At 45.7% G+C, this 72,089-nt stretch overlaps 1 protein-coding gene across 2 annotated transcripts; it reads left to right on the top strand.

Annotated features, from left to right (window-relative positions):
* The first annotated feature begins 21,368 nt into the window (after nt 1-21,368).
* Nucleotides 21,369-62,066, top strand: LOC144119315 (uncharacterized). Of its 2 annotated transcripts, XM_077651976.1 has the most exons (9): nt 21,369-21,452; nt 22,420-22,738; nt 29,659-29,820; nt 32,039-32,100; nt 32,992-33,200; nt 41,512-41,632; nt 52,087-52,153; nt 56,398-56,478; nt 61,243-62,066. In XM_077651976.1, exons 1-9 carry the CDS (start codon nt 21,426-21,428, stop codon nt 61,524-61,526), a joined length of 1,332 nt encoding a protein of 443 aa, XP_077508102.1. In that variant the 5' UTR covers nt 21,369-21,425; the 3' UTR covers nt 61,527-62,066. The 2 variants fall into 2 exon arrangements, with proteins under 2 accessions (XP_077508102.1, XP_077508103.1); XM_077651977.1 differs by lacking the exon at nt 56,398-56,478.
* Nucleotides 62,067-72,089: the final 10,023 nt, after the last annotated feature.

Here is a 72,089-nt window from a genome sequence, read left to right as displayed (position 1 = left end):
TGGAAATTTTATAATATAGTGCCGCCCTTCGATGAGTCATAGGAACTACACCGACCTGCACTGCATCCAGTCTCGTAAACATGAGTGAGCCCGAACTTACGGTGTGCCGGCAGCAGAAGGGCGCCAAGGAGGAGGCAGCAGTCTAATGACGTCCAGGGTCTAGAAACAAAAGGCTGCTTCTAGACTTCAGTCTCGGCTTTTAACTTGGCAGTTTCCGCCTTGGGTGGAAATTAAGAACAAGTGCATAGTACGTGCCAGAGCAACACGAAACGTGCATGAGTGAAAGGTCGCAAAAAGCAGCACTGATAAGAGGTGATTTTTTTTTGCCTTGACATCGTTCACTTACTTATCGCCGGGCGGGACCATGGGCTAAGTGCACCAAGAAAAGTTTTTTACACGGCTTGACGAGTGAAGCGCTGCCACGGCAGAAGTGATCCGCTGGCATGTGTTGCCCATCATTCTTTTTCAGGCGCAGTTGTAGGAGAGACTATCGACTGTCGGCGTGGATGCCGTCTGGCGTAAGTAATAGCTGTCGCGCTATCCGAGACAAATGCGATACCATCTAGGTGGATGTCAAGCCGCACTGCACGTTGTTACGTTTGGAGACGCCAACATGCCAAGAATATTAAAGCCACTGGAAATCATCAATCTACCGAGGCTTCAAAGGGCCGTCGATGTGGTTGCAGCGCTACGAGTGCAGGTGGTGGCGTCTACAAGGGTCCTTCCCCCCCCCCCCCCCCCCCCCCTGCTGTTTACGGGGTGAAACGGCTCCCCGCTGTCTGAGAACGGCTTTGGTGTACTTGTCTTTTGTTCTCAACGCCGGACCCACCCGGGACATTTTTCTCCCGGAGGGGACGACGGAGGAGCCGGCGAGCGGCGGAACTGCAAATCAGCCGTGACAAATGCGGCCGGGTTTGACTAAGCCAATGTCTCCCTCGTGCTTCGAAAACAACTTCGAATTAGACTGTGCTTTCCCACACCCATACGTGAAAGCTTCTGCGAACTGCGGTGGGATCCATTCGCCCCACACTACCGCTGTGAAGTGCAGGTGACTGACCTTCAACGCTCTCAATGGGACCCCCTTCGGGCTATTCATCACTGAAGCCTGGACTGCGTGGTCACTAATCTGCCAGAAGTGGCAAGAGTGTGTGGCTGGGGCGGACCCGGAAGACTGGACACGTGATCTACATCACAGTGATTCGACGCATTTTTAATGAACTAGATTCCCCAACTAGGGACCTGGGGACAGCGGACCCTATTTAAGCAGCGATCTGGCGTGTGTTCGCCAGCTCCCGATTCACTCTTTCAATCTTTGTATAAATGTAAATAAACCCTTCAGTCTCTTCTTCACCTCGAAGACCCTCTCATCTCTTCGTCAACCCCACTACAGCAGTCTCCCGATCCGGAACCCGGGGACACCGACCTTGGCGAGAGACGGCACAGGCGAACCAGGGGCCCGCATCTAACAACTGGTTGGCAGCGGTTGGATCGACCATGCGGCGTGGTGTTGCTTCCGTGGGTGAGTGCTTGAACTTTGCTTGAGATTCGCCAGGCTTCAATTGTTTGGGTTAATACATTGAACTGCTGGGAATCGAGGGAAGTTGATCAGTGAGTCTGACTGCGTGTAGCTCACGTCAACAGTTGTTCAGCAAAGTCAAGGCTCGGAGCAGTAAACATGGATCTAATGAAGTTGCCAAGGACAGATTTGCTGTCATTGTGCGAAGAGTTGGGTGTAGACGTAAGGGTTAAGATCAAAAACTCGGACATTTGCAAATTGCTCTTGGAAACCGCTGAGGAAGAAACAGTTAGTGATACGTGGGAACTCCTCAAAGCTGAGCGAAAGAAAAAGGAAGATGAGCGAAAGAAAGAGAAAAATGAGCGCCAACGGCTAGCGGCCGAGCGAGAGGAACGGGAGCTCAGAAGGTTGAAGCTTATGCATGAAATGAAGAAACTGGATGATGAGATCTCGAGAGGCAAGACTCCAGAGAGAGTGAGTCAGGCCGGATCGTTCCAGTTGGACAGACGTGACGACGTAAAACAGTACTGTGAAACAGCGCATAACCTGCATGAAGATTACGGACCTGTAATGTTGAAACGCTGTATCGAAAGCCACGGGGAGACAGAGGAGGATAGCTCCATTGCAGGCGAGCAGGGCGTTTCAGGGGTAAGCGCTCAGGCCGATAAGCGGTCGGTGGAGGACTGCCTTCAGGAAAGCGAACTGCCCAACTCGGGGGCAGCGGAAGGTCCGTCTGTCAGCGGTGTGGAGCTGACACTGACCTGCGAAGGCAAAGCGGCCAGTTTGCAATTGGATGAATGTCTCCGAGGTGCCTCTGTAAAACTAGATCAAGCTAGTTGTGATCAGGAGACACAAACGGAAGTGTCTAAGCGTAAAAACAGGAAGAGGGCACCGACCAAGAAAAAACTGTTGAAATGCCAAGCCCTAAATGCAGGGGCGCAGACAGGTGCTAACGTTAGCACAGATAAAAGTGCGGCAGAAGCGAAAGAAAAGACTTCCCGCATAGGACCTTGTAATTTTGCAGCTAAAGTTACTGGTCAGGCGGCACGCGCAGGTGCTTCTAAAGGTGACCGCAGTAACAGAAAGAGAAAAGCGCATCTTGCAAGCAGGACAGGAGCGAGGTTCTTGAAAGGGCATCGGCCAGCGTTGAGACCCAGACAACCCCGACCTGACAGAAAGGCGGTAAAGAAAAAGGCAAAGTGGCAGGAAAGATCAGAGGGCGCTAGATTGCGGTATACCCGGCGCATGCGAGCTCAGGGGTCGAGCAATAAAGACCACGCATGCAGGCGTGTTCGGCGCCCACAATTGACAAGGATGGGTCCTGCACTTTCCGCACTGTATTCGAGGAAGCGCGCAGGGCAAAAGGGTAGGCGGGCTTGCTTGGGGCGAGAACAGAGAGCAGCTTCTCGCTCCGGTCGCTGTCCGTCGCCCGGAATCGGTTATCGGCACTGCATGGGCTACCGGGCCTTCTGAGCGCGTCGAGGGGCCATGGAGATGACAGTAGCGATCAGGAATGTCTTTTTTCAGTTGCCCTTTGTCACGAGTTGACAGTCGTACAATCAGTCAGAGCGCGACCCCGACGGGCGCGGCTGAAGGACTAATCCTTTCGACGCGTGGGTGGTGAGCCATGTTTGACCCCGCGTAGCAATTCGAAGTAGCTGTTCTTTTTATTTATTCCTCTTTTTGTGTGTGCGTGTAAAAACGAGAAAGGAAATGCTACTTCGTTTTAGGTTAAAAAAATTTAGATTTGATCAAGTGTCACTGTTTTCTTAACACTTAAATAAAGGTAATTGGGCGATTGGGTTAGAAAGGACGTGTTTATCTTTGAGATGCTACTAAGTGATAAAGGCACTCACAGGAGTTCAGCGAAGATATATCCCGAGTTGATGATAAGCTGTTTGCTTACGTAGAACCGTTCCGAGTAAGCAAATTTCTTTCTGTTTGAATTTTGAGCGCATGTTTCGCTTTGTATCTTTAGCAAATACCGGACGACAAGTTTTGTTGGGGGCCATAGTTAGATACCAAACGTTTGTCTCATTCGCGATAGTGTAGCTAACGCATTGCAGAGACAATGAAAGTACGTGAATTTGTGCCCATTTGAGTATCTGTGTTTAGCGGCGCTAGGTTAGATAGCCGATTTTGCTATTCAAAGATTACGCGAATGAAGTGAGACTGTAGAATTCTGCGGAGAAGAGCTGTAGCAGCTTTCTGTACAAGTGATGGGGACGAGGAGACCGTCAGACCTCAAGATAGCCCCTATCGCTGAATTCCCGCAGCCCCGAACTAAGACGGATGTACGGTCATTTCTCGGTCTGGTGGGGTACTACCAAAGGTACATACCCAACTATTCACAGCTAGCAAGTCCTTTGACCGATGCGCTTCGCAAAGAAAAGCCGAATAGCGTTATCTGGGACGCAGCAAAAGAAATTTCGTTTCAGAGCTTGAAGAGCGTGCTGGTTTCGCGGCCCGTGTTACGCGCGCCGGACTACAGCAAGGAATTCGTGGTCCAGTGTGACGCCAGCGACCGGGGTATGGGGGTCGTATTAAGCCAAGTCGGAGACGACAATGAGGAGCACCCTATCCTTTATGCCAGCAGGAAGTTAACCGTAAGGGAAGAAGCCTACAGTGCTTCGGAAAAGGAATGCGCTTGTCTGGTTTGGGCCGCACAGAAGCTAGCCTGTTATGTTTACGGGGCGAAATTTACTTTCGAGACAGATCATTGTCCGCTTACATGGCTGCGTCAAATGTCGCCCAAGAATGGCCGCTTGCTTCGATGGAGTCTAGCCCTCCAGCAATATAACTTTTCTGTGCGATACAAAAGGGGCAAATGTCATGGCAATGCCGACGGATTGAGCAGGTTATTCCCATAATTGAGGTATCCGTTCGGTGGCAATTCGGTGCCTTTTCGTATTTTTTTTTTGGTACTAGTTAGCTTTGTTTTGGCGTGGTGTCCTATTATTCTTTTTCTTTTGCTTCCAAATTTGCCACCTCTCTTCAAGCCGTGTTCGGCGAATCGGGCTTTGGCAGCGAATTTGGCAGACATGGAAGCTGTTCTTAGTAGCCGAGATTACTGCTGTCAGCTACAAAATTTTGTGCTTACGTTTACATTGACAATGCAGTAGTATTGCAAAACAGCCTGGCGGCTCTCGGGTGAATTTCGTGCACTGCCTGGGGAGTGGCGCCATGTTGAGTGGCTGATTTCGACTAATGCCTCCGTTGTCCGAGGTTTAGGACTCTACTCTGTGCTTGCAGACAAGATGAAGAAGGGCCTCCCACGCTACAACTCAAGTCATCTCTCCTCGACCAGTGATTGTGACCACTGGCCGATCGAGATTGTCCTGGCCGCGGAGGAGCTGTTACGTTTGGAGACGCAAACATGCCAAGAATATTAAAGCCACTGGGAATCATCAATCTACCGAGGCTTCAAAGGGCCGTCGATGTGGTTGCAGCGCTACGAGTGCAGGTGGTGGCGTCTACAAGGGTCCTTCCCCCCCCCCCCCCCCCCCCCCCTGCTGTTTACGGGGTGAAACGGCTCCCCGCTGTCTGAGAACGGCTTTGGTGAACTTGTCTTTTGTTCTCAACGCCGGACCCACCCGGGACATTTTTCTCCCGGAGGGGACGACGGAGGAGCCGGCGAGCGGCGGAACTGCAAATCAGCCGTGACAAATGCGGCCGGGTTTGACTAAGCCAATGTCTCCCTCGTGCTTCGAAAACAACTTCGACTTAGACTGTGCTTTCCCACACCCATACGTGAAAGCTTCTGCGAACTGCGGTGGGATCCATTCGCCCCACACTACCGCTTTGAAGTGCAGGTGACTGACCTTCAACGCTCTCAATGGGACCCCCTTCGGGCTATTCATCACTGAAGCCTGGACAGCGTGGACACTAATCTGCCAGAAGTGGCAAGAGTGTGTGGCTGGGGGGGACCCGGAAGACGGGACACGTGATCTACATCACAGTGATTCGACGCATTTTTAATGAACTAGATTCCCCAACTAGGGACCTGGGGACAGCGGGCCCTATTTAAGCAGCGATCTGGCGTGTGTTCGCCAGCTCCCGATTCACTCTTTCAATCTTTGTATAAATGTAAATAAACCCTTCAGTCTCTTCTTCACCTCGAAGACCCTCTCATTTCTTCGTCAACCCCACTACAGCAGTCTCCCGATCCGGAACCCGGGGACACCGACCTTGGCGAGAGACGGCACAGGCGAACCAGGGGCCCGCATCTAACAACGTGTGCGTCGGGACAGTCGGTGCTCACTAATGCAGCGTAGGTGGGGAAAAGAGAGCTTTTAGTTTTTTCATTGCTGCAAAAAGACGGTTTTGGTCCTTGTCGTAGCCGAGGAACAAATAGGGCGCGTTTCACGTTAACTAACGAGGCACAAACAGAAACTCTTCGTTAAATTTGGTTCCCTGTGTCTGGGTAACACGTGTCCCGTATTTGCCAAAGGTACCCTTACTGCCATTGTCGTTTCTCGCGTTACAAGTAGGATAGTGACGGCGTTGTTCGCGTGAGGCAGGTTTTCTTTGCAGCCGATAAGGGCTGCTGACGACAGCGTCGCTGCTCCGCCGGAATCTTTCAGCTGAAACTCTAGGTTCCATTGGAATTACGTTTTATACAGGCGCGACCATGTTGCTTTTAGCAATGGTCCTAGCAGCAAGCAAAAAATTGATTCCTGGAGCGTAAAGATCGCTATTTTGGACACATTTAATCTAGAATGGCTGTACGAAAAATTCCTGAATTGTTCCCTACGTTTATCGTACTTTTTTTTCGTGATTCTTGCTGTTCGTCGGGAATATTGAAGCCCAAATTGGAGGACTTCGCCAAGTTATACTCGTTGGGCGTATCCCATGTCTTTTCCTGTGTTCATCACGTATATCAAGAAAGGGCCACCTTTAGGAAGGACAGCCAACATCACCACATTGGACTATAGGTTAAAAAATTGTTACTAATAAGGCTTCAAGCATTATTCCTTCAGAGTGTAGTTCTTAATCAATAATTAAAGAAAAGGAAAGAAGAACGTGAATAAGCCGCATTAATGTGTCTTGTATGAAATATCTACAACTCTACGTGGTGTCAACTCAACATGACTATTGTGACTATGCTGAAATTAGTTGATATAACGCACAGGTAGACGGCTCAGCTTCGGAAATACGAAAAAATAAAGTTTTGTTTGCTGTGTTGTAAAGGTCAGCAATCGTAAGCTCGTCTTCCTAAAACGTGCGATGAAGGTGACTTCAACAGCGTATGATTAATAAGGCTTAAACAGCGCACTTGCGCAACTCGTCCAAGAGTCTGCGCTTTTGAGCGTTTTTCATGCCAAGATATATGAGGTGTTTCAGGTGTGGTGATCATTAATTGTTATAAATAGGGTTTTTGAGGAAAAATGAAGCTTCTTGCGGCGTAGTAGTATCAGTAATGGCAGACGTCAAAAAACAGGAGAATCATGTTAACCAGCAAAACGATTAACTAAATTCTAATTTATAACTTTTTAACTATTACCGATATGCACCTGATTGGCTTGGTTTGTGCGGGTTTAACATCCCAATGCGACAGGCTATGAGGGACGTCGTAATGAAGGGCTCTGGAAATTTCGCCCACCTCGGGTTCTTTAACATGCACTGACATCTCACAGTACACGGGCCTCTAGAATTTCGCCTCCATCGAAATTCGACCACCGTGGCCGGGATCGAACCCGCGTCTTGCGGGTCAGCGGCCGAGCGCCATAACCACTGAGCCGCCGCGGCGGCCCGATATCACGCTGGATGCAATGAGAGATTTGTAGGCGACAGGTAGTAATAGCAGTATCAGTTTTTAGAATTTCGAAAACGCGATTACCCTCGGAGCTTTGGCTGGTCAAAATTTGGCTGCATCGTGCCAAAATGCATGCGCTTTCGAAAAGCATGGAGACAAAGCATCCGCTCCGGTGCACGTAACTATTCGAAATAGCCAAATTTCGTCGAGCCACAGTGCCGAGGAGAATCGCCTTTTCGAAATTCTAAAAACTAATATGGCTGTTACTAACGGTCGGCTACAAATCTCTAATTGCAATCAGGTGCCTCTCGGTGAAAGTTAAAAAGTTAACTATTAGAATTTAGTTTGTCATTTTACTAGTTAACTTTATGCACCTGTTTTTTGACGTCCGCGAACACAGGTATAAATACCGCAATAATATCAGTTTTTCCTCAAAAATCCTATTTTTAAATGTTGGTGGTCTCCTTCCCTGAAACACCTTATGGTATACGAGCATCAAAAGGCGAGATGACATGTCTTTCATTCTTACCATTAATGCTCCGCAGACAACCTGATCATCCGGAAACTCACTGATGTAGTGCATTAGTAGCAGCAATTTATCGAACAACGAAGAAATGGCAGCTTTTGCTGTGAGAGACTGTTCGTTCATTTCCGTGCACATCTGCCTTTCCTTTCCCCATACCTCGAGATATTTGTATTCGGCCACACAGGGTATTTCATGACCTTGTATTGTAAGCTTCTGATCAGTTCTTTCGATGAAAATAATCACACCTTACTTAGTTGCGCTGAAACAGAAACCTAGACTGTCTCCTTCGTCTCCACAGCAATTTACCAGAGTTTGCAAATCTTCCTGGCTATTTCCTGAGAGCTGAGAGTACAATATCGTACGCATACATTAAACCCGATAGTCGTTGCTCAACAACACTTCGGCCTAATCTGTACGAAAGAATATAACCTAGATTGCTTCTTTGTAGCCTTCTTTCCTTACTTATCATACAAAGCTGAACAGCAGCGCCGATAGAAGACAACCTTGCCTTAATCCTGTGTGTACCGAGACAGCTGTAGTACTCTTAATCCCTTACCATGTTATTTCAACTTTATTTTCTCGATATATTTACTGTAGAAAATCTTTTACCTCATGACCGATACCTTCATCTGGATATCGTCACTTGTGCTGGACACGACGCTTAGCACCAGCGACAGCTTGAGAGGTGTTATCCCCGAATAGTCCGCGAGGAGCTACGACGACTGCTGCCATCCTGTGCACAGCCCCAAGCAGCGACTCTCATGGATGTGGTGCGGGAAGAAGTGCAACAGGCACTTGGCACACCGGCAGCCACATAACCCCAGGCCATGACCTACTCCGCTGCAGTACGCACACCGTATCCCCAACGACACCCCCTACATCCTCTCCGAGATGAGCCACTTGTTCCAGAACGCCGCCTCCCTTCCCCCGTTGGCCCGGCCTACGAACGACGCTCAAGCCCCAGGAAATGCGACGCCTGGAGTACTTTCGACAACACACCGTTGTGCTTCCATTGCGGTGAGGTCGGAAATATTCTTCGTCATTGCCCGTACGGACGTATCGGTAATCGTGGGCCTGCCGTTGACGCACCACGACTACGCTTCGGCCAACGTCCGCAACAAATCGACGAGTACCTGCGTCGAGAGGAGTTCTCGCCGAACCGCCTTTCGCGCTCACCATCACCGCCAGCCTCGCGCTTTTGCGTCGCCACGCCGCAGGTACACAGCCGCAGTACGAGGAAGATCTCCCAGCCCACATAGGGGAAATTAAAGACCCAGACCTTTAAAGGTGAGGTTGCTCCCCAGCGAAACACTGAAGATGCTCAACGACCATGCCGACGAAGACGTCGCCAATGAGAACCTTGACCACGACGTGAACCGCCTTCAAACCAAAGCGCCTAGCGAGAAACGCTTCGACGAAACGTTCTACCCACGATTCCTATACCCGCCTAAGCCATGACCCGACGCCCAGGACGGCGTGCACTGCAAGAGCCAGGACCTCCGACTTAGAAGTGGCTATCGACGGCCAAAAAGTTAACGCTCTAGTCGACACAGGAGCCGATTACTCGGTGATGAATGGAACATTCCCTGCGCATCTTAAGAAAGTCACGACCGCTTGGGACGGCCCCGAAATTCGCACCGAAGTGGCCACCTCATTACATCATCAGGACGATGCACAGCGCGAATGACTGTCAAAGGACACTCCTATCCTGCGACCTTCGTTGTGCTAAGGCAATGTTCCCACTAAGCGTTCTTGGGCATGGATTTCCTTAATGACCATCAGACGGTCATCGACCTGCGATCCAAGCTCATCTCGCTTTCGACGGAGGAGGCCAGCCCTTTGATATGAACTCTGAAAAATCACGTTGCCCTGAGTGTCCTGGAGGAAGTGCGCGTCCCACCCCGTTCAAGCGTTATCTTGACCGTAGGCGCCACGAAAGCAATTAACGCTGAAGCAATCATCGAGGGGAACATGCTGTTGCTTCTAGACCGAGGACTCAGCACCGCAAGAGGCATCGCGCATTTCCGCAATGGTCAGGCCGAAATACTGCTGACTAACGTCAGCGAACAATACCGGCACATTAACAGAGGAACGACGATTGCTTTCTTCGACGAAACATCCGACGTACGAGAATCCTTCGCTCTCTCCGAACCATCCGCAGAAGAATCGCCTGACCAAATGAATTCGCCTACTTTCGACGTCAACCCAGCCCTGCCCCGTAACAGACAAGACCAGATCCGCAATCTGCTTCGAGGTTGCAGCGACTGTTTTTCGTTATCGCCAAAGGTCCGACAAACGCCGATTGCCAAGTATCGCATTATAACCGACCAGCACGCCCGACTTCTCCGTCAAAGCCCCTACCGTGTGTCTCCGCGAGAACGACAAGCTATCCGGGGCAAAGTGGAAGAAATGCTTCGCGACGGTGTCATCCAGCCTTCAAACCGACCATTGGCGCCGCTGCTTGTTGTAGTGAGAAAGAAAGACGGCGCACTTCGATTCTGCGCTGATTACAGCCGCTTGAACAACATATCAAAAAAGGACGTCTACTCCCTATCCCGTATCGACGATACACTAGACCGGCTCTGCAACGCCAAGTATTTCTCATCGATGGACCTCAAGTGCGGTTAATGGCAAATTGATGTCGATGAAAGAGATCACGAGAAGACCACATTCATCACTACGGATGGCCTCTTCGAGTTCAAGGTGATGCCATTAGTCCTGTGTTCTGCACCAGCGACATTTAAACGTGTAATGGATACAGTGCTGGCAGGCCTAAAGTGGCAAATTTGTCTGGTATATTTAGATGACGTCGTTGTCTTCGCCTAGAACTTTGAAGAGCACCTCAAAAGACTTCGGACAGCACTAGACACCATCAAGTCATCTCGTTAACCTTTAAAGCAGAGAGGTGCCACTTTGACTTCGGCGCATTTTCGAACAAAACCGGCGCTGCGTCTAAGCAATCAACAAAAACAGCGGGGAAGGACCCCGGAGAGTGCGTAGCTTTGCGCACTGCTGCAACTCAGCTCGCCGGTGCAGCGCCGCGGGGGGCATGGCCGCGCGCGGCGTCAATTTTTCTCAAATGTTGGAGAAGTTTTTGCTTGTTGTCGACGGAAAGGGGGAAACCTTGTGCGCGCCAAAGTGATAACTTCCCCCCTTCTCTCCGGCGCTGATGACTCAGCGTGCCGCTAATGACCTAGATTGTTCTAGAAGGTGGTTTCTGCGCTCGACCAATAGGGTCGCGCGCCCGGCGCACGAAGGAGAAGGAGTTTGTGCAGTTGAAGCTGCGTGTATGTGCGCGCCTGCCCTGGCGCGAAGGACAAACAGACGCGGACTGCGCCTATAAATGAGAGGCTTCAACCGCTGTCTGCTAGCCCGAGCCGCCGTTTAAGCTTCCGAGAAGCGCGCCCGCTCGACTCCCGGGAGAACACCACTCGTCCAGCCTGGACCAGCGAGGCAACGTGCGCCAGTCTGCTGGATGGCCCCACCGGGCTCCTCACGTCGTCGGACTGTCGCAGTGCCCGGTGAACAAATTGTGTTTTGTTTATTTGTCTCTCTCTGTGTTAGTGCACTTTAAATGCAAAGACTTGGTTGAACCGTTATCTCCCTCGATTGTTACTTTGCATGAGTTGCTTTGTATCTGTAAATCACTTCGTATGTGCTTGTACGAGTGATTGTGAAATCCTTTGTATCGTCTCTCGCTGTATAATAAACTGTTTTATATTGTGAACTTTTGGCGCCGACCCATTCTCTGGCTTGCGACCGGCGAAAGCCGGGCACCAAATGACGAACCCCTGTGTCCATTGGTAGCTGGTCTCTGGTTGAGCTTGCCACGTTGAGTCGAGGGCATCTCCCTTGTTACCGAGACCGCTACCCCCACACGCTCTAAGGATGTCTGGGAGCGCACGCAAAAGTGCCGAAGTGGTGACAGCCTATGAAGAGCTGCTGTTTCTAGACCAAATCGTTAGCAAGGAGGGAGTACGCCTAGACCCACAGAACAGAACTGCTATTGAACAGTTTCCACCGACGGCCAATAAGAAAGCATTACGCAGATTCCTCGGACTGTGCGCATAATACCGACGATTTGTGAAACACTTTTCGCGCATCGCCGATCTCCTGACCCAACGACGAAGGCAGACGTGCCATTTAAACGGGAAGCGCCGTTAGCAGAAGCCTTCAAAAAACTTCAGCGTCGTTTACAGTCCCCACCGATCCTCGCGCATTTTGATGAAAACACCAATACTGAAGTTGATACCGATGGAAGCAGCGTAGGCCTAGGCGCCGTCCTCGTTAAAAAAACCAACGGGCTGGAGAACGTCATCGCATACGCTAGCCGTTTCTTTTCCATGGCCGGGGCTAACTATTCGACACTATTCGACAGTTGAGAAGGAGTGCTTTGCCATCATCTGAGATACATCGAAATTCCGCCCTTTCCTGTACGGACGACCGTTCAAGGTGGTCATCGGTCACCACGCGCTGTGCTGGCTTGCCAATTTGGAGGACCTATCTGGCCGCCTCGCTCGATGGAGTCTGCGCCTCCAGGAGTTTGACGGAACCGTCGTTTACAAGACCGGACGCAAGCGCTTTCACGCCGATTGCCTCTCAGGAGCCCTGTAGATGCAACGCCGCCCGATGACGATGAGGACGCACCTTCCTAAGTCCCATCAGCCCAGCTCTTGTGCAAAGCGGCAACGATCGGTCCCCGACCTAAAACGCCTCATCGAGTACTTGGAAGGCAAGGTTTCTTCACCACCCGCCTCATTCAAGCGAGGACTGTCTTCCTTCTGTGTACAGAATGATGTCCTCGCGAAGAGGAGCTTCGCAGCAAACAAAACAGCCTACCTCTTTGTTGTACCTGCTTGTCTCCGCGAAGAAATTTTACAGGCTTCACACGATGAGCCGACAGGTGGACATCTCGGGTTCGCTCGCATTCAAGACAAGTATGACTGCGTCCAACTGTCTGCCGATGTCGCACAGTATGTGAAAACCTGCCGAGATTTTGAGCGACGAACGACCCCTCCCACCAGACCAGCAGGATTTCTGAACCGCATTTAACCCCCCTCAAGGGCCTTTCATCAGATCGGCATGGACATGTTTGGCCCTTTCACAAAATCAACGCGTCTGGAAATAAGTGGACCATCATAGCGACCGACTACATTACCCGCTACGCCGAGGCAAAAGCTCTACCGAACGGAACCGCTGCAGAAGTCGCTAAATTTTTGTGGAGTGCATTCTTCTGCGACAGCTCGCCCCCGATGTACTCATCACAGAGGAACAGCATTCACGGCGGAACTAACGCAAGCCATCTTGCTTTACAGCCAAACCAGCCACCGGAAGAAAAGTGCATAACATCCGCAGAACAACGGACTGACCGAGCGCTCGAACAAAACCGTCGCTGATATGCTCGCTATATATGTCGATGCCGAACACCATACCTGGGACGTCATCCTGCCTTACGTCGTCTTCGCCTACAACATCGCCATACAGGAGACCACCCAGATGACGCCTTTCATGCTCGTCCATGGCAGGGAGGCCACGACCACGCTAGACGCCATGCTGCCCAACGTTACAGAAGAAAAGAACGTCGACGTCGCCACCTACCTTCAACGAGCAGAAGCAGCCCGAAGACCTGCCCGATTAAGGATGAAAGACCAGCAGTGGACCGAAGCCAGACGCTACAACCTACGAAGATGCAACGCGGAATGCAAGCCAGGAGACCAAGTCAGGGTTTGCACGCCCATTCGCCGCCGTGGATTCAGTGAAAAGCTTTTTCGCCCCTATTTCGGACCGTACAAGGTTCTTCGTCGGCTAGGTGAACTGGATTATGAAATCATCGCTGACGCAATGACTGCATCCCAGCGACGCCGCGTACGTCCACAAGCTGTCCATGTCGTCCGTCTAAAGCACTATTATGAGCGCTAAAGGACGCTATGTTTGCACATTCGGTGTTTATTTTTGCATGATCCGTTTTATCTGCTGGTATTCGCCTTGTTTGTTTTAATGCATCGCCTCGATGCTTCTTTGTGAGAGGAGTAATGCCGCGAATCTTTTCACTGTTGGTTTGTTCATTCTTCAAACCTGCCGGCACGCCGCTTTATCGCTTTGTTTGCGATGCAAGACGCGACAAGATTTTTCTCCATTGGTCACATCCGGGCAGAGCTGATTCTACGTTGTTCCAGAATGCTCTAGTAACTTTGCACGCTTTGTCTCGAATGTTCGCTACCAGTTATAAATTGAGCACGGCCGACATTGGCGTGCATTCTGTTCGACGACCGCCGAGCACGCTTGTTGGCACGCCGCTGCCGAGTGATTTAGTCCACTGTGGACGCAAGGCAGCCCAAATAAAGAGACCTGTTTAGACACCAATTTCGCAGCCTTTCTGCTCTCCGGACTACAGTCTCCACTTCGTGAGGAATTAATTTTTCGTGCCACCGTACTGCTTTTTCTGTCTGATTAATTGACTATGTCTTGCAGTTAATCTCCTGAGTGACTTAGCAAGGTATTTTCATGAGCGTATCGCAGATTACTAAGGTATTCTTCATGATCTGTAATCTCCAGCTGTTCCCAATCTAGGCCTCTGAGTACCTCCCGTGAATAGGCAGTGAATAGCATTGGCGGATTTGTGTCTTCCTGCCTGACACCCTTTCTTTGCTGACTTTATTGAGGACTATGGCAACTGAGCACCAACGATAGATGTCTTCCAGTATTTTTACATGAGGTTTTTGTACACCCAGGTTCCGCAATGCTTGCATGACTGCTGAAGCTTCATCTGAGTCAGATGCCTTCTCGTCATCTATAAAGGCTATATATCAATCAATCAATCAATCAATTTTATTTCTGCCTCAAAAAAGTGACAGAGGAGCTGCAGAAAAAGCTGTCATAGACAGCTTGACTGAGCCGCAGCCCCCATTATACCGGGCAGCAGTGACAGGCAACGAGAAAAAATAACAAAACAAACAAAAGAAAACAATTCAGAGAAAAACACATTAACACAAAAAAAAAAATCTACCACTAGATTGTACATGTGGGCAATTTACATGTTCATCCAAACATCATTGCATAAGTATCTTTCAGCAGTACAACAAAAGCACAATGAATCAAACAATACAAATTAAACAAAACAAAAACACCTCTTAGTGCAGTTTAAAAAAAAAAATCATTTTGTAACACAGTCTATGTATAAGCAACGCAGCTCACGATTAGTACAGGTAGACAAGTTGAAATTGGCAGATTTGTATGTGTTTAGAAGAGAAGGAAGTCTATATTGCAGGCGCTGTTTACCGGTATTTATGCGTGGTGTAGGCACCAACCAGGTTTCAGGTTCTCTAAAAGGGTAACTCGCTTCTTTTTCTTTCAAATTTGCCAGACGTCGAATATAATTTATGTTATTTTTGGTTATGAGGTTCATTATTCTCAGCTAATTTTTTTATCACCTGATTGAGAGTATTAGTATTTTCTATTGTCGAGAACAGTTTACGAAAGCCTGCCTGGTCGTATGGCTGATTGAAGCCTAAGGTATTCCTGACTCTTAACGATTACCTTAGTAAATGCCTTATAGTGAACGGACAATAACCTGATCAGTGTGTAATTCTTGAAGATCTTAGTGTCTCTTTTGTTACGAATAATGATGACGTTAGCGTTCTTCCGAGCTTCTGGTACGCTGGATGTCATAAGGCGTTGCGAATTCAGGGTGGCAAGTTTTTAGCACACTTTCCCCTATGTCCTTAAATAGATCTGTTGTTACTGCTCCTCACCAGCTGCTTTCTCCCTTTGCATTGTTCCTAACGCATTTTTGCTTCCTCTTTCGTTACCGGCAGATGTTTAAGCACTGTGCGTTATTGCATAATATATAGATTTGAGTAGATATCTTCGGCTTCGTTAACTAACTATCCATAATGCTAATGATATTGCCCGCTTTTTCTCTTAACGAATACATCTGATTTTTTTGGCTATGCTTAGCTTCCTCTTCACCGCTTTTAGGTTACTTCCTTGGTTTAGAGCCTGCTCGATTCTCTCCATATTAGACTTCTTTATCTTGGTCACCTTGCGCTTAGTTATTAACTTTGATAGCTCTGCCATATGTATTCTCTCTGTGGGGTTAGACGCCTTCAAGCTTTGGCGTTTCTTAATAAGTTCTTTCGTATCCAGAGACAGCTTGCCGGTGTCCTGTCGAACGAACCTACCGCCTCCTTCTTCTGCGAATTCATTAATGATAGCTGTAAGATTATCGATCATTGTTTGAACATTAAGGTTGTCTTCCTCAGTTTATTGCGAATATGTGTTCTGCAACGATATCCTGAATTACTCTACCTCACCCTAACCGTTAACGCGTTAATGGCCTCCCGCTTCGCTAGTTTCTTCCGTTGCCTGTTCAAGTCTAAGCTAATTCGGTACCTTACCACCCTGTGGTCGCTACAACGTATTCTTCCGAGGACCTCCACATGCTGTACGATGTCACGGTGAGCGCATAGTATGAAGTCTATTTCATTTTTAGGGCTTTTGCACGTCCACTTCCTGTTCTCTAGTTTGCAGAAGATGGTATTGATGATCCTAAAAATTTCTCTCTATGAATTCCGCTAATTACTTCCGCTCTGCAATTTCTAGAGTCTATCCCATAGTGGCCTCCTGCCTAGGATCCAGCCTGATTTTTTCCGACCTTGGCATTGAAGCCACCTCTAACTACTGTACTGTAGTGGTGTGTACTGTCTTTTTGCTTTCCATATAGCCCATTCCACGGCCTCATAGAAGCGTGCTACAATCTGGCCATCATAGCTAGATCTGTGCGCTTAGTCATGTGCCACCTCCAGCCTTTACATCTTGGTAAGCCTGATTATATAACTTCGAACGTCTCGTTAATAATGTGTTATTCCTGTATGTGCCAGCAATATCCTTATTGATGAGGAATTCGACGCCTAATTCACCTCTGTCCGTTAATCCGCGATGACATTGTACATTCCCGCCTTTTAGCACTGTAGGCGCCTCATTTATCCTCCTAACATTTTTAAGCCCTATGACACCCTATTTGATACTCTCTAGTTCGTTGAACAGCACTGCTAGACTAGCCAGTAATACACAGTTACTATGAGAACCTTACAACTGCAATTTTTACATACTTAAGTGCTTCAGAATTTAATAAAGCAATTTTTTACGTCTCACCTCATTTCTGATTATCACTGTAGCTGATGCTACTATTCTAATTAATCCGCACTGTTACCTGCAGAAACCTACTTTTAAGCATTAGCAAAATATACCCTTCTTCGCACCTACCATCTTGGGCGGGGCATGGCATAAATCGTATCCAGACCGGAGCAAGGCATCAAACTACATCTGCTTGTCTAGCCGACGATTGTCCGTTGCACGTGTGAGGCTGTGCTTTCCTTTCCTACTTGCAAAGCGTAAGTTGCGTTTTAGTGGACACGGCAAAGCAAGATTCAACAACCTACGTGGTCTGTGCTACCACTCCGCAGTCTACCCTTATCTCCGCCGCCACGGTGCGCGCCCCCTCCCCCAGTGCAGCGGAAGAGACAACGATAGCGTTAGCCATCGCTGACCGCCGTACGCGCACAATCCTGAGTGACTCAAAACGACCAATCCTAAATTACTCGGCGATACATCTGCCTTCCCGCCACATGCATCCTGCGCGGCTGCACTCCCGAGCGCAAAATTAACCTAATGTGGGTACCCGCCCACGCGGGCAACTCTAGAAACGAAGGGGCCGACCGACTTGCCCGATGATTAACAATCCGGGCAGCCGGCCCTAGGGATCGAGATGCCTCACTGAAGCCCCCTATAATTTAGCCGACATCACCAATTTTCATAAAGACGCGAGCCGCCATTTCCCGCCTGCCTACCCTGACCTCGACCGATGCAAGCCGCCCTGCTCCACAGGTTGCAGATGCACTATATTGTTAGCCACTCCAGGATATCACTAGTCACCAATGGGGAATATGACCCCACATGGCCAAATTGCAACGATGGAGAACCCGCCACAGGGGCGCACATTCTCTGGGCTGCGAAAATAACCCAGTCCCACAGGCCCTCCTGCCAGCTTCCTCTGCCGAAATCTGGAACCAACTCCTCACACAGCAAAACAAGACCACTCAAATTGCACTGATTTCGTTGGCGCAGGACGCCGCCCACACCTGGGGGCCACACAAGACCCACCTGCCCTAATTCCCGACACTGGTGGCAAATAGAGTTGAGTGTCTCTGTTTCTTCACGGTTGACAAAAGCACACTCGCGAACTTTTTCTTTTTATCACTCCTTGTATTGTTTATTAGCTCTCGTTTGGCTTCATTTTTTCTTTGCTTTTTCTTCGCGCTGCTTCTCAATCTTTTTTATTTCTTTATCGCGCGGTTTTGCGTCCGTGCTATGAAATTCCTTTGTTCGAAAGCGAATAGTCGGTCTCAGTGATTTACTATATTCCAAAATTGCGTTTTCTCGAAGGCTCCTCATCACACTGGTTTTCGCTTCTGTCCGCGGTAATTTTGCTCCCCCTCTCACACATAATATAAGCAGCCATTGTCCATCTCTTCAGGGTGCTTAGCGAAACATTATGCTCTCTACAACGTTACGCATTGAGCAGTTAACGAGTTGAGGTAGGAATCGTTAGAGGTAGGAATGCGAGTAGAAAGCCAAGCTAGCTTAGGAGCGGAGCGTCCACACGTCGGAAGCATGTTGCCTAGAAAGAGAAGAAATAGCCATAATTTAAGAGGAAGAAGAAGAAGAATCCCAGACGAAGCTTTCCGACGAAGCTTTCAAGGTCGTCCCTCTTCTCACTAGTTCAACAGTGTTATCACCACAAAAGGCTCAGGAGAGCCTGGAGTGTATTGCTCAGGGATTGGCGTTACGCTTCCAGACGCAGAGAAACGTCCCTTTGTGCACAATTTCACCCTCTTCGGATTATACCGAGGTTGACGCATCAGAGCTACACTCAGTCCTGGCAATGTTGCATCCTGCAGCTCCTGGACCAGATGGTGTCACTGTTAGTATGATTAAAATTTTAGCCCAGGAGTTTACAAGCGCCCTCTTAGATATGGTCAATGCTTCTCTGGAAATGCATGGATTCCAAGCATTTGGAAGACGGCGAAAATTATTTCATTAATGAAAGATATAGGAAAAGGAGACGTCTTAGATAATATTTGGCCAATTGCACTGACTTCAAATTTAGTCAAATTAATAGAAAGAATACTGCACAGTCGCCTCACAAAACATGTTCATGACATCAACGGTCTCAGCACAGCTCAGATTGGCTTTCGTCGTGGATGTTCTATATGGTCCGCGCATGTGGATCTAGAGAGCAGAATCCGGCTCTCGCTACGCAGAAGAGAAGTTTCAGCTTTGGTCACTTTTGATGTAGCAAAGGCATATGACAGTGTAGAGCATACTATTTTACTTAACAGACTTGCTCAGTTACATCCTTCAACCTACATTTATGCGTGGATATCTGAATTTCTGAAGGACAGATTCTTTTACTGCGTCGAGGGAACCCTATGTTCAAATACATATTATCAATCAAGAGGTGTGCCGCAAGGATCTGTGCTTTCCCCTCTGCTTTTTAATATTTTGGTCAGTGGCATCTCCATTCGTCCTGATATAACAGTTTTTGTGTATGCAGATGATATAGCTTTTTTCGCCTCGGCCAGGGATATCCACTCCCTTTACCACATTCTGCAGGGATATTTGGATGCTCTTGGAGTATGGTTGCAGGGTATAAATTTATCCCTGAATGTAGACAAATGAGGAGTTTTGGTATTTCCTCAAGACAGGCCTTTGCACATTTCATTAGTCCATCGCTCTTTCCACATTCCACAAGTGGAATCCGTAAAATATCTTGGTGTTACTTATCACCAAGCATTAGATTGGAGCCTTCATATAAAGAACAATGAGTTTAAAGGAGAACGCGCTCTAGGCCGGCTGACAAGAATCGCCAATAAAAAGTTTAGGATGCGCCGCGACACGTTATTGTTACTATACAAAGCCTACGTAAGACCTATACTTGATTTGGTTGCATTCTGTTCTCTGGTAGCGCAAGCTACAAGATTCAACCCTTAATCTTACTGGAAAGGCGCGCTCTCCGCCTCTGCCTTGGTCTCCCAAAATCAGTTTCAAACGCCCTGCTTTATCTGGAAGCCCGTATCCCTGATCTAACTTCCCGTTTTCAAATACTCACGGTGCGAACTTTCCTCAGGTCGATGGACCCAGTGAGTGATGTCAGTACTCCTATTTTTGTGTCTCAGCCGGGCTTATTCTTTTCTCATCATTGGCCACGGTATCAAATGCCACAAATTATGTTAGCGCAGAACCTTTTAACACCGATTGGTGTTGATCTCAGTTCTTTGCAGTGGGTTGATGACACGCCGGCAGCAGTGGAATTCCATTTCGACCACATCTTCCCATCTCATGCGAAACACATGCCAGCAAACATTTTAAACGGTATTCTCTCGGATCACATAGAGCAATACCCCCATCATACGGTGCTTGCTACCGATGCCTCCGTCAACTGCCAAAAAGCTGCAGTTGGCATCTTTTCGCAGTATATGGCATGGAGCTATTCTGTCCGCATCCAAGATTATATTCCTATATTCCTTGCGGAATTTTTGGCTCTTGGAATGGCCCTTCACAAAATTCCATGCCATGTGTCTCACGTTATTATTCTCGCTAATTGTTTGTCAGTGTTAGTCTCCCTTGACACTTCACAAGAAGATTTTTTGAGCCGTATCCTGCGATTTTTTGTCCCATGCACTTTGAAGGTGGTCCGTTTTGTCTGAGTCCCTGGCCATGCAGGTATTCATTCAAATGAGGTGGCTGGTTACTTAGCAAGGTCGGCTCTTGACGGGTCAGTGACACATCCCGTCCCGAATTTCAGCCTGCTGGCGATTTGCAGGTTTCAGCGGTTCCTACATATGTCAGCCAGATTACGAGATCCCTTACTAAATACCACTGACTATCAGCACTTAGCATATAATTGGAACGTCCGCTCGTGTAAATCCAGGCTGTGTGAGGTAACAATGACGCGGTTGCGGTGCAGGATTCCAAGTTTGAAATTACATCTATGCAGGTGTGGGTTGACACCGACGAACCTATGTGACGCATGTGGGAAAGTTGAATCTTTAGACCATTTCTTCCTCTACTGCCCAAAGTTCGCACTTCAGAGAAAGATTTACCTGGAGGTCCCTCTCTCCAGGTTAGGGCTCCCTTTATCTTTGCCAGTATTATTATCGTTTGGTGCGAACGCCAAGGGATTTGCATTGGGTTCAATTTGTGGGCTTCTCCACGATTACATAATTGCAACTGGTAGGTTGATGCGCTAATTCTTTTAAAGTTCTACGAGCTCTTCTTTTTTCACCAAGATGCTGTCTGTTATTTAACTGTCAATATGGTTCTCTTGTTTTTATTCATTGATTTTCCAAAATTCACGATTGGTGCTATATTTTTGTCATCATCTTCCATGGAAACTTCTTTGTTTATTCAACTATACCTAGGCCAATCCCCCCGCGTGGGTATGTGCCATATACCTGGGGTGAAGAAGAAGAAGAAGCTTTTCAACGCAGCCGATCGGCACGGGTCCCGTGAGAATTCACTCCTTGTATCTTTGCAAGTACTCACCGGTCTTCTATCGACGCCACAACATGCACCGAGGGTCGCACTGGGACTCTGTAAGGACTCCGCTTTGCTGGCTTCATTTATGATTTATATGGCGGCTATTGGCAGTGTGTTCACCGTTAGGACTAGAAGTGAGAACGAGTTGCCCAGTAAGGTGCTCCCATTTTGGCAATCGGAATTGGTCTCGTGGCTCAGCGGGAGGGGCTGCGGACCTGTTTCTAGTTTTCATGAACATCTATTTTCAACGCTGCTTTTTAGTGCTTTAGTACTAAATCTCTCTATCTCAGATTTCCCCGATGTTTGTTTGTCTGAGGTCTCTGGCATTTGCCCCCCCCCCCCCCTCCCTTTCCACGGTGGCAAGGAGTGCACCTGCCCAAAGAGTTTTGGGCAACCTGTCAGCAGATTCACAAAAGAAGGAGGCGCGACAGACGAATACAAACGAGGCACACAAAGCGACAGAACCGGTGCCTGCTTTGTCTTCGTCTGTCGCGTCGTCTTCTTTTGTGAATCTCATGTAGCAACTAGCCCATTCAAGAGTTCTGCCAGCAGGCTTTATCGACAACTATCCAAAGCACTGTATAGCAAAACACACTATATCCGCGATTGGCTTTCGAACCCGCAGCGGCGCAAGCATACGAGCTTCGGTGGTTATTGCATTGGACCACTAAATCTTTTCCGCAGGCGAATATTCCGCCTGTTTACCTGCGAGTTTCTCGCGCTGTGCTTTGGATGTCGTCGTTTCGTCCCATTCCATGTGCGAGCAATAGACCCAGAGCGCACCGCTATTGCATACCCTCTTAAACAGAGCCTCGAACAGAAACCGAAGTGCGAGTGCTCCTAATTCGCATTTGCCCTAACAACGCTAAATCGTCCATAATTTTTAAATTTATGCGTAAGTTGGCAAGAAAATTATGCAAGGAGTAAGTAAAAGGGGCGTGCCTTTCCGCTCGTAATGCAAAACGTCTATCCTGCAGAAATGTGTAGGATGATAATGGTGCTCCCGTTTTTGCTTTACACCAGGGGCAAAGCGATGCGACCAGTATGCCGGCTCCCTTTGCTATCCCGCAGCCCGGCTCCGTTCGCAGCGCCAAGAGAGATCCACAATCTCCCTTCATTACCGGCGCTGTCCATCGGCCGGGTGGTCTCTCGGAGTACAACCGTGGCTGCCATCCTGTCGATCAGCGTGGGCCTGACATTGGAGGTTTCCCCGCCTTACTACTTGAACCCCCTCGGCTTACAATGGCGGGCGGTAGGGCATCTAGTCCGCGACCGCACTTTCTCTCCTTCGTCCTCCTCCTCTTGCTTGTGAGCATGGAGCCGACGTCTTGCGCCGAAGAGGGTAAGACAACAAAGCCACAGACGCACTACCAGTTAAGGCGCCAACTGTAGTTGTTTTTGCAGCGATAACCGCAGCAAAAATGTAGTTCCCAGGTGCTACCTGTAGAGAGCTCTCTGCAGAAAGATAACTGTCATGTCTCCCAAAAACTTTGAGAGTACTTGAAGTGTGCCAGGAACAGCGAGGGAGCGACAAAATTTTTTTTAAGGGAGAAAATATTTGAAGACGTTGTCGAAAGGAGTCACATATAGTGTGCACGAATGGCGCAGTTCTTTTCACTTTTAGATTGTTCTCCACTTTGCAAATTTAGCGCTCCTCAAGATAAAAGAACTTTCCTTTATGTAAGCGGTCATTGATAAATTAAGCATTGACCATCGTTTCCTAACTCCTACCGTATTTTTGTTGTATTAAGCATGAAATGCTCTTAGCTACAGTGAACATTGTCAGGGAGCCGCGGTGGAATGGAGAACATGATACTGCTAAACTGGAGGTATAACACGCCGAAGAACCTGAAACAAACAGCGGAATTTTTAGCCCGAATGGTATTTGACCTGGTGGTCACCGAAGCAAGTTGCGCACCACGGGCGGGGAAAGACGTGAACGAAGCAAAGAAAAGACACGCGAGCAGCTTGCGTGTGTTTTCTTTCCTCCGCGTCTTTTCCTGTCGCGCTATTCGTCCCAGAGGCTGACGCAAGAACTGGCCAAAAACCTTTATCCTGCGCTATGGCACCGGCTTTGTGGATCGCGCCGTCAAGGAGGAAATGGAAAGACGGTTTAGCTGCAATTGGCGCAGCGAGGAGGACATGGAGGAAATCAAAGACGGAGAACCGCTCCTTGAGGGTAGGCACGGAGGGCCGACGAAACAAGAAAGCGGTGCCGGGGCTTGCCGGCTCGTTTGTTGCGAAGACAGGCGAGCTCGAGAGGCTAGCACGGTGGTTGACTAAGCTGAAAAAGAGGATGGCTAGACACGGCGGTGAAGCGCATCATGTAACAGCAGCCGCAGCAGCCGCATAAGGCTTGCGAACGTCGCGAGGAGTAAGCCGTGGAGCTCAGTGCCGCGTAGTCGCGACGCGAAGTGGAGGCCACGATGGATGTTGGCGAAAAGTGTGCGCCGCGGGATGCTTCAAGATCCGCCATGCCGGAAGAAGAGGATGTTCTCCATTATGACGGGAAAGTCGAAAGCGTGTCGATATCCGAGCTGAACGTGCAAGGTCGCACCGCTAGAACTTGTGCTAGAGATTGTGTTTGAAACAAAAAGGTCAAGCCATGTATGTACCTAAACGTGCTCGAGACATACAGTCCAAAGCTAAGTAGCTAAGCATGCTGGAAAAAATAGACGCCTAACAGAAAACCAAAACCAACTAGCTATTTGTGCATCAGAATGGTTCGTTGCGTGCATAAGGTGTCGGTAAATATGCTTGTGGGAGCGCTACCATACTCGTTTTGTGCGTGCGCCATACCGACCATGCGTGCCAGGAACAATGCACGCTGATTAATGCCAGCTTATAAAATAGCCTTCGCTGAATAATGCGGTCAGCCGGTAAGCTTAGCTCAACTCACGACCTCGGTTTCCGAGTCAATGCGATATTAGTAAATTGCGTTTGCTGGTGACCTATGCCATTTAGGCGTAGCAAATGAAACTAAGAATGTGAACTGACTAAGCGAAGTGCAGCATTGTAATGAAAACGGCGTTTCAGAGGCCTGGAAACTTTTTTTCTCGGTGGCGCCGTGCCGGCAGAAAAAGTCGGGGTCGTGCCGACAGTTCATGAGACTGGTTTATACGCATCATATGGTCTGTGTATCAAAGCCGCACCTGTCATGCTTCGTGGGAATGATGGTTTGAAATCTTACCTTAACTTCGCATCGTCAGCATCAGCAACGGAAGGCAAAGTCACGGCAACCAATGTGGGAATTGAGCAATGTCTTCTGAAGTTTGCAACGAGAGTTTCAGATCAGTCCGCGTACAAAACCACCGAACCATTATCAGCACAAGTACAAAAGCTGCGCTTTTCGCCGTGGGAGCAAAAAAAAACAACAAAAAAGAACAAAGGGATTCATATACCGGGCGTTTCAGAGAGGAATGTCGAAAAATGCTATAAACGCGGCTCTTTAAAGAGAAAGAGAAATTTACCGATACTAACCGTTCACCGCCGCGAGTGTAAGTAAATGTAGAAATTTTGATAATTATATTTTAAATGGAATAAATTTCGCTAAATCACAACAATCTGGTGGTTAGTATCGATGGACAGTTTGTAGGCGTGGCTACGACGATGCCGTATTAGTTTTAGGCCTCTAAGTAACTATAGATATATAAAGTCTCGCAGCGCGACAAAACACACGCAATCTCTTTTTCAGTACAAAACCGTAATTCATCGCATGAGGCGCTCACAAAGCTCGGTGCAGACGCAACGCCCGCTACTGACGTGTTGCCATAGCAATGGCGAGCTATTCGAACTGCCTGCGTACTGTACCGCGGCTTGCTCTTTGCCTTTGTCGGTCATAAAATTAGCTGCCGCGCAATTTGCGATGAGTGCGTTTTTGTTGCACTAAATGACGAATCAAAATAAAGTGCATTTCGTTGTTAAACGGAAAACAGCATAAGTGGTTCGAATTGAGTGCCGCACTCACTGCAACAGGTCGACAGCGACACTGGTTTTGCAGTGAAATTCCTTCCTGCATCGTGCACTCTGTTTTATTCTGTGGTGAAAAAAGAACGGGCATCTGCTCCGTTTGAAAAACTGATACGGCATCGTCTTGTCCGGTGCAGCGAATTCGCCACTGGTAGTAACCATGAGTGCTAATTTAAAAGTTAATTAGTAAATTAGTTACTAGCAATTTGACGATTTGTAAAAGAACTGACGGCTGCAGCGCTGACTGTTTTCTTTCTTAAACGTTTTGTTTCGAAATTTACCACCCATCTTTATGAGTTTTTGAAAGTGCTCGCGGAAACTCCCAGTATGATATGCTCACATGCGGCAGCAGCGGTCACGTCGCCTACACTGTGGCCTCAGTCTTGCGCGTTGAAACACGCACGTTTAGAGGGAAGCCGCTGAAGACCGAAAGGGAAAGACTCATTTTTCAGGGTTACTACTTCCTAAACATATCTTACGAGGAATACACTTTATATTGTGACAGTTTTATAGAATGTAGCTGACATGCGCTGATGCAGGTTTGAGTGGAGTGCAAATCTGAGCTATTTGTACTCCTTCTCGATCCCGGACACACCTGCACGCTAACGCATGCGTCACCTGCTGAGGCTTCTGCTCTAGCATTTCTGGCGCTAAAATATCCTAGGTATGCTAAGCATGATATACACACTAAATGGAAAGGAGTAAAGAGGGAGTACGGTATTCTCTTGCGCACTACCTTTAACACAAGGATAGCGCACTCACTTTTCATTCTCATATCTCGCCGTGTTTACTCAGTGCTTATGGTGCTCGGCTGGTGACCAGAAAGACGCGCGTTCGATCCCGGAAGCACCGTACGAATTTCGATGGAGGCGAAATTCAAGAGGCCCGTGTGCTGTGCGATATCAGTGCACGTTAAAAAACCACAGGTGGTCGAACTTTCCGGAGCCCTGCACTACGGCGTCCCTCATAGCCTGAGTCGCTTTGGGACGTTAAACCCTCATAAACAAACATCATATAGGCGTATTCGTGTTTAAGGTTTATACAGTTGTCCTATTACGCAAAGTCGTCTGACCTGTTGCAGTGCATAGTGTGATGCTAATAGATAGTTTACTCACCCTCCTGCTAGCCCATGTTTGCTGCTGGAGAGCGGCACACGTTACAAACAATTTTGTGTACTTTAGAGGTGCAGAATAAACAATATATTTTCTTCTAGCTCAATATTTTTGCCCTTGACATTGAATAAAGTGCCGCTGATATTCTTGACTTAAGCAGCAGGGCGATCGAACTGAATATTTTCCGTTTTGCGTTCATTGTTGGAGAAAACTTTGATATTTGCATTTCTGCGTCAATAGGTTTCAGGAAAGTGAGGACCTAATTGATTATTTTATTTTGAAGCTTCTCACCGTAAACTAAAGTTTGGCGTCAGGCCAGGAACAAGCTTTTTTTAAAGCCCTATATCACTAGAGTAGGCAGGCTTTGATTTAAACGGTCGAAATCTGCTTTAATAGAGCAGTGTGCGGAAAGTACATTAACCATGTACATATGAATCACCAGCCCATTTCTTGTGGCTAGCCCATTTGCAGGCAAAGAAAGAGAAACCGCATTAATATTATTGCAATGATACACGCAGACTGCTGAGGACATTCAGTGCACAGCGTACCGTGAGGATGTTCAACATTGTTGGATGACAGACGTTCCCAGCAGAACGTTTGACTCTAGAAGCAATATCAGCACACAAATAGCCTGTGGTGCTGGAACGTGCTTGTAAGTTATCTTTGTCGCTGTTGGAAGAGCAGATAAACTGTCCATTGTTTGTCTCTGTTTAGAAGTTAGATTATGCACGACTCCGCAGATTTGTGCGCGTTTGCGAGACGAAAGGTGGTGAAAGCGTGGTGTTCTGCAGTGCCAGGATTTCCTTGGCTGACTGGTGGCCTTGTGTGCTCTGGTTGGTTCTGCAAATTTTGTCCGTAAAGTTCCGAGACTGAGTCCATAAAAAAAATGCGTTTAACATTGAAATCACTTGTGCCGCACCCCTTCGAAATAGCCTTCCTTGCAGTCTATACACACCAACCAACGCTTCTTGAGCTCTTCAAAACAGTTGGAAAACGATTTTTTGGCAGGGCTGTCAGCTCTTTTGTCATGGCGTCTTGGATGGCCTCCACGCTCCCCACCCAGCGACCTTTTAGGGCTCTCTTCACACGAAGAAACAGGAAAAAATCGCATGGGAAGAGGTCTGGCGAGTATGGCCGATGGGAAAGTACAGTAACGCTCTGCTTGGCGAGAAATGTCACGCTGAGAGCAGTGTGCGGCCTTGCGTTATTGTGGAGAGGGCTCCATTGTCCAAGTGCCCGTAAGTCAGGGCGACGGCGTCGCAGTACATCACGCATGTGTCAGAGCAGGCGGATATAATACCCCTGATTCACCGTCTGCCGCTCTTGGCGAGAAATGTCACGCTGAGAGCAGTGTGCGGCCTTGCGTTATTGTTATTGTGGAGAGGGCTCCATTGTCCAGGTGCCCGTAAGTCAGGGCGACGGCGTCGCAGTACATCACGCATGTGTCAGAGCAGGCGGATATAATACCCCTGATTCACCGTCTGCCGCTCTTGGCGAGAAATGTCACGCTGAGAGCAGTGTGCGGCCTTGCGTTATTGTGGAGAGGGCTCCATTGTCCAGGTGCCCGTAAGTCAGGGCGACGGCGTCGCAGTACATCACGCATGTGTCAGAGCAGGCGGATATAATACCCCTGATTCACCGTCTGCCGTGGTGGGACAAACTCGTGGTGTATGACACCTCTGGTATCGAAAAAAAACTATCAGCATCGCCTTTGTTTTGGTGTTCTGTCGCCGCACCTTTCTGGACGCCGGAGAGCCTGTGGACCGCCATTCGGCGATCGGCCTCTTTGTTTGTGGATCGTATTGAAAACACCATGTTTTGTCTTCAGCAACGAAGCTGTCGACGAATGCAGCATCCTTCTCTGCCTCAGAGAGCAAATCAGCGCTCACTGATACCCGTGTGTCCTTCTGGTCCAGTGTGAGGGAGTGCGGCACAAGTCTGGCATTCAGCTTTCGTTTCCCCAAGTTCTCACGCAAATGTTGGTGGCATGTTTTCTTACTAATGTCGAGAGCATTTGACAGCATGCGGACTGTAATGTTAGGGGCTTGCTGTAGGTTTTCGCTGATCCGAGGCATGTTTTTTTCATTCCGTGAGGTTGAAGGGCGCCCGTGCCTGGTGTCATCTTCCACCGACGTTTTCCCTAAACGAGCCTCTTGTGCCACTCGAAAACTCGTGCCCGCCATAATGTCACGTTGTCGTAAGCGTCACTAATGAGCTCATACGTCTGTGTGTGTGTCTTACCAAGCTTCACATAGAATTTTATGTTTACACGCTGTTCGAGGTTGACGTCCAACTCTCCACATTCACTCACAGTAGAATGCGCATATGCGCATGTGACAAAGTATTTTTCTTTATGTAGTGGCATGTAGCGACTGCCACAGCAATTAACATAAATAGCTCAGGTTAGCCCGAAAAGATGGCGCTACACATAGGCATCAACATTGTTTCGGGGAATCATTTCTAGAGAAGAAAATAAATCAGTCTCAAAATTTTAGGGACAAAGTTTATAAATGCAACACTAATAAAATTTCACGGTAACACTTGTGAGCACCTACCGGCATGTAGTCTTTTCCTTCGACAAAATGTAGAACAGCGCGAAGGAGGTCTTGCCCTCAAGAGAAATGTGTGAAAGCAGGCAGCCGTGCATATGGACTCTCAATATGAAAGGGAACACGCGTGCGCGTGTCAGCCAATAGCCGGCAAGAACTGGCGGCAAATGGGCGTGCACAGAAAGCCCGGCCGGCTGCTTCAGGGCATGCGCCCAGTGCTGCCCATTCTCGCCGGCTCTCGGCGGCAGCGCTTCGCGATGCGAGGTGGCCACGCGCACGCAAGTTCTCTTTTATACTGAGCGACCCTGTACGTCAGTATTAGTGCTATCGATAATTTTGCGATGTTGACGTGTCGTAGAATATGAAGGTCACTGTTGATTTTTTTAACTACAAGAAGTGTGCAGTTTGTGATTTAAATGGAAATGGGACTTCCAGTGACGCGTTCATTTGCGTGCGAATTTGCGGGCTGCACGGCCAATGTCAGCTAATGAAAAATAGCTGATCCTCTGGAGGCGAATGTGAAACCTCTAGGTTTTGTTTCTAATCTTGACGGCTGATGACGCAACAGAATTTGGCGGCCTTCGATGCACTGATGCTTCTTTGCTGCGCACGTTGTTCTGTGCGTCGTTCAGCCTGCCTCAGACCGGTGGATTCTATCAAGTACGAGCCGGCCGTCTCCAATACCTACACCTTCCAACCTCCCGTCAAAAAAGGTGACGGAGTGCTCGGATTTCTCTACCAGGCCGTAGAAGCCGTCGGCAGAATCCTCATCCCGGTTCCCAAAATAGCAAGCGGTCAGTAAACTCTTTTAAGTGATTGGCTATAACAGAAAAGCGCATATATAGTTACCGGAGAACTCTGCTTTCGCACCACCGCGTTAAATGGTTATTTTACTGTATGAATGTGTAAATAGTCTCTACTTCCTTCCTGTATCCTCTCCACTAATGCCTTTTTTTGCCTCCCCACATCATTCACTTCCAGCAACCTTCGTAGAGCTGCTCGTCAGTTTCTGCTTCCGTCCACCTCCGTTTTCCCTTCATCAGAACCGAATGCTAGAGTCCCGTGTATTGCAAGACGTCAGTGAACGTTAAAAAAAGGCCAGTTGGTTGAAATTATCCACCGTCCTCTACGGCGTCTCTGACAGCCCGAGTTTCTTTGGAATGTCTAGCCCCATCAAATCAAATTAAATCAACCTTCTTCAAAGATAAACAACAGCAGAACGACAACTACTGGCAGGACGCACGCTCGTGCTGATCGCAGTGCCTTATTGTTTAAGGCGAGCCTGTTTATAATATAGCAATTAAAACTATCAGCCGGTGTCTCAAAATAAAGTTGACAGCAATGCGCACGGACAGACTCTCAGCGCGATATGGTAATCCATGACTCGTTAGAAGGAAATCAGTTTCTAGTTTTGTGACGTCAATAACCAGTCATTCTGCAACGCTCAGGCACGCAATAAATGGGATGTATCACGCCGCCTACCACAAATAAATATCCTCTTTAAACTACAAGAGGGACTAGGCGAACTGATAATGCACGCACTGCTCCCAACTGTTTAGAGAGCGGATGCTGCGGGAACTGCAAAATCTCCTGCGGAAATTTACGGTTTTACTGTACAGATTTTGTGACGCAACAATCACATTATCGCCAACATAGCTATGACGCCGACTTCATTCAATAGCTGGAGTGTTTTCTGCTCAATCCAAACAAAACCAGTGTTTCAGGCCACTGTTTCCTCCTTCCGTTTAATCATCCTTGAATGTCGTTGGTGAAGTAAATAATTTATCGGAGATAAATGTGAAAAAAAAAATCAACTGCGTTTTAACCTTGACCAGTCATTTTCGGTAGCAAGCACATAATAAAAAATAAATGTTAATTGGAGGCGATGAGAATCTACTGAGCTCCCCTTAAAATAACGGGCCGCCGCGGTGGCTGAGTCGTTATGGCGCTCGGCTGCTGGCCCGAAAGTCGCGGGTTCGATCCCGGCCACAGCGGTCGAATTTCGATGGAGGCGAAATTCTAGAGGCCCGTGTACTGTGTGATGTCAGTGAACGGTAAAGAACCCCAGGTGGTCGAAATATCCGGAGCCCTTCACTACGGCGTCCCTCATAGCCTGAGTCGCCTTGGGACGTTAAACCCCCATAAAACCATAAAACCTTAAAATAACGTGCCAACATCGACACTCGTCATTGGCGTATTCATGAACCGGAGCGCCGCACTTTGGCACCCCACATCTCTGGGGATCGGTCACTAGAGCTAATAGCTTTTACTCGTCACTCTACGCCGTCATTCACGTGGAAAATCATCTCAGCATTAATCACGCTCTCGATTTTATTCAGTGCCGATGGGCGTCTCGGCTGAATGATTGAAGTGTCAGTATTTCTGTGACTAAAACCTTTCTTGTAGTTTTATATTTGCTGGATGGCAATGCTATCATCCTGCACTGCTTCAGTAGCTCTCTGCATGCTGGCGGAGTGCCACAACTTCGAAGCGGTAGCGTTAAGGGTCCCGTTCAGTGGAGATTAGTTTGTCGTAGTTGGCGTCGGCGTGTTGAAAAAATCCGGATTGTTCAAGAGGGTGGTGACGTCACACGTGGAGCCGTGGAATGTAAAATTGATTAAACCTTTAGTAAACCTGGATTATAACGTCGCGACATGACTGAATACATGACATCAAACAGTGTAGAGTAAACAATTGCGCTGAGAACAAAATTGAGGTAATTCGATGGGAATCGAACCTGTGACCCTTGGGCATGGAGTAAGGCACTCTACCCGTAGGCCATCGGGGCACATTCGTTCGATATATTTAAAGGAAGGCGTTTTGTGCCTTGCCCGACATTGTACATGTCTGCGAATTTTTATGCAAAGAGGACCCGGGCCGCTGAAGGGACCGATTAAGGCTATTGCGTCGTACCCTTAAAGCGGAGCTTAATAGTGCCCCGATTGTTTATCTACTTTCACAGCGCGGAGAAAGTTCATCTATTTCTCATGTTTTTCTTTCTTCTCTGAGCAGTTGCCCTGAGCGAGCAGGCAGTGCGCAAGCCGGCCGTGTACCTGAAGCAGAACGTACCGGCCGTGAGTGCATCATTTTTGCTCCACTGATCCGTCAGTGCTACCGGCCTGCCTCTCTCAGCGGTGGCCCAATGGTTACAGTGTTCGGCTGCTGATCCGAATAACGCAGGTTTGATTCAGGCCGCTAGGGTCCCAATGCCATGGATGCAAAATGCTAGAGGCCCATGTACTGTGCCATGTCAGAGCACGTTAAAGAACCCCAGGTGGTCGGAATTAACCGGAGCCCTCCAGTACGGTGTCCCTCATAGTCGATTTGGGACGTTAAACCCCATACACTACCCCCTTCATTAATCATCGGCAAAATAAAAACTCTGGGTTGAGTGAGTGGGTGAGTGAGTGAGTGACCAGTGGCTATATCTGCTGACCAGTGCATGTAGGTGTAATGTTTGGCTACTACGCACGGTGTGTGCAGCCTTTAGCTTGGCCAACGTTGTAATGAGTACGCATCTTTCATAAAATAGTCGATAAAGTCAAGGTGCCTTTGAAGTAGCGGTGGTTAAGATGGAAAATGCACTGCGTCGAACAAGCTTTGTTCCTTTGAGCAAATTATTTGCCTTAAGCCTGCAAACCACTTTTTCTTTAGTGGTGTAGCTTGGTGGAGCATTTTGCGGAAATTATATTTGCTACTGCGTCGTCACAGCGACCTTAGTCGGCATCCTTCGCGTTTACGTCTATTGGGGTGAAAGTGTCAGCCACATGGGAGTAAACGTTCATGAGAATTTGCCGCGTGGTGTTTTCTGGTCCGCAATGGCTTAACGCGTTGGTGGATGTATGCACGGCGTGAGATGTGACAGCGTTTAAATGCGCAGTACTTCTAGCGACCTGCCGCATGATTTGTTCCGCAGGTGTGCCCTGCAAAGCCGTACTGACGCCGTGATGTCCCATTGCTCGCAGGCCTTGCGCGAGTACCCTCGGCTGATTAGCGCCATTTCGCTGGGCCTCGCGCTGGCCATCGTGTTCCCCGTGTTTGGATGCTGCCTGCTTACTTGTCGCTGCTGTTGCGGTGCTTGCGGCGGAGACAGCAAAGTGGAAGAGGGCGACCATGATCGCTGCTGGCGCTGCGTATGCTTCCTCACCCTCGGGGCGTGCTGCGTCGTGATGACGTGAGTACGCTGCAAGAGCACTGCTAACACAGCAAGTGTTTACGGTGCCACGCTTACCCTTAAGCGTGAGCGAAAACCTGAACTTGAGCCGCACATGTTGGTCACGTTCTGAAAACTAGATATGAGTGTCCACATACCACCACCGCTTAATATTGTAGGCGCTTACCGAGGCATTTTATCTTAACCAATGAAACGAGTTGATTGGGCAGGTAGTTCATTTTATCTAAAGCGAAATTAACAGGGTAAATGAATTACGACACATCCTGATGCGTAGCGTGGCTTTGTTGTCGTAGAATCTTAAAATATCCGCAGCCATCTGGGTCGCCCCGACATATTAGTCGAGCTCAGCTTGCCAGAAGATAGGCTTGCAACCTCGTTGGATGGGATGGTGTAATGAACTTTATCAGATGAAGCCGCATACCCTTCGGTCGCTGAGGAGCTGATGCCGAAGGGCAGTGGCCGCATACAGCACCATGTACTGAGTGTCATCGTCTCTCTGGCCGTCCCATAAGTGCGTCATCGTCAGGCGTGGTGGTCACATTGTCTGGATCGAGTATTCGTCTGAGTTTCTCGTCCTTGCGTGGCTTTGGCTGGGGAGGAGGAGAGGACAAGGAGGGCGTCGCAGCTCCAGAGACGCGTGGAGGATGAATGTTACCGTCTGCACTATACATTACGCGGCGCCAAGCCGAAGTGACTTCATGTTGGGCGCGACGATGCTTTCTTTATTTGTAAGGTTTGCCTATTAATAGGAAGCTACAAAAAAGCTTTCCAGTAACTGCAGTGTGAATGATGGAGAAGTAATGCCTCTTTTCTGCTCAATATTCTAGACGCTTCTTCTTCCGCTTTACCATTGTTCATATGAGGAGAGCTGTGAACGTTGTTTATTCCAGTCAAGGTGTTGATTTAACGGCTAATGGGCCTGTCTCGAGCGCTCCGTCCCGCGCCACTGCCAGTTTCGTTGTCTTCGAGTCCATATTCGCATTTTATGCCCAAAAATCTAAAAATATAGTAATAATCGGAGGATACCTTACGGTGCATTTAGGTGCCACGCACTATAAAGTTTTTTTCAGCTAAGCTTATCCTGTACGTGCTCAGAAAACACATTGAAGCTTTCTAGATTGCGAGGTAGAAGCGCTTGTGCCGGTCACCTTTTTCTCAGCAACTAAAGCAGATATACCAGGGATGTTGCGCAAAGCACTTTAATAATGTAGTTTTTGAGCTGAAGAGAAGCTTTTTGAGGCGTAGCAATACCATGTGTTGGCGGATGTAAAAAAAATTGGCGGTGGCTTAGCTCTGGCTAATACTGGAGTGACGCGATAGCTGCAGCTGGCTGAGTGGAACTTGGTCACGTGACCAACCACGTGACAGCGTGGCGGCGCAGCCACAGGGTGGCGGGCTGAAGGCTCGAGATGCTACCGTAATATAGCTACCGCTACAAAACAGGCGAATCCTATTAGCTAGAGTGATGAACTAAATTATAATAGCTAACTTTCTAACATTTACCTATAGGCGCCTGATTGCTTTTAAAGATTTGTAGTAATAGCCATATCAGCCTTTTGAATTTCGAAAACGCGATTACCCTTGCCGCGGTGGCTCCTCTAATTTGGGCCATCTGAGTCATTCACAAACGGTGCGCATTGGAGAGGGTGCAGAGGCGACGTCAATGGAGCCATACATGGGCCAAACTAGTCGAGACACAGCGGCGAGGATAATCGCGTTTTCGAAATTCTAAAAACCGGTACGGCTATTACTAACTGCCGGCTACAAACCCCTAATTGCAGTCAGTTGTCATTGATAACAGTCAAAAATTATAAGTTCTAGAGTTTAGGTGATCACTTAAGTAGTTATTGTGATTCGCCTGGTTTTTGGCGTCCGCCAACATTAATACTACTCTGCCGCAGAAAGCTTCAGTTTACTTCAAAAACCGCATTTTTAAAAATGAGTGGCCGGCTTCTCTGAAGCACCTGGTATATTGCGAACGAAGGTGTTGACACATGTTCACAAGACAATAAGCTGTCATAAGTAAGTAATTACTTATTGATATCCACAGAAGCGCAGTTAACGGCTACAAAGGAAAGCTACAGAGCTTTCTCAGAAGTTTAGTAGTTAAAGAAAAATCCGGGTCCGGGGTCAGACCACGACAAATTTTTTCTGACAACTACGAACTATGAAGTTTCTGAGAAAGCTGTATAGCTTTCCTTTGTAGCCGTTCGCTGCGCTTCGATTTTCGCATGCAAATGAGTAAATAATCTCTTCTCACAAATATACTCCACCTTGGGGGATTCCCCCAATATTCGACAATCAATAAGGGTCGATATCAGAAACTATGATACTTTGGCTGAGTATCTGCGCGCTGGACAAAATTTTTAATGCTGATTTGGGGATCAGGCACCGGCAGTAGAAACGGTTTTACTAAAGCTGAAGGTCACTATTCGATGCTCAGAGCAGGTTCCATGGTCGCAAGAGGAAGATGTCTCTGTAGAGCTCCAGGTAGTGATTTTTGGACCGATGCGCCATTTGAGCAGCCGTTCGTGGGCTCTGTAAGCTGAGAAAATGCTGATGTTCTTATTGCTCTCTCCATTCTTTGTGGAATTTCAAAAGAGCCCTTTAGCATATTGTGTAGTACCACAACCACCACTTAGCGTGTACCGCGTGTCCTCAGTGAGCATGCTCAGGCGAGTATACCTTCCGCGTTGAGACCGTCTCAGCATGCACACTGGCGCAAGCGGTGGTGCTGCACGCTATGCTAACGGCCTCTAATATCAGCGCTTCTAAAATCTGGCACCTCCATGCTGATCTAAGCCGGCTGTAAAGAGCAGCCTACTCTGCAGAGTGTGAGAGCATGACGATGACGATGTGACGATGTGTACGCTGATAAGGATTGGTAAGGGAAAACTATACAACAGCTGTATGTTTCCGGTACTCACCTTCGGGGCTGAAACGTGGAGGCTAACAAAAGGGGTTCAGCTAAAGCTAACGACAACGCCGCGAGGTATGGAAAGAAAGATGCTCAGTGTAACGTTAAGAGACCGGAAGCGAGAAGATTGGGTGAGGGAACAAACGCGAGGTTAATGACATCCCAGTCGAAATCAAGAGGAGGAAATGGGCTTTGGCAGGGCATGTAATGCGAAGGCAAGATAACAGCTGGTACTTAAGAGCAACAGAGTGCATTCCAAGAGAAAGCACGCTTAGCAGGGGGCGGAAGAAATTTAGGTGGGTGGATGAGATTAAGAAATCTGCGAGGATACGGTGGCCGCAGCTGGCAAATGACAGGGTTAACTGGAGAGACATGAAAGAGGACTTTGTCTTGCAGTGGGCGTAGTCAGGCTGATGATCGTGATAACTCCCACGCTCTCGTTAACACTATAGAATTCCTCTATATTGAAGTTATATCCTGGCTGGCAAGGAATGTTGCTCATAGTTCTCGCTTTTCCGTTAATCTACGATAGCATACTATATGCCCGCCCTTTAGAACTATATATGCCCATCTGCCCTCCTAACTTCACTAAATCCTATGAGATCCCAATTAATGCCCGCTAGTTTCTTGATCAGCACTGCTAGGCTAGCTTCACTAGATAAGCTTCTAGTGTTAAAAGCTGCCATGCTCAGTTTAGAATGGCGGCCTGTCCGGAGCCAGAGATTCTCCGCCCCCTTCGCTGTGTCATAGGTCTGTCCGCCGCCTTGGTCTGTTGCTCCGCAGCCGCTGGGGGCTGAGGGTTAATTGGTTTGCTTATGTAGGAGGCTGTGACCAAGTGCTACACCAGGCTGGTCAGATTGTGTTCTGGTGAGTAAGTGCGATGTCGATTTTGGTCTTCGAGATCAGGCCGCACCCCAGGCCTGCTTATGCAACTCCATTGACACGCGGAGCTTTTATTTTTTATTCGGTGGAGAATTACGTGGTACCAGGATTCAAGCCACCGTCTTCTTCAACGGTAGCCGGATGCTCTACCTCTATGCCATCGCTGCCACCATACTACCCTACCATACATAATGAAAATTCTAATAATGATCACTGGTTAAAGCGCGTCACTACGGGCTTCCTTACACAGGCTTCACTATTATTTTAATTATTTATTGACAGTATACTGCTGACCCTAAATGGGTCCTGGCAGGAAGGGCAAAAGGACATAAAAGAAATACAGCAAATAACATCGCAGAATAAATATAAAAATGTCACAGAACAAGAAAAAAGCACACAGCAACTGTTTACAAGCAATTTTGTCAAAGGCATTGATGTTGTTTAGTAGATCAGGCGGGAGTTCATTCCATTGTGTTATTGTGCGCGGAAAGAATAAGGATTTAAAGACATCGACCCTAGCGTTGTACGGCGTTAGTGATTCCAGGCGGTGATTTTTTGTTAGTCGCGTTGTGCTGGGTTTAATAAATGGGTCAGGGCTCATGGAAAGTTTGTTATTTTTGAGTAAGAAAAGTAGCTTGAACCTTTGAATTTTTCTTCGTGTTTACCGTGTCTGTATGCTGTGTTGCGCCAACAGAGCGGTTGGTGAGTCAGTGGAATGGTACTTGTTAAAAACGAATCTAACAGATTTTCGCTTGATCATTTCCAACATGTCGTTGTTATGTTTTGTGTAAGGGTCCCAAACGGTGCATGCCTACTCTAGTTTAGGTCTGATGATGGACGTGTAGGCTAGGAGCTTTGCACTAGCAGGGGCAGTTTTTAATTTATGCCTGAGGAAGCAAAGTTTCTTGAAGGATGATGTACATATGTTTGATATGTGTTTATTCCAGCTAAGAATACTGGGTAGAGTAACACCTAGGAATTTGTATTCGTTAACTTCCTCAAGCTGGTGAGATAGAAGGTTATACGCAAATGATAGGTTATAAGTTTTATTAATTACTTTCATGAAGACTGTTTTCTCATTGTTAAGCTTCTTGTCCCATCGACTGCACCACGAATCAATGTTCTGAAGGTTAGAATTAAGAATGACCTGACCTTCGCATGACATGATTTCATTAAACAAAGCACAGTCATCGGCAAAGAGCCTAATTTGTACTGGTTCACTAATTACGTCAACAATGGAATTTATATATATCAAAAATAGCAATGGACCCAGCACACTTCCCTGCGGTACGCCAGATGTGAATGGGAAGTAGCTGGAACAGTGATTATCAATGCTGACAAACTGTGCGCGGTTAGAAAGGTAAGCAGACACCCAGTTAATTATGAAAGAAGGAAGCCCAGTAAACGCAAGCTTACATAGTTTTTCATGTGGAACAAGGTTGAACGCTTTCTTAAAATCCAGGAAAATAACGTCAATTTGCCCTGACCTCTTTAAAGTATCAGCAAAACTATGAATTACAGATGTTAGTTGAGTGACGGTTGAAAGTCCTTTTCTAAATCCACGTTGAAAGGGAGAGAGAATATCTCTGTCGTTTAGAAAGGTAGTTATATAAGTGGCCACAATATGCTCAATAAGTTTACAAGAACAAGGTGTCAGTGATATGGGACGAAAATCTGTAACAGATAATGCGGTACCTTTTTTAAATATTGGCACGATCCGCGCAACTCTCCAATCCGAAGGAACACTGCTAGTTGATAGGCTTGCACGAAATATTATAGCCAGGTATTTGAATACCGTTTCGCTATAACGACGCAAGAACATATTTGAAATCATGTCAGGAGCAGGAGACACTTTTGTTTTCAGATTTAACAACATTGAAAACACGCCAGCAGAAGATATAATTCTTAGTTCTGGAGAACATGATACAACAGGGTGACGTAGTGGGGAGTTTGATTTCGAAAATACACTGTAGAAATAGGTATTAAAATGTTCGGCAATGGTTGTTTTCATTTATTTCATTTATTTCATTTATTTGTCCCTTAAAGCCCCGAAGGCATTACATAAGGGGGGGGGGGGCGTACATACAGGTTGGAGGGTAGTAGCAGAGAACACAAAAGAAAGAAAGGGAGAAAAATACACGGGGTACCAAAAAAGTGTACAATAACATACAAACTAAAAGCAAGAAATAAACATACAAAAAGAAAACAAGGAACAGTTGGCACTTCGGTGTCGCAGTATGAATATGTTTATGAGAAGTGATTAGCCAGTTTCTCGCGGAAAAGGCGGCGATCGGAGCATGTTATTACGTTGTCGGGAAGGCCATTCCAGAGCACTATGGCGTCGGGAAAAAATGAACTGCTCATTGCGGAGGTGCGGGTTTTAATGCGTGCGATTGGGTTACTGTGGTGACAAGAACGCCATTGTGCAGAACTTGGTCGACAGGTTTGTTTTTCTCGGACAAATGTTTCCAAAACTTCTGCGGAACATTTCGAATAATGCTCAGCAGCGTGCGCTCAAAGTAATGCCGTTTTGAATGGCTCACAGCCTGACACAGCACAAGTTGTGCAACTGAAATGAAAAATTTTTTTGTTGTGAAACGAAATTTTTTAGACAGCAGATGCAGGTTTCTTTAAATTTATTCCAGAGAAGGGATACATCATTTCCTTTAAAATCGCTTAGGCATAGGTCTAGGTAATCAAGCACGCTTTCGTCCCTGGCAAGCGCAAAATCTTTTACACAGACAGACTTTGCAGGTGGAGAGGTGTTGGGTTTTTCAATGCTGCATGAAAAGTATACAATCTTGTAATCGGAGACGCCGTTTTCCACCGAGACACAAAAGTTTTCAATCAATCGGCTGATAAACACCAAGCAAGTATAGAAGAACAAGTTCCCTGGACACGCGTAAGTTTTGTAACCACCTCTTGAAGGTTATGTTGCAACATAATATCAAAAATGTGATGCGTGCCAGGGCAACGTAAACTGACGTTGGTTCGGATTAGAGCTCAGACAATGTTTCAGAAATGGCTTTTAAAAAGATGACCGAATAGCACGACGTCTATAAATGAAACAAAAAGAGACGTATTTTTAATTAAAAATTCAGCCAGCGTCGTGTGTGGTCGGTTGTTGCCAATTCGAAGTCACCTAGAGGCTTACAAATTTTCGAGAACTTTTCAAGCAACAAATACCAATAAATGACTATATCTGCGCTAAAAATGGGGACGAATGACGTGGTGTCCGTCTCTCTTTTTCTCCGTTTTCGTCGCAGGTATAGTCGACTTAATTCAGAAAGAACGTACTCGACCAAACGAAAATACTTAAAGAAATAGCAGGCGCTGAAAACGCACAGTAGCTCCATGCAAAAAGTTGTTGTCATTAGCAGATTACTTGCACGCCCGGATTATAGCAGGATCCGCTGTATCATCTCCTTCGTTGATTAAAATGCCGTGTTAATTTATCAGAGCTGTTGTAGAGATTATCTCAATATTTGTCCACAATCAGTTTTTTTTTCAGTAGGGTAGAGAGCTGGGTCAGTTGGTACGTAGTTCTAAGGAAAAAAAACAGCGGAAGGACGTAGACACAGAAATGAACATTCGACGACGCTGGAGTTGCAACTAATTTTATTCGCAGGAAACACACAGATAAATACCTTTCATCAAAGTACCACCACGTGCGCACACCATACGCCACGTATAAGAAAAAAATAAAAATAAAAATGTCCGTCACTGCATGGTGAGTTATTTACGGGTTCTCTAAAGCGTTTAAGAAATGAAACTGTTTTTGATACACTAACACAGACGTGTCATTATCAAATTTATCTTCATTTTTGATGATGTGATATGCCTCCAAATTAAATCATTTTTTTGCACGTGTAGTTCGGTAATTACACGACGCTTCCTTACCAATCTGCATATCGCGTTCACTCCTACCTAACATCTTGGATCATTTTCATCCGGTAGAGTATTAAGGAATACGTATTATAGGCGACACAAAATGTTTTGGTGCAAGTGACTGCAGGCTTTATTCAAGGCACAAGATGGCACCTTCTTTCACCACGATGGAAAACCTCCCTCTGACTTGTACTTGTAACTCGCTGCTGGCGCGAATAGAAAATAAACAGCATGCAACCTAATGAAAGATAACATAACATGCCTGCAGTCATGCATATCGCCGATCGAACCTAATTTAGGAAATATTCAGTTCTTTAACACAGTGCTGCAATGTTGAAAAACTCATTAAAATTGGACGAGTGATTTTTATCCGTTCCCAGAATAAGCGTTAAAAGTGGTATGGCTCCTGGGCAGCTGAAAGCATGATGCAATGTATACAGTGTCTAGGCTGAAACAAGCGATGCAATGGGGGGTGACTTTTAATTGAAGACAACAGGTTCCTTGCTCTTGGCTTTCACAGCTGAATTGAAAGGGCAGCTTTTACTAAATCGATGGTTTAATAATCAGAGAAAATCTATGACAGGCATGCCGGTATCCTTACACACCATCCACTGTTCTTTGCAGAGTGGCGGCTGGTTTTGCAGTGGTGGCTAACCTCTACACCTACGCGGGCATAGCGGACGTGCTGCCGTACACTAAACGCAGCATCGGCGACTTGGTAAACATCTACCACAAGACTCAGGACGTAAGATAGAATTCTGCTCCTACTTTTAATTCGGGTGTTTTCAACACATAAAAGACGCTATTGGTCCCAGTAAGCGTAAATGTAGGTGCCAAAAATAAATTTTGGGATCCCGTGACAGAAATAACCGAAAAAAGGGACCCGGACATGAGTTCGCGCAAGTGTACCCCATTCCTGCTTGGGTGGCGAGAAAAACAGTGCATTTCAAATCAAAGTGTGCAACGCGAATGCAGCTATGATTGCATGGTTGGCGGGAGCGGGACAATGTAGTGGATACGTGGGAAAGCAGCGCCATGCGCCATTTAGGGTTGCATCGGGAACGCAAGATTCTACACATGAGATGAGGAGCACCTTGTACTCTCTAGGCTTGAGTGTCTTCCGTGAAACCGGCCGCGCCACTTGTCGACACATGACAACGCGCAGAAGCTGCTCGTGAATAATTCCATGGCACGCCGCAACTGCGTGCTGACTCTGCGAGTGATTGCAGGGCAGCTTTTCTCCCCAAGGACAACGCAAGTAGGAGATCAGACGACGGTTCTAGGTTGCTGTTTTTGGTCTTGTTGCACATTTATGGTCTCATGCACGGTTCGCACCTAGCCTCGATGGTTACCCTCTACGTGCCCTGACGGGCACTTCAAGAAAGCCGCTTGTCTGATGTGTCTCCTTACAACCTGAGCTTCATTTTGGGCGTGACGTTTTCCTGTCTCTGTGTGAGGATATGCTGTAGTGGATGTATTTATCGAGACTTCGTCACTTTTGAGCGAATCTTGTACAGGAAACTAGGTTTTATGGAAATTTTTATGGTAGATAAATTGTCCTTCTTTTCTTACTCTGCTTTCTGTTATTTCTCGCTCACACTGCTCAATTATAGCTTTGGTCATTAGTTTGCACCCTATAAATACGTGATTATGATTAAATAAGAAACAATAAACTTGCAGTGTGTTTACGGGTGCCTAACGCGAATGTTTGGGGAAGAGCTCTGGTTTGAGAGCAAGTATTATATTAACCTGGCCATGACTGGTAGGCTCTCTCCTATTGCTTGAGCACATGCACATGATCGGCGAGTGACCTTCAAGGAAGCACGTCACCTGTCACTTACAACGGCGGAAGAGTGAACCTTTCTTACTCTTCGTAGAGCTCGCATCGCCTTTTCTGCCACCACCTCCGAGGATGAGGAGATCGGCTATGTCGAAAGGTGGCGAGAACGGGCTCTGGCCAGGCTTTCACACCGACAGCTGCTAAGGAGGCCACGTTTCTCGTTTATTCGGCGTCGTTGTCGTTGTAATGGATGACGTCATGATAATATGCCACGCTGATTAGCCAGAATGACATGACGTAAGGCATGAGGTCGGGTCAATGCGCCACACTGGTTTTTCTGAGTTATAATCGCCGATTGATCCGCACAAAATGACGACAATCGTGAATAGGAGTTCTATCATCTTCCTCCCACACACGCCCCTCTCGTGGTCGCTTCGCGTGTCAGGCTGAACTTCCGTCTTATTGTAATTGGTTCTTGAGCGCAGAAAGTCAGCACGGGAAGGAACAAACGTGACAGGACAGAGCGCTATAGACAAACCGTATGCGAACCGTGTAGACAAACCCTATGCAAACTTCTCTGTCCTGTGAAGTTCGTTCCTTCCTGTGCTATTTTCTGCGCTCCAAAAACAATTCCAGCAATGCACCAACTAGCCCGCAAAAACGTTCTCGCAAATCGGTATTATACTGTGGATGGTCATGAACGTATTGGTAAGCGGCTAGGCGCGAAAGAGGGGAAGAGTGGGGCTGCCCTATGGATGGTCTTCCGATGAACAACAGCGCTTAAGCAAGAGGGAGGAGGGTAGGACACGACGCTGACAAGATGTTTGAATTAGTCTGCTATTGCCATCAGCGAAGGTTTGGCACCCGAAACAGGAAACACTTGTTGAACAAAAGTCCCAAGCTCCGAGTTCCGCCACGTCCTGACAGAACTGAAATTATGGGCCTCGTGAGGCGTGTCGTAAGCAAGGCAAAGATGGACAGCGTAGACAGGTGCATACACAACGCTGCTTAATGCCTCCTTAGGCGAGTAGCTCAAAAAGGGCTCCGACCTTTTGAGGACAACTGCGACAGCCCTACGTACAGCCACCCTGCTGCTACTGCAGTAGGATAAGGAAGGAAGATTTGTCCTAAATGCCAGTTCCAGTTCATTCTAAAACAGCGCGAACAGGACACGAACGAAGAAGGAAACGTACAAAACGAAGCAATTGCATTGCAAGTTTCCTCCCTTGTACGTGTCTTGTTGGCGCTGCTTTAGAATGAGTACGTACCAACTCGCCCAGGCTTCTACTTTGTATTTTCCAGCGCACAACAAAAAAGCTGAGAAGACTATAGCAGATAACATCAAAGAGCTGCTGGTCAGTATGGTGTGTCCACGCTCCTCTATTTCGTGTAAGCCCTCTTTTTCGCCGCAAGACCATGCACGACCCTAATCCAACACTCCGTGCATAAGGTACCTTTACCCAGTTTAATGAATTGGCATCAGCATTTCGTGCCACCCATTCTGTCACTAAAATCCCTATTACCGCAAGGGCGAACGGCCAGTCTCCTTTTTTTTCTTTTTCCGCTGCACGTTTGGCTGTAATGTTGTTCAAAAACGGTGAGTATCCATTGTATCCCCTGTAAAAATGTTCAACCACAGTCCAGGACTATTTAAAGTAAATTCGTAAGAAAAAACATCTTCAGGGATAATTCTTCTTATACCTGTAACTAGGATATGTCAATATAAGCTGTAGCGCATTCGTTTATGCAGTACGTACCGTCTCGTTGTAGGGCTCTTAATGACGCTTTCATATAGGCACAAGGCACACGTATCACCTGCGCCTTTAAATACATGGGCCCTCCTGGGTCATGAAGGTGTGCTTATACATCTACCGGTGAGAGAGGAAACCACCAAAAGCCCTGTATTGAGAAGCTAGCTGTAGAAGTGACATGGACACTTTTCTGAAACATTAGTATAACGCGCAGTCCGAACTGAGGGCAGAATATTCGCATGTCCGGGAAGAAAGGTACATCGTATTTTGACAGGTTCATCTGCGCGGCTGGACGGGTAAACGAAGAAAGGTGATGAGCCATGACTGATCAGACGTCGAAAACTCAGAAATGTAAGTGCATCGTGCACTTCATGCATTATAAAAACCAGATTCCTCACCGTCCTACTTGATGCTGTTACGAGTACTTCTCCTTACCCTCCATCGCAACGGCAGCTTCCCGCCCTGCCTGGGCTTCGTGATCCTAGACTATGCATTATCGAGGGAGCTTATTCTTCATCTAGCATGCCCGCCTGGTGCAAGATGAAAGGTCCCATGGGCACTTACGTGATCCTACACGATGCATTATTGAGGGAGCTTATTCTTCATTTAGCATGTCCGCCTGGTGCAAGTTACAAGGTCCCATTAGCTCTTACGTGATCCTACACGATGCATTATTGAGGGAGCTTATTCTCTAGCATGCCCGCCTGGTGCAAGATACAAGGTCCCATGGGAACTTACGTGATCCTACACGATGCATTATTGAGGGAGCTTATTCTTCATCTAGCATGCCCGCCTGGTGCAAGATACAAGGACCCATGGGCACTTACGTGATCCTACACAATGCATTATTGAGGGAGCTTATTCTTCATCTAGCATGCCCTCCTGGTGCAAGATACAAGGTCCCATGGCTACTTATGGCTCTTTATCGGAAGCACTCCGACACACAAGGGACTCGTGGTACATCTTATGTACTGGTTGCGAACTAAAAGACAGAGAGGGAGAAACTCTTTATTTAGCGACATCCGCGGGCCGCAGCTCGGATAGTAGGGATGAACGAGTCCATAGGCGTTCGCGCCGGCTCCGCGTATTATCCAACCAACATGCTAGTAGCATTTCTTCTGCTCTGCATGATCGCAACTGCTCCAAACACCCGTGTAGCATTACAAACTATCTTTGGTCAAACATCGCTGTTCATGAGCGGCGCCTAGCGAGCGTCTCCATTTAAGGAGTGATATACACCTCTCATTATTTTTGAAAACGGCGCTTCATGTTGCGTACAGGCGATAACACAGATAAAGAATGCACACGTAATTCACCTCAGGAGGCGAGCGTGCGTTCTAGGAGGCGCCAAGTAAATCGAGCTTACACAGCGGTAACTAGCTCAAAGTTCTGTTTCGAACGGGATTCCTGGGCTCGGCGAATTTTCTGGTCGTGCCTCTACCTTGGAGCACACAATAGCGAGCACACAGCTCGTCAAGCGCAACTTACCATCAAGGGTTCCTCACCGATTGCCTTTTCTGCGCGTTAAGAACAACAAAAAAGCAAATACTTAAGCGCGCATTGTTAGTCGGAAGCACAATGGTTTCCGCTGCTTATAACGCCGCTCCAAAACGATGTGAAGGAGATTGTAGCAGCGCAAATAAATTGTTCTACACCGCACCTCTGCTTACAGTGGTTTAGGAGACCAATTCAATAAGCATCGTGTAGACTTACCGTGAATGGATGGTCAAGTTTGATTTCGTTGAAAGCGTAATCCACGAGAGAAGACAGTGACTCATCCGCGCGCATTAGCGCCTTGCGTAAAGACGCACACTGTTGTCTGCAGCACGAATCATTTTCCGCCGTCTCGCAGTAAAACATAAAATAAAGCCCATTTTACACGCGTTTCGTTACCATTCGCATGTTTTCCGTGTGCAACTTGTTCTAATATCGAAGTCTACAATGGGCAGTTTGTTTGTCAGCTTTAATTCTCCCCTCACGTTTTAAAAACTGTATTGCGTGAAAAAAAGCCAAAGAAGACCTGACTGTTTTGACCATACATGCCGCGTCTCCTCCACTGACTAGTATCTGGCGCACTTTTGAATAATAATTAAAAAGTTGCATAGCGAAAAATTGTGTGCTTAGAAAACTTGTGTGGGCGACATCAGTCGCTCATCGGTTCCGAAGGAGCAGGTATACATGAGGAACGAAAAAATAGCCGCGATGTGATTGTTGTGCCGTAGCGCTTCTACACGTGAATGCAAACCGCCAAGCTATTAAAGATAAATCTTAATCGCGCTCAGGACAGTGTTCTTTGAGATATGAGTTCTTTGAGAAGAGGTAGGTGCATCCTTCTATTCTCACTCCCGACTTTCCCCTTTTATATTGAGAAGGAGAAATCTGGAATTGCCGATAAAATGTTGCCGACTTTAATCCAAAAATGTAGTGGAGTTCTCCTGAGTGATTCTTTTAAGGGATAGCGTTTTGATTTTATGAAGTATAGAGTTTGCGGGCGCCCTGACTTCATGAATGACGAACTGACTGTGAGCAATTGAATTCCTTGTTTGTGCGTGTAATATACAGCATGATATACCGAAAAGGAGCCTCACAGGGCTCCTTAAAAACAATGCACTGAAGGGAGTACCATTATCCTCCGAATATTTTTCTTTAACTCCCGAAATAGCGAAGAAGGTGGAGGGCAGTAGCCATAGCTGCAGTGGCCCACTGCAGAGTTGCTCTCTGCACACAGTGCTTAATGCAGATCGTTTTCAACCTTTGGACATTTGGACAATACAGCACGTTCAAAAGTGCGACACAATGTTGCGCTAGACCCTCCCAGCTTGGAATAAAACGGTAGTAATGATGCTGCCAACATTTCCCGCGTTGTTAAAAAGTTGTGTCGACAGAAGTTAGTAATCGTCATCAAGGTGAAGTACTAAGGCAATGATGCTAGCTAATGTATGGATGCTTTTTATTGCATGTCGTAGTAAATCGTTTCCTGTGTGTCTTCAACCATTGGCCGGGCACATGTTCAAACTTGACAAGGAGTCAAGTCAATTATTCTCCTGCTTATTTCACGTGAAATCCAGTGGACTCGAGTGTTCTAGGAATGCAAGAACTTTGTCTCAGGCTTTTTCTCAGGAGACTGTTCTATGACCGCAGAATGCTGCTATAAGTCATTATCCCTAAGATAGCTGGAAGAGACATCATCAGTGTTTTCTCCAGCTGACCTTCTTATCAACTTGATTATATGTATTATCTAGGGACGTGGACTAGACAAAAAGAAATTGAAAGTATTTTACACTAGTCTAAAGGCAGTCTATGCACTGAATTTAGATGAAACTTTAAATTGTGATAAACTTGAGTCTAAAGACCGTCTATAGAGTGTCTATAGATAAAAGGAAATTGAAATTGTTATAGATACGTCTAAAGACACTCTATAGATTTTATATAGAAAAAGGGAATTAAAATTGTTGTACACTTTGGTTTAGAGGTAGTGTATAAGTTGTCTGCAGAGAAAAGGAGATTCAAATTCTGATACGCTTTACTCCAAGCAAAGTTTATTCATTGTATATAGACGGAAGGAAATTGAAATTGTCATAGACTTTGGCCTATAAGCTGTCTATAAATTATCTAAAGAAAAAAATTGAAATTTTCTAGAATTCTGTCTAAAGACCGTCACTATATTGTTCATAGACAAAACAAAGTTTACTTGCTATCGTATTACGTCTAGAGGTAGTTTATAGAGTGTTTATTAACAAACAAAATTAGAAATAGTTGTAGAATATAGCGTTCATTGATTACGACAAAGTATCTGACTAAGTGGCGATCTCAGCAGTAATACAGGCATTGCGGAATCAGGGTGTAGAAGAGTGTAATGTGAAAATACTGGATGATATTTATACATCGACTGCACAGGTAGCATAGTCATTCATAAAGTCAGCAATTAATATCTCAGGAGGAGTAAAGAGGCGGTAGTGGCCTTAAACCTAACATGCAGAAAGCCAAGTAATGTTCAACAGTCTGGCGAGGCCACAGCACTTTACAATTTGCAGCGCGGTGCTGGAAGTGGTAAGGGATTCGTACTTAAGGCACGAAGTGGCCGCTGATCCGGATCATGAAATGCAAATAACTACACGAATAAGAATGGGGTGGGCGCATATGGCAGGTTCTCTAAGATCTTGAATGAAATTTTACCAATATCCCTCAATAGACAAGCACACAACAGCTGCATCTTGCGGTTACTCACCACTGGGCCAGAAACGTGGAGGGTAACGAAAAGGGTTCAGCTTAAGCTAAGGGCAACGCAGCCAGATATGGAAAGAAAAATTATAAGTGTAACCTTAAGAGACCGGAAACAGGCAGAGTGGATGAGGAAACAAACGGAGCAGGGGGCGTAGCCAGGCAGATGATGATGATTATGAGAGCCTTCAGTGCAAAAGAAGTTTATAGATTGTGTATAGAGAAAAGAAAATAATTATAGACTTTATTCCAAAGACAGCCTGTAGATTGTCCACAGGCAAAGGCAACGTAAATTGTTATAGACTTTGGCATAAGACTGTCTGTAGACAAAATGAAATTAAGACTGCTATAGGCTACAGGCTATAGAGAACAGGAAATTTAGGGTCATAAAGACTTGTCCATTGTCTACGGATTCACTGTAGAAAAAACGAAATTAAGGCTACCCAGAATTTAGTCTATAGATAGTCTATAGATTGTTCAGAGAGAAAAAAGAAATTAAGTATGTTATAGATGTTAATTTAGATATAGTGAATAAATGGTTTATAGAAATAAGCACTGGTCTGAAACAAGGCATTACAGCCTATAAAAACCTATAGGAAATCTAGAGATATTTTTACAAAGGTGATGTCGAGCCAAGGCACGGCTGCCCGGTTAAGCTCTTCCGGGCGCTCCGCCCTGTGTCCCACGCGGTGGCTTCCAAACGGACGTAGCTCGATGGTGTTCTGGGCAAGAATACGTGTGTGAATCTTCTGCGCTGGTCTTCCAAGCAGGAGACGTGGTACTGCTATCGTTATACCATTTGGGAGCGTTGTCAGTTTTAGGCTTAATACTGCGTACCAACTATTGACCGATTTATCTCTTGGGAAAAAGTCTGGTAAATGTTTTCTGCGCTACAACCGATCTAGTGTTTAAGTGGCCATGCCGTTCTGGTGATGAGCCTAAGCTCTTAGGAATGAGCACGCTTCAGACGTACGCTCTGTGCTCTGCGATATATGTGCATGTTAAGCGCAAAATACAGCATTTTTAACAAGGCCGCATTAACACCGTTTATGCGGACGGCTTGTGCTCCGACTAGTGTGAATATATCCGGAGCCCTTCATTGCTTCTTCTGCGATGCTCCACATGTGGCTTCGGTATATTAAAGATTGGTGTACCTTACCGTCACGACTAGTTCTCTTCTACATCGCAACAAAAAGTTAATGAATTCAACTTAAAAATCGCATTTCTGGCACTTTTTCACTGTAGTTGTTTGGAAAATTTTGGAAAATTCTGGTTTTTAAATCTTCAAGAAAACTCATGCATTGCTCGCTTGCCTCAAATTTTGGTCCTAAAATTCCCAGGAAAAGAGAAAATTTCCAAACCGAGCATGACTGGAACTGCCGGCATAATTTAATACCGAAACCCTTTACCTTGGAGAACATCGCGCATACAGCAGTATTTCTCAAAGTGAGCTTTATTTTTGTACTTCACAGCGGCCGCTGTGAATTAAAGGTACAGGATCATGATCATTTCCCGCTTGAAGATAGTCTCACTGTCAGCGAGCGTGAGAAAGTAGTCATCAAGCATTCGAAACTCTGAGGCCCTAGTGAAAAATTGTAATAGATGCCTTCGGCTCACGGTATACTGTGCACTGATTACATCGCTTGATAATATCCATTGAAGAGCTACAGAATTTGTATCAAAACTGCCAGATACGGTTATTGTTTACCTTGAGAAAGGCTATATAAATGGACAAAGGCTTTAAAATAGGCGTGCTTTGCAGCTTGCCGCCGAGGTAAACAAATATCTTTCTACGTGATGAATTTAAAGCGAAGAACTGGCCACTGTGATTTCCTTCAAGTTTTCGCTGTATGTTCTAAGGCTATGAAATTGCTTCGTGTTAGCGCACACTTACCTTACTACGTTATTAGCATTCAAACGACTGTGTACTTTGGGTTGTTATGCTTTTGGTTTACAATACTGCCGTTCACTGCGGCCTTGTTTTTCCACCACAGCTGAGCTTTTTTTACTCCCCAGTCGTAATTACCAGCTGAGACCCGGCTAGTTATCAGTAACGTTGCTATTTAATTTGCTGACAAAATTCATGAGATTAAACAATAGGAAGGTTCTCGCACGGCTTCCGCCCTCACCGTTCATTCATGTTCCACGTTACACTCGCGGTAATACAAAGCGTATTACGTCTGCAACTATGGACGAGGTTGGCGCTGGTGAACACGCCCCAGGTTCGGTAACACGCCTAATGAACACCTACAAAAGTGGAAGATTGGACAGCCATCGCCGTAGATGGTATAGCACCGGATGCGAAATTCGGAAGTCGTGGGTTCAGATCTCACTGGCGGCATGTGGTTGTTCTCTCTTCTAGTTTCTAGTCAATTATCTTTCAGCCATAAAGCATTCAAGCTTTTAATTTCACATTGGCCAACACCACAAGTTAAAGGAAGAAAAAAGCAGAAACATTCTCCTATTCTTTCCCTGGCTTCGGTTACTGTTAGCTCCCTGCATTTGGACGCCAAAACAGTGTACCGTACAACGGATTCGCAGTATGCAACCAATGGATCTTCAAAAGCAAATAACACATATGACCAATCACATGCGCAGAGAGCCCTGAAAAGTATAAGGTCCCTATAGTCTGCATCATCTCTTGGGCACTAGTCGGGACATAAATAGCGAGAGCTAGGCGCTGGGGCCAAGTTCTTTATATTACGTTTTGCTTGCGGGAGCAAAACCGCTGGCAGTTCTGTCACAGTTGAATTCACCTTGTTTTCACATTCCTGTCAACAGTAACAAAAGCCGCGTCCCTTGTAGGCACATCTAACTTTAAGAGTTGACTGGCTAACAGAAGGCGGAGGTAATATATTACGGACCACTCCAAGTCACAGAAATTTTCCCAGTATGCATCACATTCATTGCAGCTTTTTCTAAAGAGAGATCGCGTCGATGTGTGATCGTGATAATGGGCAGGTGCTATTGCATTTCTTATTGTTGGAAGGCTGCGTTTAGTGTTCTTCGCACAATTAATGTGTTGCATAGAACGAGACAATAAGAACTTTCGGAATGTACTTAACGCAGCCGAAAAGCTCTAGTCGGTTAAGCAACAGCCGTAGCAATCCACAATTCTGTGGTGCCTCTGTTTCCGCTTGTTAGTGGCCTTTCGCCAGCATCATGGGCAGAGGTGGGTAATAAAGTGAATGCAGTTACAAGAACAGGTGCATAAAATTATTGGTGGGGCGATGGCTAGCCGCACAAGAAAAAGTATAAGAAGGTTTCCTAGCTTTAGGAACTACGGTTAATTAATATACGTCATAAGCGCTCTGTGACCGTCAATGAGGCTCTCTTGACTGTATTGTTCTGCTCCGAACTGAAGGTGAAGGAAGGCTTTGTTATTTGGCGGTGTCTTTGCTCGTTGCAGCTTCTTTGTTGTTTACATCTTCATATTTCTCCTTGCAGGAAGTAGACACCCTTCTCTTACAAGACTACAGTATATTTGAAACAGAAATGGGACAACGGATGGACAGTACGTTTATTTTTCTTTATTTCTGATGCCTTGTCTGTGTTGGTGTCAAGTATTAAGTGCAGAAAATACTGCGATTTGCTCGAGAAATAAATGGAAAAAAGGCTCGACAGTACCTTCTCTTTATTTGTTATTTCTGCTATGCTGGCTGAGATGGTAGTATCTCAAATAAGTGTGTGGCTCAAAGGTGCGAAATACCTTAAAGCAAGAGGAAAACCTCTGTAAACGGAAAGCTCTATGCATTCGCGGCAGATTTAGCCTGATGTGATCAGTCCTAGCAGCTGCAAGGGACACTATGCGCCTACTTCTGTTACTATCTGGCAGAGGAAGCCGTGATAGCAAGCAAGTTGGAATTGGACTCACATAAAAAAGCACATGCAGGATGTTTTATTCAAGCGAAAGCGTTGCTAGCCTCGTGGAGCCAAGGTCATCGGAGCGGTATATTTCACCTTGAAATGGAGGAGTGGAGGTCTGTTAGTTAAGTGACGTACCACGTGACTCGCCGTTCGCTTGAAGGGGAGAGAGCGTGCCCACTGCTGCCTCGCAGTTTCTCGCTATCGATGAAGCGGGTCGGCCGGCACCGTCTACGCCCTCGGAACTGTCTCGTAGACGACGGATTGAGTCTGATAAATCCGGCTGACTTGCCAATAATGCTAAGTATTTAGCTAGAAGTAGGGAAGTTAAACGTGCCAAGCTAGCGGCAGAGACCGACGAAGAACGCGAGCGTCAACTTGCTCAGCTGCAGTTGAAGGATGGCGAAAGCCGGGAGCAAAGAGATTTGGAAGCAGCCGCTGCTGCTTGTGCCTCCGTCACGAGTTAGGCGACGGATGAAGAGGTTGAATCTTACCTGGTTTAGCAACACAGCATAACCACGAATATCAACGCTTTCGATTGCATAACCGGGCTTATAAGAGCTAAGCCGCGGCCATGTTTTAACTTTGCTGCTTTTTATGATTTTTATTTTAAAAACTGTGACAGATACGTCGGTGCGGTCTGTTGAGCTGTGTTTTGCAGCAAGGCTGATATTTTGTATTATATATGAATCAATAGTCAAACGATTAAGTAAAATAACTAAGAAAGTTTTAGTGCGCTAGCACAACAGTGGCCACGCCCCTCATTTAGCCGTTGTCTGTCTGTCTGTCTGTCTGTCTGTCTGTCTGTCTGTCTGTCTGTCTGTCTGTCTGTCTGTCTGTCTGTCTGTCTGTCTGTCTGTCTGTCTGTCTGTCTGTCTGTCTGTCTGTCTGTCTGTCTGTCTGTCTGTCTGTCTGTCTGTCTGTCTGTCTGTCTGTCTGTCTGTCTGTCTGTCTGTCTGTCTGTCTGTCTGTCTGTCTGTCTGTCTGTCTGTCTGTCTGTCTGTCTGTCTGTCTGTCTGTCTGTCTGTCTGTCTGTCTGTCTGTCTGTCTGTCTGTCTGTCTGTCTGTCTGTCTGTCTGTCTGTCTGTCTGTCTGTCTGTCTGTCTGTCTGTCTGTCTGTCTGTCTGTCTGTCTGTCTGTCTGTCTGTCTGTCTGTCTGTCTGTCTGTCTGTCTGTCTGTCTGTCTGTCTGTCTGTCTGTCTGTCTGTCTGTCTGTCTGTCTGTCTGTCTGTCTGTCTGTCTGTCTGTCTGTCTGTCTGTCTGTCTGTCTGTCTGTCTGTCTGTCTGTCTGTCTGTCTGTCTGTCTGTCTGTCTGTCTGTCTGTCTGTCTGTCTGTCTGTCTGTCTGTCTGTCTGTCTGTCTGTCTGTCTGTCTGTCTGTCTGTCTGTCTGTCTGTCTGTCTGTCTGTCTGTCTGTCTCAAGCCTGTTTTGTGGCAGGCTGCCCACCGGCGGGTGAGCAACCTGCCCTAGTATATATACATATAGTCCAGAGTTGGACGAAAACTCGTCTGGCGAGGAAAAGATGTCTTTATGAAAAACCGAACACTCGCCAACAAAAGCAAGAGCAATAGGGTAAAAACAAATGACGTTTCGGGACCATTACGGGTCCCTTGTTGACATATGAAAACTAAAAACGGAGCGGCGTGTTTATACGAGTGAAGGTCGCTGTAATGAGCATACGTATGCTGCAGGCATAGGCCCACTTGTCCGATTAAGTGCGTGCGGAGGTGCTGGATATGGTATGACTCTAGGAGTAGGTGGGATGGTAATGGTTTCTCAGTGGATATGATACCGGCTGCGTCCCAGGCGATAATGTGACCAGTGCACTTTTGGTGATCTGCCAAAGCGTTTTCCTCGGTGCGCCCCTTGGCAACGTCATTTTTATGTTCTCTGAGCCGTCTCCTGTAGTCCCCACTTTCGCGGATGGAGGCTGCGTCGCAATCTTGACATGGAATCTTGTATACAACCCCGGGGTATCTAGTTTTCTAGGTTTTCTTTCACTCGCACAAGTTGCTGTCTGAGCTTGTATGTTGGCAAGTGGCAGATTTGAACATCATAGTCACTCAAGATTCTTGCCAGTGTTTCGTTCACACCAACCGCGTAAGGAATGGCGGCTCGCTTCCGCTGCTGTGGGTGGATTTGAAGATCGGCGTTGCTGCGAGTTAAAAATTTGCCTTGGTTGGCCAATTCTACAGAGCTGTTCTTTTATCCTTTTTTATTATTTCCTTCGCGCTTGGTATGCTCATCCTCATATATACATAACCAGCAACTCGAGTCCCACTGATGGCAGCAGCAGCCATAGAAGGGCACTGGCGCATCGCTTAACCGCTGTACCATGGCGCTGGGAGTGGTAAGGAGACTCCCAGAGACCTATGATTGTGTAGAATGGCCAATTCATCATATATGGACATTAACCCATCTTCACTATCCGAGAAACTGCATTCCGTGAACACTGGAACCGAAGTGAAAGCCGAACTGCTAGACCACCTAATTCGCATTTGGCCTAAATACCCAAGTAGAGAATCATTTTTCTTTATTTTGATTTCACAGGGAAGGTTATATTGCGAAATTGATGGCCGCCAACGCAGACGGTGAGCTGTGTTTTTATATTTTCTTAGCCTGCAATCTGGTTCGAAATATCGAATGTCCAACCTACGCGTTTGAAAGCTCGTTGAGGTGGCTTTCCTGCGCTGCACATTTATAAAATGGCCTTTCTATTACTTATGCAACAAATACAGGCGAAATTGGTGTATTTGTTGATTTAGAAGTAGTTAACTTCATATCGGCGGCGATCGCACGAACAGCGGCAACCTGTTTTTAATTTAGTTAATGCCGAGAGGTCAACTTAACAAGTTTCAAACGCGTATTCTTTATGTCCGGTCCGATATTTCGGAACTTATTGCAGATTAAATAAAGATTTAAGCAAAGCTAACCTTCGACGTTGAAGACCATTAATTTCGAAATGTGACATTGCATGTAAAAGTAAAAAGTCAAAAAGTTCATTAGGTAACTTAAGTTGATTATTTTCGTGATAATTGATTCCTGTGAGGTACCCATTGCCCACCTTGCTGTTTAGTGAATCTCAACAGACCGCAGCGACATATCTCTACGAGTTTGTAAGGGGAAAATATGTAAAGGTTAAAAGCATATCTGTGTCTATACCGATATTTGTTTTTAATAGCAAAGGAAGAAAGAGCTACGGTTCTATGTTACATGCCCAACTTGCATTGAAGAGAGATCAAGAAGAGAGATCAGTGGAATTGTCATTACGCGCCCGGGAACTTTACTGCCAGCAAATGAATGACGCAGTATTCTGTCGTAATATGACATGCATTTTGGGTAGAATTTTGATAATTCAGTCGCAGTTTAATGTTTCCATTCTGCCTTTTGTTTTTGCACATGACGTTTTTTGCCACCCAAAATCGAGGGCGTGGATTCGATGTTGCATTGCGCTTCACAAAGCGCATTTTTAGGATTCCACTGTAGCTCCTTGCACTTTCCAATTCCGCTTGATCGAAAGCTGAAGTTATTGTAAATCAAGTTACAACCGCCTGCTGTGGATACCGTGTATAGGGAGACAGTTTTAAAATGAATAACTTTCGTTCAGAAAACAAAAGCTGCTGTTCGCAAAATGACCATTGTTCTACCGGCCATTGTTCTACATCATTACGACGCTCTTTTCTGTTTTGCTAGGCGCTGTGTGCAAGTACATGTCAGCGTTCGTTCAAAACGCCATGAAAATGTATATTCTCAAATTGGTTCAATAGATAGTGGTCCGTAGTGCGTGAGATGCAAACATTCACCTAAATTGCGTTAGGCATCTGGTCAGCGCTCGACATGCGTCCGTTTTTCACTGCGATGGAGATATGTTAAGCTTTCTCTCCTTTCGCATAGGCTGCGTTAAATTGACCGGCGACGACATCGATAGTGGCTTGGTTTCGTCGCCGCTGCTTCTCGTAAGGAGAGTGATCGACCGTAAGTAAAAAGCTTCAATTCGCAGAAACATTACCACTAAGCAGAAGCGGCACGTGCCATATCGAAGCCGGTGGCTGTTATCAGCTGTACCTTACTTTGTCTTTCCAATGCTCATTCTGCTCAGCCTCCATCATGTTAAAATCGGCACGAATATACACACTTCGATTTCCAGTTATACGAACCTCTGAATTTTCGAACCTCAGTCCAAATAATATTTATGCATAAAAAACACCTCATAAATCACAGGCAGTCCACGTTTTCCGTGTACAAATATTTAAGGTACATTTAGGTAAAAATTTAAAATATATCAGCTAAACGAACTCGGGTGCTAGACCTTGAGCGTACATCCTAAGTTAAACGAAGTTTCGCGGCCCACATAGCTGCTACTGCCTTCAGAATTCTTCTCCAAGGGGCCACCCCAGTAGCGAAGCATTGCTGGCACGTATAGCTACATTATCTAGGCATGACAGGAAATTTTGTGCTGTTTTTAATTTTTTTACGTTTGTTGCCGTACTTCTTTTTAGGTGACTTCTCAGAATGAATGAAACACTGCGCTGTAGCAGCTTGGTTTGAGGGCAAAACAGAAGTCATTGTGCACATTGCAGTAGCGTCATATCTAGCGGCGCTAAACACGTGAACGTTTCACTGGACCTTGCTATGGCCTTGCTACTTCAAGCTTTGTCGTTGGTAGCGAAAAAGAACGCGAACATCGGAGTGGTAATCTCAGCTAATCACAAGGAACATCTTTTTCTGAGGGTACTGGGAAGAAAATTGCAGTACTTTCGCTATACCCTACAGACATAGGTAGCAGCTGTTTAATTTAGAGGACCATATCGCTTGTCATGCGCTTCTTGCACGTTTATTTACAAAAGCACATCAAACGTTTTTGAGATATGAAGTTTTGTGCACTGTCCCGTGCTTTCTATTTGAATGCAAGGCTTAGGCTCACGTTTCAAGATATTTTGACTCTACGTTTCCCTGTTGATGTATCAGGACAACCTCAAGCAAAGCGTCCTTGCGCAAATGTGAGTCGATGAGAGGAGGCATGCGAATAATAAACACTAAGCAATCTTCTTCTTATTATTACGCTATCATGCCTGAGTATTCGGCTGTTCGAACGGTTTATTGAGCGAATATTTCTCAGGGGTCCCTTAGAGTAACTCTCTGATTCTGGGAGAAAGACGGAAGAATTCTATGTGCATTCACCCAGAGACACGATCGCATTTCTAACCTCAGATCTATCTGCTGTTCAATAAAGAAACTGGGCGTGGTCAGCTTTGCTTGCGGAGCGCCCTACTGCGGAGAGTGGCTACTTCAAAAGGGGACGGGGTGCGATGCGTTGCTCTCTCCTTTTCCGGTGGCTTGCGTCCGGAGCGCCTTTCTATTTCCGCATTCGTAAACAACAACACATGAGTCATAAACTGGAAGCTTCCAACTCTGATTAGCCCGTTGAGTTCAAATCCATGGAATATGTTTCGTCCCGACTAATTCTGTTAGATTGGTTATGAACATGGTCTCTGAAATGCTGCCGAACGCCAGTCGTTAACCTCAGCGGTCATGCAGGCATAGCGGAATCAGGGTAGCGAAGAGTCGTAATTTCACATAAGTGAAATTACTGCCAGATATCTATAACGATTCCACAGCTACCATAGTCCCTCATAAAGTCGGAAATAAAATTACAATATGCAACCGCAGCGGTGGCCTAGTGGTCTGAGCATCCGCCTCGCATGTGGGAGGTGTGGGGTTCGATTCCCAGTGCTGCCGGGTACCCACCGGTGTTACAATGGGTACAAGTTTTCTCCTGGTCTGGAGATCGGCTTATTTAGAGTGAAATGTTTGAGAAATGGGTCTGTGACCCCTCCTTGAGTAGAGGTTAAAACATTGTACCATGGTGCTCTTTGGCGCCCACAGGTGCCATTGCGCCATAAAAATCTATGATCATCAACATACAATTCAAATAAGGAAGGGTGTCAGACAGAGAGACACGATCTCCTGAATTCTATTCATCGCCTGTTCATAGGTGTTCTGTGGCCTGGAATGGGAACGGTTGGAGATAAGAATTAATGGAGAATGCCTAAATAATCGGCGACTCGCTCATAACATTGCCTTGCTTAGTCACTTAGGAGATGAGCTGCAAAACATGATCACTAAGTTAGACATGCAGAGCAGGAAGGTAGGTCTTAAAATTTACATGCAGAAAACCAAATTAATGTTCAACAATCTCGGAAGGAAACAGCAGTTCGTAATTGGAAGCGAGGTTCTGGAAGTGGTAAAAGAATCTTAGGGAAGGTAGTGACAGCTGACTCGGATCATGAGAAGAAGTAACTAGAAGGATAAGAATGGGGTGGAGCGCATATGGCAGGTTCTCTCAGATCATCAATGGCATTTTACCAATATCCCTCAAGAGAAAAGTGTACAACAGCTGTGTTTTACCATCACTCACCTACGGGACAGAAACGGGGAGGCTAATGAAAAGGTTTCAACTTAAGTTAAGGACAACGCAAAGAGCCATGGACAGAAAAATGATAGGTGCAACTTTAAGAGACCGGAAGCAGGCAGAGTGGGTGAGAGAATAAACGCCGGTTAATAACATCCTAGGCGAAATCAAGAGGAAGAAATGGACTTGGACAGGGCATGTAATGCGAAGGCAAGATAACCGCTGGTCCTTAAGGGTAACAGAGTAGGTTCCAAGAGAAGGCAAGCGTAGCAGGATGCGACAGAAAGTTAGGTGGGCGGGTGAGATCAAGACGTTTGCGGGGATACCGTGGCCGCAGCTGGTAAAGGAGATGGTTAATTATAAAGACATGAGAGAGGCCTTTGCCGTGCAGTGCGTGTAGTCATGCTGATGATGATGCTGTTTACTAAAGCGGAAAGCCAAGGATTTGAGGGCGCGAGGAGAGAAAGCACCAGCGCTATGCAGCCAATGAGGCTTAGCTGCACAGATGTCGCGAACCTCTTGATATATATGACTGCATGTTTATATCATATTATTAATGTTGTGTAAATAATGTTTAATGTAGTATTTCGTTAATATACAACCGTGATTCATGCTACTCATCGATGCCGGCTCATTCTGTACTTCAATCTGGCGGGACTACAATTCTAGCGCGAAAATTCATCTTTCAATCTAGCGAAAAATTTCCCGAGTTTAACTGAACCTCTAGACGGGTACATTATGAAATATTCAAGAAGTAAAAAATTCCATAAGCAACAACTTTTATTGCCTTATTTTCAAATTGGTTTCGGAAGGAGTTGTTCGACAACGACCCATTTAGTCGCAATAGTTTGTGCATTTAAGATAAAGCATTGTTTAACAGATGTTTAAATAATGCAGTATTATAGTATTCAGCAAAGCTTCTAACTAATGGATACGCATACAACTTATCAATAAACAAAAATGCATTAATATTCAGGATATATTAATCTGATGGCCTGCTGATTAACTAACAAATAGAGTAGTTTGGTCCAACTGCTTACAGCTGATAAAATTTTCTTGCAGTTCTCTCAGGTATGCCCCAAGAAATTGCCGTGAGCCCTGTACTTATTCGTGTGTGCATAAATAATATTTTAACCACGGTTATTCCTGCCGCACAAATTTCTTGTGCAGCTGATCAAGATGAACTGAACTCATGTCTAGACAATGTGCTTGATTGGTGCAGTGAATTTTTATTGGTTGTGAACACCAACAAAGTGTTTTATTCTTCAGACAACACATAAAAATCATTAAAAGCACGTGTATCCACTCGGATGATCAGCACTAAAGCAGGTTAATAGCTAGATGTATCTAGGTGTAACTATCGCTAACGATCATTCCTGGAACTTGCTTATATACAACTAATGTTTGCCTGCAGTCCGCAAGCTGTGCTCTCTGAAAGAGAATAGAAGTTATCCACAAATGTGAATTTTCAGAAATATTACACATATATCAGACCGAAACTTGGGCAATGATCTAGAGTATCAGACCCCTATATTAAACAAAACAAGGCCGCCGCGGTGGCTCAGTGGTTATGGCGCTCGGCTACTTACTCGAAAGATGCGGGTTCGGTTCCGGCCGTGGCGGTCGAATTTCGATGGAGATAAAATTCTAGATGCCCGCTTACTGTGCGCTGTCAGTGTACGTTAAGCAGCACCAGGTGGTCGAAATTTCCGGAGCCCTCCACTACGGCGTGCACTCATAGCTAGGGTCGCTTTGGGACGTTAAACGCGAAAAACCAAACCATACTAAATAGAACAGTAAAAAACTTTAAGGCGTTTAATGTAAAGCTGTTCGAAAATTAAAATCTCTAGTTACCCTGCTGAGGTCATGGTAAGTAACAATATTTAATCACTTGAAATGCAAAGAAAAAATGCCGCGTCAACTTTTGATCTACTGACTACTTAATCAAAATTTAGCATAAGAACTTTCCGCATACTTATCTCTTCTATCCCCCCGCTATACTCTACATCAGCGCACGCACTCACTAGCACCACAGTGTGCGAAATCTGGCTGCCATAAATATGGTTTTTCGAGTACTATTTCCGATTAGAACCACTTTACAGCTTTGTCATTGTTTGAGTGGCATTGATTAATTTCTTTTCTCTCACATTTGTTGTGTATTCTTGTTTGGTACATTAACTAAAAGCAGTACGTAATAAATAAATTAAGGTTAAAAAATAAACCATTCCGAATCTGAGCCGCAGTTTGTATACTTGTCATAGCTAAAATCCTTTCGCCTCCGACTTCATAGGTAAGAATTAGTAATTAGTGTTTTATATTGCGTGCAGAAGTTTCCAAAATGAAGACGACGGCAGAGAAGACAAGAACGACGGCGCACGAGCTGGCCGACCTTGTTTCCAAGCTTGCCGAGAAGCTGACATTCCCGGCGACAACCTCCAACGTGGCCAAGGTCACCGATAAGTGCATCACCCTGGCTCCGAGGCCACTGCCGTGTGAAGCCGTCCTGAACGCCAAGGCGCTGCTCAATGCGCAGTCCGGCTACCTCCCGCTGGTGCGGCTTAAGTCGCTGATGTCACCACATTTCTTTGTTAATTTGTTTTGTTTGACTTGATTCCATGCTTTAGGACAGGCCAACCGAAGACACAGCAGAACATTATAGCTTGAATAAATAGCCTGAAGATAAAAAATCACTGCGTTTTCAAAGGAGGGACGTCCAAGAAAACTAATATCACAATAGGATGGCTCCTAGGCGCGAAAAGACCATGGAACTAGCTTTTAGCTAAGCAAATATGGAAGCTGCGAATCTCAAGACTTGGTTTATAAGCAGCTGTCATCAATTTAGCACGCCCAACGGTATTTTTGGCGCCTCTGCTTCGTGACGTGAAGGCATATTGCATTCGAACGGACATAATTACTATAGTTCCAATATGAATAAATGGAGGAGTCGGGGCACGAATGAGGGACACTTAATTATGCGGTGTGGAACATGCTTCTGCAGTGAAAATTTGTAACGAGATGGGTGCATGGATTTGAACTGCGTTTACAGTATTCTGATCAACTTTGGTGTTAAGCACCTGTTTCAGTAGAGTGTTTCTTTTTGATTTTAAATATTTATTTACCATAGTATGTACTGTACAAATATTCCTATGTGTTGGAGGTAGGCTGACTGCGGCGCAGACAGCAATCCAAATGAGCATGGTAATAAAATCTATTCTTTCAAAAAACTGTTGCGTACAGGACGTGTATTGAATTGCCGATCAGTGCTTCCGAGTATTCATGTACATGGGAAAACACTGTTGAGCGATTCAATTAGCCTTTTAGTGCCCCAAGTTTTCCTTTGCTGTTCAAGGAGCTGAGGGCTTAGGCAATAATCTACGGTGCACAAATATAAATACGGTGTGGGAACAAAACCAGTTTTTTAGAACTGCACTGTGAAAATTTTGTTCTGAGCAGTTTCTCTTCTTTCTGCCTAATGTCCTATACACAAGCCGTTGCCACACTACGTGCATGCTATATCCAGCTTCTTTGTCCTCTTCTGCAGTGACTGAAATAACATCTCCGTGTCATTAACGTGTACTCTTTTCATGCTAGCCATCACCGGTCGCTCCTCTTTTCAGAGAACGTTGAACGGCTGATCAGCCAGCTTCATTCAGTGCACCCTTTTAACAAAAAAAAATAACTGCATCCGTGTTTTAATTGGCGTTATGAAGTTTGAAGGGGTTTGCAACAGATTCAGTAGAAAGACTAAGGTGGTGTAGTATGTGAGAAGAATACATCATTTGTTGCTCCTGCGCAACGCAGGCAATAAACAGTTGAACGCAGATATAGCAATAGCAGCCGGAGTGGTAGCATTTGTGGCGTAAATTATCATGAACTTTAATAAGGAAAGCGTACCGATGGTCAGGTTCTTATCGCGTCAGTATAGTGCTTTGTGTACGTCCAAAGTAGGACCTAATCTCCACGGTAAAATGAAGTAAATGAAAAGCTAGATGTGGCTTAATTGATGAGCCACACTAAATAATTATTGTATTACTAATTTCACACACACTAGGGATGGGAATCCGAGGCGAGTTGAAAAATGCTATTCTGGTTAGCTACATTTCGAGGTTCTTCCTGCCTCAAGGAAGCTACCGGTCAAACGTTTAGAGTGAATACTGGACATGCACCGAGGCTCTCCTGTCCTATCAATCAAACCACACTACCCTCTAAATTACTACATTAGCACATTACATTACTACACACTCACCACAGTATGTAAAAGTACGGATCCTCAGCTGTACAGCTAAGGCAAATTGAGGGAACACTGCTGCACGGCAGTTTGGCAGGGGAATTTTTCTGCATGAGTAAAAGCACGGCGGATCGATGAACCTTTTATTTCTTTCGTTCGCGTTTTGTTCTTGCTTTATAGAGCCAAGCACTATTTGAAAAAAATCACCTTCATGATGTTTGGATTTCAACTTTTAACGTACCCCCTCAAAAGGAAAAAAAAACGTGCTTCAGTTGAACAAATTTTTGCGTACTACAAATTCCAGTTCGGCCAGGATTTTGGCATGCAAAAATGTACTGCGTTCTGGTCGCAACACGTACTTTCGGCATACAAACAGCAAGTATTGTTTGTGAAACTTCGGAAGCTGGATTACAAGTTTGCGCTGCTTGCAAGACATCTCAACGGCCGTACTATCACTCTAAAAAGTACCGGATGCCGTGTCTGCTTTAGTTTGGTTTGGCTACGCCGTTGAATGAAGCGTAGCCGAACGTGTAGGCTGGCGGGTTCGCCTGGTACTCTGTCTGAGAAAGTAGAAGGATCTCTGTTCCAGTAAAATGGAATGTAAATTTCTGTGTAAGAGGTATCGACTTTTCCATCGAATTTAACAGCCATTGCAGCCCAGCAGACAGTCGCACCATGCAAGGTGCATGTAAGCACACTTATAAAGCCCAGTTAGAGAAGGAATAAACGGGGAATACGAACCTCAGCAAGTGCTTATTGTATGTTACCAAATTTATAAAACATACATACACTTCTCAGAATTCGAATAAAATGCCTCTGGGAACAATTTGAACGCTTTTATCCTAAGTTGTTACACCCGAATGAGTGACTTCGAGCTCGTTTCACTTGAGGGAACTTTCACTTTAACGGGCATCCAAGTATGGTTGTCACAAGCTGAAGTTGTATTTTATTGTAGTGTCCGACGCACTGCGCTGCTTTATACACGAGCTGAGGTCGCATCCTACTACAGATGATTACGTCTCGATGGAAAACTCTCGCCGACATGCATCGTCGTTGGCCTGTGTTTCTTGCAGGCTTCTGGGATCCTCGATGTTGTCAACAAGTACGCAGCGACGCTCACGGTGACAGACGCTGCTCTCCAGCAGCTCCAAGCAACTGGCCCGGTGAGCGGACAGGACTCGCTTTCGTGAAAATGACAGTGCTTTCGGGAAAGTCAACAAAAAGCAACTAAGCACTGCCTTGTAGAGCTGGAGCGATTGCTTGCCACAACCGTACCGTATTTTACATCTCACTATAGCATAATGCTCTGCTTCAGACGGTTAAGAGTGGATGATGAAGTTTATACCCTTCTTGATCGCCCTTGAAACCTTGCTAAGAACTAAGAGTACATGGTCCGCATACTAACGCGGCAGATTTTTCCAAGCCAGTTGGCTTCGATTCATGTGACTGGCCGGGGCGCTGGCTGTCGTCATAAGTTGACGCACCGGCCAATCGCACGAGCCGAAGCCAACTGGATGGGATAGTCAACCGCTTGAGAAATCGGCGTCTGGTTGTTCAATGAAAAAGAGAGCAATTTTATGAAAATTAAACTCCCAGAGCTCACTAGGCCAAGGTGTCGAGCTAGTTGGTACTTCATAGCGAAAGAAACCAGCGCATGGAAGAAGGGTGCTTTTTTCTGTGTTTTTGTTCCACGCGCTGTTTTCTTTTGATCTGAACTGCCGGCTTGGCACTCATGTGTTGGAAATAGCAAAAGTCATGTTTAGAGAATCAGCAATTAAGAAGAGTAGCACGGGCTGTAGTGATATGTGGGGCTCCTGGAGTTTCTATATTTCGCACGAAGTATATTTTTTTCACCATTAGTTAGTATAAGACAGCTAAGGATTGAGTTGTGTGCATAAGGCTATTCTGATGATCAGTATTAACTTAACATCAGTTATATCCAACAAAAGATTGGTACAAGAGGGCGATACGTTTGAGCACCAATGGTTCCAATCTTCCAGCCTGCTCTTCCTGAAGTAAGATAAGTCTACTCTGAAGAATAGCTTCATTCATTTTTTTTTGCAAGAATCAGGTGACATGATATATGTAGATGTGAAAATAACGAATAAACTATATTGCAATTCCTATGACAAGCAGCTCTAATCAATTGCTTTCTGCCAACTATGCTGTTAAGTATATCAACTTTGCGAGTCCCTCAGTATGGTTAAATGATTTGGTAACCTTTGCACTATAAATCCTTTGACGAGGCACAGAGAAACAATGTGAATGTGGTTTTGGAAAGCGTCTTAGAGGGGCGGCACGTAAAATTTTCGCAACGGCTTCGAATCGGGCTAGTAAGCGAAACACGTGCTACAACAGTTACCCGCTTATGCTTTCTTTTTTCAAGCCGGAAAGGGGGAGCAGTGTGCGTTATTGTTCTTGATCAAGGGAAGTAGGTGGCATGTAGAACTCGGGTGAACACAAAGTCGCGTTTATTTCTTGGGGCGGATTGAGTTGGTTAAAACATCGGTGTATATTCTTACAGTGGATAGTAGTATAGCTGCATAGTGACGCTCACAACATAGTAAACTGTGTGAAATCAGTGCTACTACACTATACTCGGGCCTAGAAAAAGGACAGCCATTGCCAACTGCGTAAGCATCGTTCTTGATGGGGACGAAGCAAAGGAATCTGTCAGCACACTTCGACGTCACAGTCACCGTTCTGCTGTTAGAACCGAAACCAAAACTGCGCGAGAAAGAAAATCGAGCACAAGTTATTTAGCGGTCGTAGGACAATACCACGTGGTAACTCGTGTAATAATAATGCCTTACGCATCAGTACAAAGAAAGCACGAACCCTAAAGAGAGGTGCCTATATTCTTTTAAGGTTTTATAGCAAGAAAAGGCCAATAAATTAAATACGGGGGGGGGGGGGGGGACCATTACCGGGCCATTTCGCCTGTTGACGCTTTTATTAACGCGAATCCCAGAGGCCATGCTACACCAAAGTCCACTTCGAAACAGTAAAGACGGAGTCTGTTTAGGTGTAGGCGTCACAAGTTTGAAGTGGGAGACGGGAAAATTTTTAAATGCACTTTTCTCAACAATCAACGTGTCTTTTGCTGCCGGAAAAACATCAATATACTGAGAAAGATCCATTGAATCAGTCTTTAGTTTAAAATTTACATTAGCAGTGCTCATTGCTTCTTTAGCCCCCATACCGTACCACACAGGAATAAAGGATTTAACTGCCACTTGAACTTCGGGCATGCATGCACGATATCACTAGCAAATTCTTGTCATTCCCAAATAATGGAGGTGGAATGGACCAAAATTCAAATTGCCATTTCACCATTAGTCTGTTGTGATTTCTGAGCTAAGAGCTTTCAACAAGGCAGTGACGACACAATTTAGTACAGCGGAACAATACAATTTGGGAGTATGAAGATATAACTTTGCGTACTCATTGAAACAGAAGTAACTTCAGTCTTCGTAATAGAAATATTACCAGCAGTGCATTAGACGTAGTACACATTTGAAATAAATTGCAGAATATGCTTGTTCACAGGGCGTTTCAACTAAGTTTTTATGCAATTTTTAAAAATAAGCTTTTTGACATATTTAAAAAAACTTTGCGCAGAATAACACAAGTCGGGAGGGAGAAACACGCACACACACACACGAACGCAACTTTCAACTGTATTTTCAGAAGTGATACACCGCCTTAAGAAGCAGAGAGAGCGCAAGCGTACAAAATCCGGAATATCACGCGTGGGAAGAAAATAGCACCCACATAGATACAATAAAAATTGCGACAAGGATAGGCACATGCAGAATCTTATTGATTCCGAAGCTTTTTGAGTTAAAACGGATCCTTTTTTCGGCATAGAATTTTCAGCTGTGTAGTCCATCAGAATAAAGTAAAACTTGCTAACTAGGAGGCTAGTTAGCTGGTATTGAATAGGTAGATTTTTTTCTAGTTCTGTTAGGCCCATAAATTTTTTAGAGCCGTGTATCCCACTCTTATTTCTATATATGTTTATATAACGGCGAAATCGCGGTTATTTTCGGCGGTGTAGCCGAACAAAATTTGACCACATCGAGCCAAATTATGTGTGCTTTCGAGAAGCTTAAAGGCAAAGCAAACTCTCCAGTGCACGTAACTCGTCCAAGTAACCAGAATTTGTTGGGCCACAGAGCCTACGATAACAACGTCTTCGAAATTCTGAAAACCGATATGCATAGTACTTACTGTGGGCTACACGCGCCTGATTAATTGCAAAGCCTAACAGTAATAGCTCGAAAGTTTGTTCATAATAAGTTAGGCAGCCTTCTAATTAGCGCGCCTTGATTTGTTTCTTATACAGTACACCGCATACAACACCACGGCCGCTCAATAGCAACGGACTTGAAATTGAGCGGCCGTGACAATACTATGAAGAAAAATGCGCTGTTCTAACAACAAGCCTTTTTTTAATTGTATTTATTTATTTACAAAATACTGCGGACACTGAGTCCAAGCAGGGTGGGCGAACAAGTCAATCAAACCACAAAGAAAACGCAACATCTCAAAAAAGAACACAATATAGTAAGAATTTGTTAAAACTCATGGGACAACGGTTTAATTAGCTGATTCCAATCTGTTATTGTGCGTGGAAAAAACGAAAACTTGTGTCTGTTCTAGCTAATATAGGGGTTAGAGACCTGGGATGGTGTTGACGAGTTTGTGTGGCTGGTGCCGGTATTAAGAATGATGAGGGATCTAAACCAAGTTTGTTATGTAATAAGAGAGAAATAAATTCTAACCTAAGCTTTCTTCTACGTTGTTCAAGTGGTTCAATTTTATTAACCTCCATTAAAGTAGTTGGGGAGTCAGTCCTTGCGCATTTATTAAAAATAAACCTGACAGCTCTTCTCTGTATTCTTTCCAGATTTCTAGCGTTAGATTTAGTATACGGGTCCCACACTATGCAGGCATACTCGAGTTTAGGTTTAATTATTGAAGAATAACAAAAAAGCTTAATGTTAGAAGGGGCATTTTTATTTTATGTTTTAAGCAGCACAATTTTCGAAACGCAGCAGAGCAGATATTGTTTATATGCAAGTTCCACGATAGATTGCTACTTATGGTTACCCCTAGGTATTTGTAGTTGAATACTTGTTGAAGATGGAAAGAGCCTACTTTATATGTGTTGCTATGTCCTATAGTTTTATGGGTTATAGGCATATAAACACTTTTATCAGCATTCAGAATAATGCCCCATCGGTCGCACCAGTCGAAAACGTTGTTCAAAGCATTTTCCAGGTCACTCTGATCCTCCTTATTTGTAACTTCTCGGTGGAGAATGCAATCATCAGCGAACAATCGAATCTGCACTGGCGGGTTTACAACTTGAACAATATCATTGACATACAAGAGGAAAAGCAGAGGGCCCAAAACACTTCCCTGAGGAACACCGGATGAAACTGGAAGAGAGCCTGAACGTTGTCTACCCACTTCAACAAACTGTTTACGGTCTTTTAAGTGTGCAGTAATTCATGTTACTAAAATATCAAGAATGCCAATTTCTTTCATTTTAAAGATTAGTTTATCACGAGGAACTTTATCAAATGCCTTCCTAAAATGCAAGAATATTGCATCGATTTGGCCTTTATTATCTATGCAGGAAGCAAATGAATTTATTACTGTTTTAGTTGTGTTACCGTCGAGAATCCTTTTCTGAACACATGCTGAAAGCCAGTTAGCACGAGATTTTTTTCTAAAAATTCGTTCATACAGTGTGCAACTATATGTTCTAAACGCTTACAGCACGGGGACGTCAGTGATATGGGACGGTAGTTCTGCAAAAGAAGACGGTCTCCTTTTTTAAAAACGGGAACAATTCAGGCTGTCCTCTAGTCATCAGGTATTTTACCTGTTGCCATTGAAGCGCGAAAAATTATCAAAAGGAATTTAGCCAGAGTTTCGGCAGAGCGTCGCAGAAATGCGTTTGGAATGTCGTCAGGATAACATGCTTTTTTGGTTTTTAGATTCAGTAACATAGAAAACACACCAGGGTAAGTATAAAAATCAGTTCGGAGGGATAATGCACTCGGCTGTTGACGGTACATGTGCTCAGGGCGGAAAATACACTTTTAAAATAACTATTAAAATGCTCAGCAATAGCCTTTGGTTCACATACCGTAGTGTTGTTCACTAAAATTTGTGTGACTGCTTTCTTTTTTTCACTAATATAATTCCAAAACTTACTTGGCTCGGTCTTTATAAAGTTTTGAAGGGATGTGTTGAAGAAATAATTTTTGAATCACGTAAGGCACGTGCTAGATTCTCCAGCAATTCCTTGAGTGCTTCAGGATCTGCGCGTTTCCTCTTGTGCCGTTTTACCCTTCGCCTCATTTGAATTATATTGCGTGTCATCCACGGGGTTTCCTTTCCTTCATTTTTGTGCTTGCTTGGTACAAGAGTTTTGATACAATACAAACAGATCTTTTTAAATTTGTCCCAGAGAGCGCAGACATCGACATCATCGAAATCAACAAGGCAGGTTTCCAGATGGTCAATGACAGATGCTTCATTGGCACGCAAATAATCTTTATGGTAACGTGGCGATGAGTGTTTCTTTTTTGCTTGCCGTACTAGGGGAAATGAAGCACTAACCAAGTGATGGTCAGACAGGCCTTGTTCCACAGAAACAGTAAAATTTACAATGTCACGAGGGACGAACAGCAAATCTAACGACGAATTCGTGGAACCGACTTTACGGAATGGTTCTGGAACTATTTGCGTCCGGTTATGGGTAAGCATTATTTTAAACAATACGTTGGCTTGCTTTATGCAAGCACCGAGACACTCAAGACGTTCCCAATCCACACCTGGCAAGTTGAAGTCACCCATCAATAAAATTTTACTGTTTTGGTACTGTGACATATGATTTTCTAGTTTCGTTAAGTAGTCGGTTTCAGAACTAGGAGGCCTATAAAGAGCATATAAAACAAAGTTTAGTCCCCAACAGGAGAGTTTCACACATAGGCATTCAATATCATGTACGTAATTTTGCAAAACGACTTAAATTTGTTTCTTAATTAGGATAGCCACTCCACCACTCCTAGATTCTCTGTCTTTTCGAAATACAGTGTAAGGAGGGAAAACGTCTTCATCATTCACATCACTGTGAAGTCATGTCTCAGTAATCACTGTAACGTGCGGATCATAATGTAATAGCATATTTCAAGCAAGTCTGTCTTATTAACAAAACTACGCGCGTTAATGGTTATTATGCGCAAATGTTTGCTCTGATCGGGTAAACCGCGTCATGCTGTGCCCTCCTGATCTACTCTCTTATCCGAGTAGACTATCTTTACGCGCTTATTTTGTGATTTATCCCAGAAGAACATATCTTTATCCACTTTTAGCTTGTCATGAATAAGGGTGACCTTCTTTTTTTCATCCCTCTCTTCCTTCGTACTGTCCCAAAGCAGTTTTCGTGTCTGAAGCGTAGATTGGGAATAGTCATTCTGAATTGATATTCCTTGCAGAAAGTATAAAGTCTTATATGAAATAACCTGTACAAGTGTGTGCTTCCTGCGCCTTCAGCGTTACGAAATCTTCAATTTTACGCTGCTGCAGTTGAGTATGGCTTCGTGCGTGGCATGCATTCAACGTTTCGCATACCTCAGTTCGCTAATGCGTTTTGCACTATTGAAATCTCTCAGGGACCGCAGGCACCATCCTCAAAGGATCAGTTTCTGCAATCCGCGTCACAAGGTGTTGCTGGTGAGCACTAAGACTTCGTTTTTCTATTATTGCCTCGTGCGGCAGGCATTCATCTCTGACTGAACCTCATAAAGCACCCTTAGAGCCATGTACCGAAAGGTTGTCGTAAATTTGTCGTCACTGTTCTCTTTAGCTTTGCTCCCGCAAAGTAACTTGAGTTGAATAATTTGTTGCTGTGACTGTGTGACGCTATCTTTAGTTCTGAGGCAACACTCGTGGTACTATCTCATTTGGGAAGCTTCAGTGGACTCACAGTGAACTGGAATATACTTGCTGACACAGAACATTAGCACAGACCCAGGGAACACCTGGAAAGGATGCCATTCAGTCCCTTGTATAGCTGAATGCAAGTTCTGTAATGATTTCTTTAAGGTCAAAGCCAAACCATTGTTACGCGGTGGTGGCGGCAGTCCTGCAAGACAGCCAGATTTATCTCGAATGATTTAAACCCCGAGCATCGGCTTCTATGTCAATCGAGGTTGTAGTAGGTGTTTCTGCGCCTTATCTGGAAACTTGATCATGTTTAAATTGAGCGCTGCTGAGAGCGGCGGCGATTCCGTTCTTCGACAACCACCGAGCACGAATCTTGCTGTCGCCGCTGCCAAACGGTTCAGTTCTCTGCGGGAGCAAGTAGGCACACTGAAGAGGGTTGTTAGGAATCCATTCACTGTAATCCTAGGGATAAAGTCTTTAGTAAGCCTTTCGCAGTATTCCTAGCGATACTGCGAGAGGCTTCCAAACGAACCTCTTTATTGAGCCCACTTTTTCCCGCCAATAGCTAAGTCGTTTGGCGGCGGCGGTAGCAACATTCGTGCTCGGTGGTCGTGGAAGAAAAGAATCGCCGCTGCTCTCAGCCGCGCTCAATTTAAACATGACTAAGTTTCCAGATGATGCGAAGACGCCACTAACTACAACGACGTTTAACATAGAAGCAATTGCTCATGGCCGCAATCGCTCCAGATAAATCTGGTTGTCTGTTACGGCACGAACGAAGTGTTGACGCCACGTGCCACCGGCTTTGAGCATAAAGAAGCATTCATTTAAAAAGCTTCGCGTACCTATTCATGTTTATTGTCTTTCTTTTGTATTTTGTTGCCGACGCGATTTAGTTACTACCGCTGCCAAACCACTTGTTTGTGCAGCCCACCACGGTCGCTCAACTAACCTGCAAGGTTCCCTTGTTTTGAGCGA

Source organism: Amblyomma americanum, chromosome 2 (genome assembly GCF_052857255.1).
Source record: "Amblyomma americanum isolate KBUSLIRL-KWMA chromosome 2, ASM5285725v1, whole genome shotgun sequence".
NCBI lineage: Eukaryota > Metazoa > Arthropoda > Arachnida > Ixodida > Ixodidae > Amblyomma > Amblyomma americanum.
This window is presented reverse-complemented; position numbering and strand designations above follow the sequence as displayed.

Bases quoted from the DNA above. Each gene is read 5' to 3' on its own strand.
- LOC144119315 (XM_077651976.1), top strand. From the start codon at position 21,426: ATGCACCGAGGGTCGCACTGGGACTCT. The intron at 21,453-22,419 runs GTAAGGACTCCG...GCTTTACACCAG, and splicing joins GAGGGTCGCACTGGGACTCT to GGGCAAAGCGATGCGACCAG. The intron at 22,739-29,658 runs GTAAGACAACAA...TGCGTCGTTCAG, and splicing joins GACGTCTTGCGCCGAAGAGG to CCTGCCTCAGACCGGTGGAT.